This window comes from Drosophila melanogaster, chromosome X, assembly GCF_000001215.4.
Source record: "Drosophila melanogaster chromosome X".
NCBI classification, from domain to species: Eukaryota; Metazoa; Arthropoda; class Insecta; order Diptera; family Drosophilidae; genus Drosophila; species Drosophila melanogaster.
Window position 1 is genome coordinate 22,175,554 of NC_004354.4, and position 68,343 is coordinate 22,243,896.

At 39.0% G+C, this 68,343-nt stretch overlaps 12 protein-coding genes across 12 annotated transcripts; all 12 read left to right on the forward strand.

The window, feature by feature from the left end:
* Positions 1–1,951: 1,951 nt before the first annotated feature.
* CG46510 (uncharacterized protein) lies at positions 1,952–2,827 on the forward strand. Its single transcript, NM_001414121.1, has 2 exons — positions 1,952–2,311; positions 2,385–2,827. The coding sequence occupies exons 1-2, from the start codon at positions 1,996–1,998 to the stop codon at positions 2,708–2,710; spliced, it is 642 nt and encodes a 213-aa protein (NP_001401069.1). The 5' UTR covers positions 1,952–1,995; the 3' UTR covers positions 2,711–2,827.
* Positions 2,828–6,939: 4,112 nt separating this feature from the next.
* Positions 6,940–7,815, forward strand: CG46511 (uncharacterized protein). Its single transcript, NM_001414122.1, has 2 exons — positions 6,940–7,299; positions 7,373–7,815. The coding sequence occupies exons 1-2, from the start codon at positions 6,984–6,986 to the stop codon at positions 7,696–7,698; spliced, it is 642 nt and encodes a 213-aa protein (NP_001401070.1). The 5' UTR covers positions 6,940–6,983; the 3' UTR covers positions 7,699–7,815.
* Positions 7,816–11,816: 4,001 nt separating this feature from the next.
* Positions 11,817–12,692, forward strand: CG46512 (uncharacterized protein). The gene is made up of 2 exons (NM_001414123.1): positions 11,817–12,176; positions 12,250–12,692. Exons 1-2 carry the CDS (start codon positions 11,861–11,863, stop codon positions 12,573–12,575), a joined length of 642 nt encoding a protein of 213 aa, NP_001401071.1. The 5' UTR covers positions 11,817–11,860; the 3' UTR covers positions 12,576–12,692.
* A 4,027-nt stretch (positions 12,693–16,719) lies between these two features.
* CG46513 (uncharacterized protein) lies at positions 16,720–17,595 on the forward strand. The gene is made up of 2 exons (NM_001414124.1): positions 16,720–17,079; positions 17,153–17,595. Exons 1-2 carry the CDS (start codon positions 16,764–16,766, stop codon positions 17,476–17,478), a joined length of 642 nt encoding a protein of 213 aa, NP_001401072.1. The 5' UTR covers positions 16,720–16,763; the 3' UTR covers positions 17,479–17,595.
* Positions 17,596–21,620: 4,025 nt separating this feature from the next.
* CG46514 (uncharacterized protein) lies at positions 21,621–22,496 on the forward strand. Its single transcript, NM_001414125.1, has 2 exons — positions 21,621–21,980; positions 22,054–22,496. Exons 1-2 carry the CDS (start codon positions 21,665–21,667, stop codon positions 22,377–22,379), a joined length of 642 nt encoding a protein of 213 aa, NP_001401073.1. The 5' UTR covers positions 21,621–21,664; the 3' UTR covers positions 22,380–22,496.
* A 4,133-nt stretch (positions 22,497–26,629) lies between these two features.
* On the forward strand, positions 26,630–27,505 carry CG46515 (uncharacterized protein). Its single transcript, NM_001414126.1, has 2 exons — positions 26,630–26,989; positions 27,063–27,505. The coding sequence occupies exons 1-2, from the start codon at positions 26,674–26,676 to the stop codon at positions 27,386–27,388; spliced, it is 642 nt and encodes a 213-aa protein (NP_001401074.1). The 5' UTR covers positions 26,630–26,673; the 3' UTR covers positions 27,389–27,505.
* Positions 27,506–36,774: 9,269 nt separating this feature from the next.
* On the forward strand, positions 36,775–37,650 carry CG46516 (uncharacterized protein). Its single transcript, NM_001414127.1, has 2 exons — positions 36,775–37,134; positions 37,208–37,650. The coding sequence occupies exons 1-2, from the start codon at positions 36,819–36,821 to the stop codon at positions 37,531–37,533; spliced, it is 642 nt and encodes a 213-aa protein (NP_001401075.1). The 5' UTR covers positions 36,775–36,818; the 3' UTR covers positions 37,534–37,650.
* A 4,175-nt stretch (positions 37,651–41,825) lies between these two features.
* CG46517 (uncharacterized protein) lies at positions 41,826–42,701 on the forward strand. The gene is made up of 2 exons (NM_001414128.1): positions 41,826–42,185; positions 42,259–42,701. Exons 1-2 carry the CDS (start codon positions 41,870–41,872, stop codon positions 42,582–42,584), a joined length of 642 nt encoding a protein of 213 aa, NP_001401076.1. The 5' UTR covers positions 41,826–41,869; the 3' UTR covers positions 42,585–42,701.
* Positions 42,702–51,019: 8,318 nt separating this feature from the next.
* On the forward strand, positions 51,020–51,895 carry CG46518 (uncharacterized protein). The gene is made up of 2 exons (NM_001414129.1): positions 51,020–51,379; positions 51,453–51,895. Exons 1-2 carry the CDS (start codon positions 51,064–51,066, stop codon positions 51,776–51,778), a joined length of 642 nt encoding a protein of 213 aa, NP_001401077.1. The 5' UTR covers positions 51,020–51,063; the 3' UTR covers positions 51,779–51,895.
* A 4,121-nt stretch (positions 51,896–56,016) lies between these two features.
* Positions 56,017–56,892, forward strand: CG46519 (uncharacterized protein). The gene is made up of 2 exons (NM_001414130.1): positions 56,017–56,376; positions 56,450–56,892. The coding sequence occupies exons 1-2, from the start codon at positions 56,061–56,063 to the stop codon at positions 56,773–56,775; spliced, it is 642 nt and encodes a 213-aa protein (NP_001401078.1). The 5' UTR covers positions 56,017–56,060; the 3' UTR covers positions 56,776–56,892.
* Positions 56,893–61,011: 4,119 nt separating this feature from the next.
* On the forward strand, positions 61,012–61,887 carry CG46520 (uncharacterized protein). Its single transcript, NM_001414131.1, has 2 exons — positions 61,012–61,371; positions 61,445–61,887. The coding sequence occupies exons 1-2, from the start codon at positions 61,056–61,058 to the stop codon at positions 61,768–61,770; spliced, it is 642 nt and encodes a 213-aa protein (NP_001401079.1). The 5' UTR covers positions 61,012–61,055; the 3' UTR covers positions 61,771–61,887.
* Positions 61,888–66,018: 4,131 nt separating this feature from the next.
* Positions 66,019–66,893, forward strand: CG46521 (uncharacterized protein). The gene is made up of 2 exons (NM_001414132.1): positions 66,019–66,378; positions 66,452–66,893. The coding sequence occupies exons 1-2, from the start codon at positions 66,063–66,065 to the stop codon at positions 66,775–66,777; spliced, it is 642 nt and encodes a 213-aa protein (NP_001401080.1). The 5' UTR covers positions 66,019–66,062; the 3' UTR covers positions 66,778–66,893.
* The last annotated feature ends 1,450 nt before the right edge of the window (positions 66,894–68,343 follow it).

A 68,343-nucleotide genomic window follows, 5' to 3' on the forward strand; every position in this document is an offset into this window, starting at 1 on the left:
GTTTATTTCGAAAATGCTCTTTATTTGATTACAAATTTGTCTGTACAGTTTGACAGTTCGCTTAAAAATGAAAAACTAACAGAGTGAGAAGTGTTTTATTGTCTGTGAATCTGCTGACCCGGCAGATTTGGGGACTGTCTTTGTTTACATTTTGCTGAGCTGTTTCCGCCCACAATGTTGCACTATGCTGCGACGAACTAACAGCTCAGCCGTGGAGGTTTTGAGGGGTGGGGGAGTTGGCGTAGAAATTGCTGATGTGGTAACTCGTGTACTGTAAGATTGGAAGAGTAGTTGATGTTTCACTACAAAAAGACTAGGCAATCGCGAACGTCCGTATGCAACGAAGGCTAGGCAGAGACTACTTGATGGGATGCCGTGGAAACAACTTGTCAAACCCTACCCAACTACCCTATCAACTAGACTGTGGTTCTTGGTGAAGTTGGGCGCCAGTTATAGAGATCTCTTATTCGGTGTCAAGGGGGTCTTCCTTCTTCGGTAGAGGTACGCCTCTTTTAATACTGAATTTAGGTTGATTATGTTGGAGGGCTTGACTTCCCCCCCTTAGTTATATTGCTAGCCTTGTGGCGTAGCAATGTAGTGTAATTAAGAACAAGGTTATTTTTACGGCTATGTGCCAGAGTGGAGCTGTGGTTTCTTGAGCAGCTTTGTAAGAACTAAAAGTACAGACAATATTCTTTGCTTAGTTTACCATACGCGACAATGCATCGCGCCACCAAGACATGAGCGGCAAGCCGACTCAGCATTTCTTGCGGCGCAGCGCAACACTCGAAATGGGAAGTGTCGGATTTCCACCGCTGAACGGTCTCAGCACAGAGCGCTGAACTCTATTATGGCGCGTCAGCATTGTTTATGCGAGACTACTTATTTGCTAAGGGAATATGACCTTGATTGTTTGTTAACTTATACATATATTCTAAGCCAGAGATGACGAACATCTAGCAACATCTAGTTTTAGCAACTTGAATTTTGTGAACATGATGACGAAGCCATATCGAAACACTTTTAAGTACATTTTGATAAAATATATACGAACGAAGCACTGGAGTATGCCAGAATCTAGAAAATTCATTGACAAGCTTTTTAGTTAAAATTCCAAAGTTCTGACAGTATTGGATACGAACTATAAACAAGAGCATAGATTGCAATCTATGTTCTGAGAGCTTTTCATTGCTTTGCATCTTTAATTTCTTTAGGCCGCTATTTCTTATACTTTATTGCATTTTGGTATTTATTATATCCAATTGAATGTGGCAAGGCACGAAGGAAATGGGCAAAAAGGAAGGAAAACGCTAGCAGGACAATGATAAAGGGCAAGCAGGAAACACGCAAAGAATGCTGCTGTCTGGATTTTTGACCCAAAAAGAACGAGGTACAACATACATAAATTTTAACAAATTCCGCCCAAGCGTCCTAAATTTAATTAGGGGTTGCTAACACTTATTTACAGCACCAAAATTAAATAATAACTAATTAACATTCAAGCGCCTCTTTTTATACCATTTTAAAAAATATTCGGGCATGCGTACCGGTACTCGATTACTCGATTCGTAAGAATTTTACAATTGCGAATTGAAATCGAAAAATGGGTGTTCTCGATTTCGAAATTGTAAGAATTTTTCGATTTGTAAACGGGGAAATTTTGTGTGGCCGAAATGAAAAGTAAATAGCTTTTTTATATCATATCTGATCTCATTTACTAAGGCAAAAAATAGTTTACTCCGTGGTCAATTGATGTTATTGTCAAAAAAAATGGTTAGGATTCTTGTAACGCACGATTTCTTTATTAAAATAGAACTGAATAAATCAAATGATCTATTACAAAATGCTTTTAAGCGTTATGCTTCCTAATTAAAAGGCAACATGGCAACATATCGATAGCTCTTCGATAAAAACGTAGACAAACATCACCTGTCAACTGTCATCCCTATAGCGTGCACTACAAAATTTATTTGACCCACGAGAACGTAAACTACAATGAAGGAAATAAAAAGGAATTCAAAGCCAAAACGCAAGCCCACTCGCATGGAAGTGGAGGAGATTGAGACCTCGGATAAACCACAGCCAGAGGATGGTGAGTCTGCGAATGGGGAGGCAAATCCCTCGGATGAAGGCGATGAAATGGAGCTGGCCAGCTTCCAAGCCGCCTGCAGTTCCTCGGATCCCGCGAAGAAAATCAAGAAGGGCATCATCTACATATCCAACATACCCAAGCACATGACCTTGACCCGCCTGCGGGAAATCTTGGGCGAGTACGGCGGCATCGGCAGAGCTTTCCTGCGGTCGCAGTCAAGTGAGTGGACCAAGTGGCATACATATAAGACCCACTGATTACCCAGTATATACCTTAATCTCAATTACTTTAGGTAAGCATCATAATATCCTCTTCGCCGAGGGTTGGGTGGAATTCAAGTCGAAACATGTGGCCAAACAGCTCGTTCTACTGCTGAACAATAAGCAGATATCCACGCGCAATAATTCCCCATTCTATTACTCACTGTGGAGCATGGAGTACCTGCCGCGCTTCAAGTGGGCCCGTCTAGCCGAGCTCATGAACTTCGTGCAGGTCACCAACTCCCAGAACCATCTCGAGTTCCTCAAGAAGAAGGCGAAGGAGGCCAAGGAAGTCAAGAAAGCCATGAAGGTTCTGGCTGACAGACTTCTTGAGTTAGCGCTAGACTCTAACATCTAATATTAACCAGACTGCAAATATACTTAAATTAAGTAGATCAGAATGTGGTTTTTTATGTATTATTAAACGTTTTCTTTTTAATTCCAATAAAGGAAGAGCTAGAGCCTTTGGATTATCACTAGGTTAGATAATGGACTTCGAAGTTGAAGTGGGCTTAGCAGGGTTATCGCGATTGATAACGTACTCAGAACTGAACTACTATATGGGGACATGTTTGGGTTTATATAGGCAGATTGGGATAGCTTAAGAGCGAAGTTTAAGAGAATAAAGTCGTAAAAATCGGATGTTTAGGGGACGTGGACGTTGGCTCGCCACAGAGTCTGGATTTTGGACTTCGGACTTTTGCACTTTGCTCTGCGTAAATGAGCAATGAGCTTAATCGAAGGGCTCTCGACCGTTGATTACATTTCGCACTTAGGCATTATTGTGTGTGTTATTGTTTACAATAGTGTGTGTGATTGAGGAGTTGTGGGTTTAGAATGGATATGCTACTTCCCCATCCTTAAGAAAAAGGCCTGTCCTCAGGCGTTTAGATTAGGGTACAATACAATATTAGGACTTATAATATTTTCATTTTTTAGGGTTTGATTTTTAAATTTTACAATTAACTTTAACTTTAACTTGGGGTACAGTCTTATATTTATTGATAAAGTACAATATTACAATAATAACTACTATGATTAATGTTGTAAATGTTATTATATGAAAGATATTATTCGTCTGATTGTGTTGTTCGATTATTTCTTTTGTCTGAATGTATTAGTGGTTCAAGTTTTGATACATTATTGTTTAGATAGATAGCTTGAGTATAGTCTAAAATGAGTTGGTAATTAATACTTCTTCTTATTGGACAGAACAATTGAATGCTTTTATAATGTTATTGCCTTCTATTATAGTTTCTCTATTGATACAGTTCTGGTTTAGGATAGCCTTGGGAAGGTTCCAAGTTGTGATTACATTAGGCTCTACATATTTTTTTTCAAAATCAGAATGGTATGTGTGCACACGTATGCTCATGCATTTGACAAAATATTCCCTTCACCTTAAAAGTTCTTAGACTTTAAATCTATATTATTTTTGATCAATTGGCACCATGCGAAAAATTCTTGTTTTGCATTGCCTTAACGTTATTATTATTTAAACAAAGCTTAGAAATAGTAATAGACGAATCATTATATCACGAAAAAAAATTCAAAAATGACTTTATATTAAAATATTTGTCATTAGAGTATTCAGCGTGCGACGTGTGAAATTAACTAGGCAATGATTGTTGAGAGGTTGTGTCCGCACTTCGTGCCTTAAGATATGATTTTTGCAATAGACACTTTTCATATTTATGAAATATTTATTTCTCAATGTTGTTCTTTTTGATAAATTTATGTTTTAAATTAAAGTAGTTATAATAATTTTATTATTTAAAATGCACATTAGATTCAGTTGTTTTTTTTTTTTATATTCCAATTTGATAGTTAACAAACAAGTTGTTTCAGTTCTTCGAGAGTGACAGGATCCGCGGGCCGTGTCATTTGAAATGGCGTTTCAAGAGACTCCGCAACCAGACGGCAATGATTCGCATCGGCAAGTGCGAGCGGCTTAAATCTTTGCTCCAAGCTGCTTGCAAACACTTCTGCTTTATCATGTGATGTGCGGCACCAACCGCCAGATGGGCTTCTTATAGCGGATTTCTGAGATGCCTGAAACTTGAACCTTTTCGTGATTCTCCACAAGGAGAATTGTGAAGAGGTATCGGTGCCCATGTTCTCCAATAGGTTGTCTATCTGTTGCAGTTTCCTTTGGGTCAGCACTTTATGGAGCCGATTTGATAACCTTCTGTAGATCTGCTGGATTCGGACATCTCCTGTTCTTGCAAATTCCTTTCTGACTTTCCGTTTGAGGCGAAGGAGGTCAACTATTGCACGAGGTAGGAGTGACTGCACAAAGGCTTGCGTATTGCGTGGAGCACTCGGAGCAGCACGTACTGCTGCTTCTTTCAGTTTTTCCATAAATAAGCTTATGGCGTTGTCAATACCTTCTGTCCCTTGAATTTCCATGTTTAAGTCGATTAGTTCAGACAGGTGATCCTTGAAGGTCTCGACATGAGTACCAGGAGCTAGGAAACGGGAGCGTAGAGGCTTCTTTAGTGGCATGGCTTGCTGATCAGCCAGGAGATGGGTGTGGTCTGATGAGAGATCGTGCAGTTACAAGAGAATATAATGCAGATGGAGCTACCTGCGTGTTGGAGGAGAAAAATGTTGGGTCTCTATTAACAAGGGTTTATTTCGAAAATGCTCTTTATTTGATTACAAATTTGTCTGTACAGTTTGACAGTTCGCTTAAAAATGAAAAACTAACAGAGTGAGAAGTGTTTTATTGTCTGTGAATCTGCTGACCCGGCAGATTTGGGGACTGTCTTTGTTTACATTTTGCTGAGCTGTTTCCGCCCACAATGTTGCACTATGCTGCGACGAACTAACAGCTCAGCCGTGGAGGTTTTGAGGGGTGGGGGAGTTGGCGTAGAAATTGCTGATGTGGTAACTCGTGTACTGTAAGATTGGAAGAGTAGTTGATGTTTCACTACAAAAAGACTAGGCAATCGCGAACGTCCGTATGCAACGAAGGCTAGGCAGAGACTACTTGATGGGATGCCGTGGAAACAACTTGTCAAACCCTACCCAACTACTTTATCAACTAGACTGTGGTTCTTGGTGAAGTTGGGCGCCAGTTATAGAGATCTCCTATTCGGTGTCAAGGGGGTCTTCCTTCTTCGGTAGAGGTACGCCTCTTTTAATACTGAATTTAGGTTGATTATGTTGGAGGGCTTGACTTCCCCCCTTAGTTATATTGCTAGCCTTGTGGCGTAGCAATGTAGTGTAATTAAGAACAAGGTTTTTTTTTACGGCTATGTGCCAGAGTGGAGCTGTGGTTTGTTGAGCAGCTTTGTAAGAACTACAAGTACAGACAATATTCTTTGCTTAGTTTACCATACGCGACAATGCATCGCGCCACCAAGACATGAGCGGCAAGCCGACTCAGCATTTCTTGCGGCGCAGCGCAACACTCGAAATGGGAAGTGTCGGATTTCCACCGCCGAACGGTCTCAGCACAGAGCGCTGAACTCTATTATGGCGCGTCAGCATTGTTTATGCGAGGCTACTTAGTTGCTAAGGGAATATGACCTTGATTGTTTGTTAACTTATACATATATTCTAAGCCAGAGATGACGAACATCTAGCAACATCTAGTTTTAGCAACTTGAATTTTGTGAACATGATGACGAAGCCTTATCGAAACACTTTTAAGTACATTTTGATAAAATATATACGAACGAAGCACTGGAGTATGCCAGAATCTAGAAAATTCATTGACAAGCTTTTTAGTTAAAATTCCAAAGTTCTGACAGTATTGGATACGAACTATAAACAAGAGCATAGATTGCAATCTATGTTCTGAGAGCTTTTCATTGCTTTGCATCTTTAATTTCTTTAGTCCGCTATTTCTTATACTTTATCGCATTTTGGTATTTATTATATCCAATTGAATGTGGCAAGGCACGAAGGAAATGGGCAAAAAGGAAGGAAAACGCTAGCAGGACAATGATAAAGGGCAAGCAGGAAACACGCAAAGAATGCTGCTGTCTGGATTTTTGACCCAAAAAGAACGAGGTACAACATACATAAATTTTAACAAATTCCGCCCAAGCGTCCTAAATTTAATTAGGGGTTGCTAACACTTATTTACAGCACCAAAATTAAATAATAACTAATTAACATTCAAGCGCCTCTTTTTATACCATTTTAAAAAATATTCGGGCATGCTCCGGTACTCCGGTACTCGATTACTCGATTCGTAAGAATTTTACAATTGCGAATTGAAATCGAAAAATGGGTGTTCTCGATTTCGAAATTGTAAGAATTTTTCGATTTGTAAACGGGGAAATTTTGTGTGGCCGAAATGAAAAGTAAATAGCTTTTTTATATCATATCTGATCTCATTTACTAAGGCAAAAAATAGTTTACTCCGTGGTCAATTGATGTTATTGTCAAAAAAAATGGTTAGGATTCTTGTAACGCACGATTTCTTTATTAAAATAGAACTGAATAAATCAAATGATCTATTACAAAGTGCTTTTAAGCGTTATGCTTCCTAATTAAATGGCAACATGGCAACATATCGATAGCTCTTCGATAAAAACGTAGACAGACATCACCTGTCAACTGTCATCCCTATAGCGTGCACTACAAAATTTATTTGACCCACGAGAACGTAAACTACAATGAAGGAAATAAAAAGGAAATCAAAGCCAAAACGCAAGCCCACTCGCATGGAAGTGGAGGAGATTGAGACCTCGGATAAACCACAGCCAGAGGATGGTGAGTCTGCGAATGGGGAGGCAAATCCCTCGGATGAAGGCGATGAAATGGAGCTGGCCAGCTTCCAAGCCGCCTGCAGTTCCTCGGATCCCGCGAAGAAAATCAAGAAAGGCATCATCTACATATCCAACATACCCAAGCACATGACCTTGACCCGCCTGCGGGAAATCTTGGGCGAGTACGGCGGCATCGGCAGAGCTTTCCTGCGGTCGCAGTCAAGTGAGTGGACCAAGTGGCATACATATAAGACCCACTGATTACCCAGTATATACTTTAATCTCAATTACTTTAGGTAAGCATCATAATATCCTCTTCGCCGAGGGTTGGGTGGAATTCAAGTCGAAACATGTGGCCAAACAGCTCGTTCTACTGCTGAACAATAAGCAGATATCCACGCGCAATAATTCCCCATTCTATTACTCACTGTGGAGCATGGAGTACCTGCCGCGCTTCAAGTGGGCCCGTCTAGCCGAGCTCATGAACTTCGTGCAGGTCACCAACTCCCAGAACCATCTCGAGTTCCTCAAGAAGAAGGCGAAGGAGGCCAAGGAAGTCAAGAAAGCCATGAAGGTTCTGGCTGACAGACTTCTTGAGTTAGCGCTAGACTCTAACATCTAATATTAACCAGACTGCAAATATACTTAAATTAAGTAGATCAGAATGTGGTTTTTTATGTATTATTAAACGTTTTCTTTTTAATTCCAATAAAGGAAGAGCTAGAGCCTTTGGATTATCACTATAGGCAGATTGGGATAGCTTAAGAGCGAAGTTTAAGAGAATAAAGTCGTAAAAATCGGATGTTTAGGGGACGTGGACGTTGGCTCGCCACAGAGTCTGGATTTTGGACTTCGGACTTTTGAACTTTGCTCTGCGTAAATGAGCAATGAGCTTAATCGACGGGCTCTCGACCGTTGATTACATTTCGCACTTAGACATTATTGTGTGTGTTATTGTTTACAATAGTGTGTGTGCTTGAGGAGTTGTGGGTTTAGAATGGATATGCTACTTCCCCATCCTTAAGAAAAAGGCCTGTCCTCAGGCGTTTAGATTAGGGTACAATACAATATTAGGACTTATAATATTTTCATTTTTTAGGGTTTGATTTTTAAATTTTACAATTAACTTTAACTTTAACTTGGGGTACAGTCTTATATTTATTGATAAAGTACAATATTACAATAATAACTACTATGATTAATGTTGTAAATGTTATTATATGAAAGATATTATTCGTCTGATTGTGTTGTTCGATTATTTCTTTTGTCTGAATGTATTAGTGGTTCAAGTTTTGATACATTATTGTTTAGATAGATAGCTTGAGTATAGTCTAAAATGAGTTGGTAATTAATACTTCTTCTTATTGGACAGAACAATTGAATGCTTTTATAATGTTATTGCCTTCTATTATAGTTTCTCTATTGATACAGTTCTGGTTTAGGATAGCCTTGGGAAGGTTCCAAGTTGTGATTACATTAGGCTCTACATATTTTTTTTCAAAATCAGAATGGTATGTGTGCACACGTATGCTCATGCATTTGACAAAATATTCCCTTCACCTTAAAAGTTCTTAGACTTTAAATCTATATTATTTTTGATCAATTGGCACCATGCGAAAAATTCTTGTTTTGCATTGCCTTAACGTTATTATTATTTAAACAAAGCTTAGAAATAGTAATAGACGAATCATTATATCACGAAAAAAAATTCAAAAATGACTTTATATTAAAATATTTGTCATTAGAGTATTCAGCGTGCGACGTGTGAAATTAACTAGGCAATGATTGTTGAGAGGTTGTGTCCGCACTTCGTGCCTTAAGATATGATTTTTGCAATAGACACTTTTCATATTTATGAAATATTTATTTCTCAATGTTGTTCTTTTTGATAAATTTATGTTTTAAATTAAAGTAGTTATAATAATTTTATTATTTAAAATGCACATTAGATTCAGTTGTTTTTTTTTTTTATATTCCAATTTGATAGTTAACAAACAAGTTGTTTCAGTTCTTCGAGAGTGACAGGATCCGCGGGCCGTGTCATTTGAAATGGCGTTTCAAGAGACTCCGCAACCAGACGGCAATGATTCGCATCGGCAAGTGCGAGCGGCTTAAATCTTTGCTCCAAGCTGCTTGCAAACACTTCTGCTTTATCATGTGATGTGCGGCACCAACCGCCAGATGGGCTTCTTATAGCGGATTTCTGAGATGCCTGAAACTTGAACCTTTTCGTGATTCTCCACAAGGAGAATTGTGAAGAGGTATCGGTGCCCATGTTCTCCAATAGGTTGTCTATCTGTTGCAGTTTCCTTTGGGTCAGCACTTTATGGAGCCGATTTGATAACCTTCTGTAGATCTGCTGGATTCGGACATCTCCTGTTCTTGCAAATTCCTTTCTGACTTTCCGTTTGAGGCGAAGGAGGTCAACTATTGCACGAGGTAGGAGTGACTGCACAAAGGCTTGCGTATTGCGTGGAGCACTCGGAGCAGCACGTACTGCTGCTTCTTTCAGTTTTTCCATAAATAAGCTTATGGCGTTGTCAATACCTTCTGTCCCTTGAATTTCCATGTTTAAGTCGATTAGTTCAGACAGGTGATCCTTGAAGGTCTCGACATGAGTACCAGGAGCTAGGAAACGGGAGCGTAGAGGCTTCTTTAGTGGCATGGCTTGCTGATCAGCCAGGAGAGGGGTGTGGTCTGATGAGAGATCGTGCAGTTACAAGAGAATATAATGCAGATGGAGCTACCTGCGTGTTGGAGGAGAAAAATGTTGGCTCTCTATTAACAAGGGTTTATTTCGAAAATGCTCTTTATTTGATTACAAATTTGTCTGTACAGTTTGACAGTTCGCTTAAAAATGAAAAACTAACAGAGTGTTTTATTGTCTGTGAATCTGCTGACCCGGCAGATTTGGGGACTGTCTTTGTTTACATTTTGCTGAGCTGTTTCCGCCCACAATGTTGCACTATGCTGCGACGAACTAACAGCTCAGCCGTGGAGGTTTTGAGGGGTGGGGGAGTTGGCGTAGAAATTGCTGATGTGGTAACTCGTGTACTGTAAGATTGGAAGAGTAGTTGATGTTTCACTACAAAAAGACTAGGCAATCGCGAACGTCCGTATGCAACGAAGGCTAGGCAGAGACTACTTGATGGGATGCCGTGGAAACAACTTGTCAAACCCTACCCAACTACCCTATCAACTAGACTGTGGTTCTTGGTGAAGTTGGGCGCCAGTTATAGAGATCTCCTATTCGGTGTCAAGGGGGTCTTCCTTCTTCGGTAGAGGTACGCCTCTTTTAATACTGAATTTAGGTTGATTATGTTGGAGGGCTTGACTTCCCCCCCTAAGTTATATTGCTAGCCTTATGGCGTAGCAATGTAGTGTAATTAAGAACAAGGTTATTTTTACGGCTATGTGCCAGAGTGGAGCTGTGGTTTCTTGAGCAGCTTTGTAAGAACTAAAAGTACAGACAATATTCTTTGCTTAGTTTACCATACGCGACAATGCATCGCGCCACCAAGACATGAGCGGCAAGCCGACTCAGCATTTCTTGCGGCGCAGCGCAACACTCGAAATGGGAAGTGTCGGATTTCCACCGCCGAACGGTCTCAGCACAGAGCGCTGAACTCTATTATGGCGCGTCAGCATTGTTTATGCGAGGCTACTTATTTGCTAAGGGAATATGACCTTGATTGTTTGTTAACTTATACATATATTCTAAGCCAGAGATGACGAACATCTAGCAACATCTAGTTTTAGCAACTTGAATTTTGTGAACATGATGACGAAGCCTTATCGAAACACTTTTAAGTACATTTTGATAAAATATATACGAACGAAGCACTGGAGTATGCCAGAATCTAGAAAATTCATTGACAAGCTTTTTAGTTAAAATTCCAAAGTTCTGACAGTATTGGATACGAACTATAAACAAGAGCATAGATTGCAATCTATGTTCTGAGAGCTTTTCATTGCTTTGCATCTTTAATTTCTTTAGTCCGCTATTTCTTATACTTTATCGCATTTTGGTATTTATTATATCCAATTGAATGTGGCAAGGCACGAAGGAAATGGGCAAAAAGGAAGGAAAACGCTAGCAGGACAATGATAAAGGGCAAGCAGGAAACACGCAAAGAATGCTGCTGTCTGGATTTTTGACCCAAAAAGAACGAGGTACAACATACATAAATTTTAACAAATTCCGCCCAAGCGTCCTAAATTTAATTAGGGGTTGCTAACACTTATTTACAGCACCAAAATTAAATAATAAATAATTAACATTCAAGCGCCTCTTTTTATACCATTTTAAAAAATATTCGGGCATGCTCCGGTACTCCGGTACTCGAATACTCGATTCGTAAGAATTTTACAATTGCGAATTGAAATCGAAAAATGGGTGTTCTCGATTTCGAAATTGTAAGAATTTTTCGATTTGTAAACGGGGAAATTTTGTGTGGCCGAAATGAAAAGTAAATAGCTTTTTTATATCATATCTGATCTCATTTACTAAGGCAAAAAATAGTTTACTCCGTGGTCAATTGATGTTATTGTCAAAAAAAATGGTTAGGATTCTTGTAACGCACGATTTCTTTATTAAAATAGAACTGAATAAATCAAATGATCTATTACAAAGTGCTTTTAAGTGTTATGCTTCCTAATTAAATGGCAACATGGCAACATATCGATAGCTCTTCGATAAAAACGTAGACAGACATCACCTGTCAACTGTCATCCCTATAGCGTGCACTACAAAATTTATTTGACCCACGAGAACGTAAACTACAATGAAGGAAATAAAAAGGAAAGCAAAGCCAAAACGCAAGCTCACTCGCATGGAAGTGGAGGAGATTGAGACCTCGGATAAACCACAGCCAGAGGATGGTGAGTCTGCGAATGGGGAGGCAAATCCCTCGGATGAAGGCGATGAAATGGAGCTGGCCAGCTTCAAAGCCGCCTGCAGTTCCTCGGATCCCGCGAAGAAAATCAAGAAGGGCATCATCTACATATCCAACATACCCAAGCACATGACCTTGACCCGCCTGCGGGAAATCTTGGGCGAGTACGGCGGCATCGGCAGAGCTTTCCTGCGGTCGCAGTCAAGTGAGTGGACCAAGTGGCATACATATAAGACCCACTGATTACCCAGTATATACCTTAATCTCAATTACTTTAGGTAAGCATCATAATATCCTCTTCGCCGAGGGTTGGGTGGAATTCAAGTCGAAACATGTGGCCAAACAGCTCGTTCTACTGCTGAACAATAAGCAGATATCCACGCGCAATAATTCCCCATTCTATTACTCACTGTGGAGCATGGAGTACCTGCCGCGCTTCAAGTGGGCCCGTCTAGCCGAGCTCATGAACTTCGTGCAGGTCACCAACTCCCAGAACCATCTCGAGTTCCTCAAGAAGAAGGCGAAGGAGGCCAAGGAAGTCAAGAAAGCCATGAAGGTTCTGGCTGACAGACTTCTTGAGTTAGCGCTAGACTCTAACATCTAATATTAACCAGACTGCAAATATACTTAAATTAAGTAGATCAGAATGTGGTTTTTTATGTATTATTAAACGTTTTCTTTTTAATTCCAATAAAGGAAGAGCTAGAGCCTTTGGATTATCACTATAGGCAGATTGGGATAGCTTAAGAGCGAAGTTTAAGAGAATAAAGTCGTAAAAATCGGATGTTTAGGGGACGTGGACGTTGGCTCGCCACAGAGTCTGGATTTTGGACTTCGGACTTTTGCACTTTGCTCTGCGTAAATGAGCAATGAGCTTAATCGAAGGGCTCTCGACCGTTGATTACATTTCGCACTTAGACATTATTGTGTGTGTTATTGTTTACAATAGTGTGTGTGCTTGAGGAGTTGTGGGTTTAGAATGGATATGCTACTTCCCCATCCTTAAGAAAAAGGCCTGTCCTCAGGCGTTTAGATTAGGGTACAATACAATATTAGGACTTATAATATTTTCATTTTTTACGGTTTGATTTTTAAATTTTACAATTAACTTTAACTTTAACTTGGGGTACAGTCTTATATTTATTGATAAAGTACAATATTACAATAATAACTACTATGATTAATGTTGTAAATGTTATTATATGAAAGATATTATTCGTCTGATTGTGTTGTTCGATTATTTCTTTTGTCTGAATGTATTCGAGTGGTTCAAGTTTTGATACATTATTGTTTAGATAGATAGCTTGAGTATAGTCTAAAATGAGTTGGTAATTAATACTTCTTCTTATTGGACAGAACAATTGAATGCTTTTATAATGTTATTGCCTTCTATTATAGTTTCTCTATTGATACAGTTCTGGTTTAGGATAGCCTTGGGAAGGTTCCAAGTTGTGATTACATTAGGCTCTACATATTTTTTTTCAAAATCAGAATGGTATGTGTGCACACGTATGCTCATGCATTTGACAAAATATTCCCTTCACCTTAAAAGTTCTTAGACTTTAAATCTATATTATTTTTGATCAAATGGCACCATGCGAAAAATTCTTGTTTTGCATTGCCTTAACGTTATTATTATTTAAACAAAGCTTAGAAATAGTAATAGACGAATCATTATATCACGAAAAAAAATTCAAAAATGACTTTATATTAAAATATTTGTCATTAGAGTATTCAGCGTGCGACGTGTGAAATTAACTAGGCAATGATTGTTGAGAGGTTGTGTCCGCACTTCGTGCCTTAAGATATGATTTTTGCAATAGACACTTTTCATATTTATGAAATATTTATTTCTCAATGTTGTTCTTTTTGATAAATTTATGTTTTAAATTAAAGTAGTTATAATAATTTTATTATTTAAAATGCACATTAGATTCAGTTGTTTTTCAGTTTTTTTTTTATATTCCAATTTGATATTTTTAACAAGCAAGTTAACAAACAAGTTGTTTCAGTTCTTCGAGAGTGACAGGATCCGCGGGCCGTGTCATTTGAAATGGCGTTTCAAGAGACTCCGCAACCAGACGGCAATGATTCGCATCGGCAAGTGCGAGCGGCTTAAATCTTTGCTCCAAGCTGCTTGCAAACACTTCTGCTTTATCATGTGATGTGCGGCACCAACCGCCAGATGGGCTTCTTATAGCGGATTTCTGAGATGCCTGAAACTTGAACCTTTTCGTGATTCTCCACAAGGAGAATTGTGAAGAGGTATCGGTGCCCATGTTCTCCAATAGGTTGTCTATCTGTTGCAGTTTCCTTTGGGTCAGCACTTTATGGAGCCGATTTGATAACCTTCTGTAGATCTGCTGGATTCGGACATCTCCTGTTCTTGCAAATTCCTTTCTGACTTTCCGTTTGAGGCGAAGGAGGTCAACTATTGCACGAGGTAGGAGTGACTGCACAAAGGCTTGCGTATTGCGTGGAGCACTCGGAGCAGCACGTACTGCTGCTTCTTTCAGTTTTTCCATAAATAAGCTTATGGCGTTGTCAATACCTTCTGTCCCTTGAATTTCCATGTTTAAGTCGATTAGTTCAGACAGGTGATCCTTGAAGGTCTCGACATGAGTACCAGGAGCTAGGAAACGGGAGCGTAGAGGCTTCTTTAGTGGCATGGCTTGCTGATCAGCCAGGAGAGGGGTGTGGTCTAATGAGAGATCGTGCAGTTGCAAGAGAATATAATGCAGATGGAGCTACCTGCGTGTTGGAGGAGAAAAATGTTGGCTCTCTATTAACAAGGGTTTATTTCGAAAATGCTCTTTATTTGATTACAAATTTGTCTGTACAGTTTGACAGTTCGCTTAAAAATGAAAAACTAACAGAGTGAGAAGTGTTTTATTGTCTGTGAATCTGCTGACCCGGCAGATTTGGGGACTGTCTTTGTTTACATTTTGCTGAGCTGTTTCCGCCCACAATGTTGCACTATGCTGCGACGAACTAACAGCTCAGCCGTGGAGGTTTTGAGGGGTGGGGGAGTTGGCGTAGAAATTGCTGATGTGGTAACTCGTGTACTGTAAGATTGGAAGAGTAGTTGATGTTTCACTACAAAAAGACTAGGCAATCGCGAACGTCCGTATGCAACGAAGGCTAGGCAGAGACTACTTGATGGGATGCCGTGGAAACAACTTGTCAAACCCTACCCAACTACCCTATCAACTAGACTGTGGTTCTTGGTGAAGTTGGGCGCCAGTTATAGAGATCTCCTATTCGGTGTCAAGGGGGTCTTCCTTCTTCGGTAGAGGTACGCCTCTTTTAATACTGAATTTAGGTTGATTATGTTGGAGGGCTTGACTTCCCCCCCTTAGTTATATTGCTAGCCTTGTGGCGTAGCAATGTAGTGTAATTAAGAACAAGGTTATTTTTACGGCTATGTGCCAGAGTGGAGCTGTGGTTTCTTGAGCAGCTTTGTAAGAACTAAAAGTACAGACAATATTCTTTGCTTAGTTTACCATACGCGACAATGCATCGCGCCACCAAGACATGAGCGGCAAGCCGACTCAGCATTTCTTGCGGCGCAGCGCAACACTCGAAATGGGAAGTGTCGGATTTCCACCGCCGAACGGTCTCAGCACAGAGCGCTGAACTCTATTATGGCGCGTCAGCATTGTTTATGCGAGGCTACTTAGTTGCTAAGGGAATATGACCTTGATTGTTTGTTAACTTATACATATATTCTAAGCCAGAGATGACGAACATCTAGCAAAATCTAGTTTTAGCAACTTGAATTTTGTGAACATGATGACGAAGCCTTATCGAAACACTTTTAAGTACATTTTGATAAAATATATACGAACGAAGCACTGGAGTATGCCAGAATCTAGAAAATTCATTGACAAGCTTTTTAGTTAAAATTCCAAAGTTCTGACAGTATTGGATACGAACTATAAACAAGAGCATAGATTGCAATCTATGTTCTGAGAGCTTTTCATTGCTTTGCATCTTTAATTTCTTTAGTCCGCTATTTCTTATACTTTATCGCATTTTGGTATTTATTATATCCAATTGAATGTGGCAAGGCACGAAGGAAATGGGCAAAAAGGAAGGAAAACGCTAGCAGGACAATGATAAAGGGCAAGCAGGAAACACGCAAAGAATGCTGCTGTCTGGATTTTTGACCCAAAAAGAACGAGGTACAACATACATAAATTTTAACAAATTCCGCCCAAGCGTCCTAAATTTAATTAGGGGTTGCTAACACTTATTTACAGCACCAAAATTAAATAATAAATAATTAACATTCAAGCGCCTCTTTTTATACCATTTTAAAAAATATTCGGGCATGCTCCGGTACTCCGGTACTCGAATACTCGATTCGTAAGAATTTTACAATTGCGAATTGAAATCGAAAAATGGGTGTTCTCGATTTCGAAATTGTAAGAATTTTTCGATTTGTAAACGGGGAAATTTTGTGTGGCCGAAATGAAAAGTAAATAGCTTTTTTATATCATATCTGATCTCATTTACTAAGGCAAAAAATAGTTTACTCCGTGGTCAATTGATGTTATTGTCAAAAAAAATGGTTAGGATTCTTGTAACGCACTTCTTTATTAAAATAGAACTGAATAAATCAAATGATCTATTACAAAGTGCTTTTAAGCGTTATGCTTCCTAATTAAATGGCACCATGGCAACATATCGATAGCTCTTCGATAAAAACGTAGACAGACATCACCTGTCAACTGTCATCCCTATAGCGTGCACTACAAAATTTATTTGACCCACGAGAACGTAAACTACAATGAAGGAAATAAAAAGGAAATCAAAGCCAAAACGCAAGCCCACTCGCATGGAAGTGGAGGAGATTGAGACCTCGGATAAACCACAGCCAGAGGATGGTGAGTCTGCGAATGGGGAGGCAAATCCCTCGGATGAAGGCGATGAAATGGAGCTGGCCAGCTTCAAAGCCGCCTGCAGTTCCTCGGATCCCGCGAAGAAAATCAAGAAGGGCATCATCTACATATCCAACATACCCAAGCACATGACCTTGACCCGCCTGCGGGAAATCTTGGGCGAGTACGGCGGCATCGGCAGAGCTTTCCTGCGGTCGCAGTCAAGTGAGTGGACCAAGTGGCATACATATAAGACCCACTGATTACCCAGTATATACTTTAATCTCAATTACTTTAGGTAAGCATCATAATATCCTCTTCGCCGAGGGTTGGGTGGAATTCAAGTCGAAACATGTGGCCAAACAGCTCGTTCTACTGCTGAACAATAAGCAGATATCCACGCGCAATAATTCCCCATTCTATTACTCACTGTGGAGCATGGAGTACCTGCCGCGCTTCAAGTGGGCCCGTCTAGCCGAGCTCATGAACTTCGTGCAGGTCACCAACTCCCAGAACCATCTCGAGTTCCTCAAGAAGAAGGCGAAGGAGGCCAAGGAAGTCAAGAAAGCCATGAAGGTTCTGGCTGACAGACTTCTTGAGTTAGCGCTAGACTCTAACATCTAATATTAACCAGACTGCAAATATACTTAAATTAAGTAGATCAGAATGTGGTTTTTTATGTATTATTAAACGTTTTCTTTTTAATTCCAATAAAGGAAGAGCTAGAGCCTTTGGATTATCACTATAGGCAGATTGGGATAGCTTAAGAGCGAAGTTTAAGAGAATAAAGTCGTAAAAATCGGATGTTTAGGGGACGTGGACGTTGGCTCGCCACAGAGTCTGGATTTTGGACTTCGGACTTTTGCACTTTGCTCTGCGTAAATGAGCAATGAGCTTAATCGACGGGCTCTCGACCGTTGATTACATTTCGCACTTAGACATTATTGTGTGTGTTATTGTTTACAATAGTGTGTGTGCTTGAGGAGTTGTGGGTTTAGAATGGATATGCTACTTCCCCATCCTTAAGAAAAAGGCCTGTCCTCAGGCGTTTAGATTAGGGTACAATACAATATTAGGACTTATAATATTTTCATTTTTTAGGGTTTGATTTTTAAATTTTACAATTAACTTTAACTTTAACTTGGGGTACAGTCTTATATTTATTGATAAAGTACAATATTACAATAATAACTACTATGATTAATGTTGTAAATGTTATTATATGAAAGATATTATTCGTCTGATTGTGTTGTTCGATTATTTCTTTTGTCTGAATGTATTAGTGGTTCAAGTTTTGATACATTATTGTTTAGATAGATAGCTTGAGTATAGTCTAAAATGAGTTGGTAATTAATACTTCTTCTTATTGGACAGAACAATTGAATGCTTTTATAATGTTATTGCCTTCTATTATAGTTTCTCTATTGATACAGTTCTGGTTTAGGATAGCCTTGGGAAGGTTCCAAGTTGTGATTACATTAGGCTCTACATATTTTTTTTCAAAATCAGAATGGTATGTGTGCACACGTATGCTCATGCATTTGACAAAATATTCCCTTCACCTTAAAAGTTCTTAGACTTTAAATCTATATTATTTTTGATCAATTGGCACCATGCGAAAAATTCTTGTTTTGCATTGCCTTAACGTTATTATTATTTAAACAAAGCTTAGAAATAGTAATAGACGAATCATTATATCACGAAAAAAAAATTCAAAAATGACTTTATATTAAAATATTTGTCATTAGAGTATTCAGCGTGCGACGTGTGAAATTAACTAGGCAATGATTGTTGAGAGGTTGTGTCCGCACTTCGTGCCTTAAGATATGATTTTTGCAATAGACACTTTTCATATTTTTATGAAATATTTATTTCTCAATGTTGTTCTTTTTGATAAATTTATGTTTTAAATTACAGTAGTTATAATAATTTTATTATTTAAAATGCACATTAGATTCAGATGTTTTTCAGTTTTTTTTTTATATTCCAATTTAATATTTTTAACAAGCAAGTTAACAAACAAGTTGTTTCAGTTCTTCGAGAGTGACAGGATCCGCGGGCCGTGTCATTTGAAATGGCGTTTCAAGAGACTCCGCAACCAGACGGCAATGATTCGCATCGGCAAGTGCGAGCGGCTTAAATCTTTGCTCCAAGCTGCTTGCAAACACTTCTGCTTTATCATGTGATGTGCGGCACCAACCGCCAGATGGGCTTCTTATAGCGGATTTCTGAGATGCCTGAAACTTGAACCTTTTCGTGATTCTCCACAAGGAGAATTGTGAAGAGGTATCGGTGCCCATGTTCTCCAATAGGTTGTCTATCTGTTGCAGTTTCCTTTGGGTCAGCACTTTATGGAGCCGATTTGATAACCTTCTGTAGATCTGCTGGATTCGGACATCTCCTGTTCTTGCAAATTCCTTTCTGACTTTCCGTTTGAGGCGAAGGAGGTCAACTATTGCACGAGGTAGGAGTGACTGCACAAAGGCTTGCGTATTGCGTGGAGCACTCGGAGCAGCACGTACTGCTGCTTCTTTCAGTTTTTCCATAAATAAGCTTATGGCGTTGTCAATACCTTCTGTCCCTTGAATTTCCATGTTGAAGTCGATTAGTTCAGACAGGTGATCCTTGAAGGTCTCGACATGAGTACCAGGAGCTAGGAAACGGGAGCGTAGAGGCTTCTTTAGTGGCATGGCTTGCTGATCAGCCAGGAGAGGGGTGTGGTCTAATGAGAGATCGTGCAGTTGCAAGAGAATATAATGCAGATGGAGCTACCTGCGTGTTGGAGGAGAAAAATGTTGGCTCTCTATTAACAAGGGCTTATTTCGAAAATGCTCTTTATTTGATTACAAATTTGTCTGTACAGTTTGACAGTTCGCTTAAAAATGAAAAACTAACAGAGTGAGAAGTGTTTTATTGTCTGTGAATCTGCTGACCCGGCAGATTTGGGGACTGTCTTTGTTTACATTTTGCTGAGCTGTTTCCGCCCACAATGTTGCACTATGCTGCGACGAACTAACAGCTCAGCCGTGGAGGTTTTGAGGGGTGGGGGAGTTGGCGTAGAAATTGCTGATGTGGTAACTCGTGTACTGTAAGATTGGAAGAGTAGTTGATGTTTCACTACAAAAAGACTAGGCAATCGCGAACGTCCGTATGCAACGAAGGCTAGGCAGAGACTACTTGATGGGATGCCGTGGAAACAACTTGTCAAACCCTACCCAACTACTTTATCAACTAGACTGTGGTTCTTGGTGAAGTTGGGCGCCTGTTATAGAGATCTCCTATTCGGTGTCAAGGGGGTCTTCCTTCTTCGGTAGAGGTACGCCTCTTTTAATACTGAATTTAGGTTGATTATGTTGGAGGGCTTGACTTCCCCCCTTAGTTATATTGCTAGCCTTGTGGCGTAGCAATGTAGTGTAATTAAGAACAAGGTTATTTTTACGGCTATGTGCCAGAGTGGAGCTGTGGTTTCTTGAGCAGCTTTGTAAGAACTAAAAGTACAGACAATATTCTTTGCTTAGTTTACCATACGCGACAATGCATCGCGCCACCAAGACATGAGCGGCAAGCCGACTCAGCATTTCTTGCGGCGCAGCGCAACACTCGAAATGGGAAGTGTCGGATTTCCACCGCCGAACGGTCTCAGCACAGAGCGCTGAACTCTATTATGGCGCGTCAGCATTGTTTATGCGAGGCTACTTAGTTGCTAAGGGAATATGACCTTGATTGTTTGTTAACTTATACATATATTCTAAGCCAGAGATGACGAACATCTAGCAACATCTAGTTTTAGCAACTTGAATTTTGTGAACATGATGACGAAGCCTTATCGAAACACTTTTAAGTACATTTTGATAAAATATATACGAACGAAGCACTGGAGTATGCCAGAATCTAGAAAATTCATTGACAAGCTTTTTAGTTAAAATTCCAAAGTTCTGACAGTATTGGATACGAACTATAAACAAGAGCATAGATTGCAATCTATGTTCTGAGAGCTTTTTATTGCTTTGCATCTTTAATTTCTTTAGTCCGCTATTTCTTATACTTTATCGCATTTTGGTATTTATTATATCCAATTGAATGTGGCAAGGCACGAAGGAAATGGGCAAAAAGGAAGGAAAACGCTAGCAGGACAATGATAAAAGGCAAGCATGAAACACGCAAAGAATGCTGCTGTCTGGATTTTTGACCCAAAAAGAACGAGGTACAACATACATAAATTTTAACAAATTCCGCCCAAGCGTCCTAAATTTAATTAGGGGTTGCTAACACTTATTTACAGCACCAAAATTAAATAATAACTAATTAACATTCAAGCGCCTCTTTTTATACCATTTTAAAAAATATTCGGGCATGCTCCGGTACTCCGGTACTCGATTACTCGATTCGTAAGAATTTTACAATTGCGAATTGAAATCGAAAAATGGGTGTTCTCGATTTCGAAATTGTAAGAATTTTTCGATTTGTAAACGGGGAAATTTTGTGTGGCCGAAATGAAAAGTAAATAGCTTTTTTATATCATATCTGATCTCATTTACTAAGGCAAAAAATAGTTTACTCCGTGGTCAATTGATGTTATTGTCAAAAAAAATGGTTAGGATTCTTGTAACGCACGATTTCTTTATTAAAATAGAACTGAATAAATCAAATGATCTATTACAAAGTGCTTTTAAGCGTTATGCTTCCTAATTAAAAGGCAGCAACATATCGATAGCTCTTCGATAAAAACGTAGACAGACATCACCTGTCAACTGTCATCCCTATAGCGTGCACTACAAAATTTATTTGACCCACGAGAACGTAAACTACAATGAAGGAAATAAAAAGGAAATCAAAGCCAAAACGCAAGCCCACTCGCATGGAAGTGGAGGAGATTGAGACCTCGGATAAACCACAGCCAGAGGATGGTGAGTCTGCGAATGGGGAGGCAAATCCCTCGGATGAAGGCGATGAAATGGAGCTGGCCAGCTTCAAAGCCGCCTGCAGTTCCTCGGATCCCGCGAAGAAAATCAAGAAGGGCATCATCTACATATCCAACATACCCAAGCACATGACCTTGACCCACCTGCGGGAAATCTTGGGCGAGTACGGCGGCATCGGCAGAGCTTTCCTGCGGTCGCAGTCAAGTGAGTGGACCAAGTGGCATACATATAAGACCCACTGATTACCCAGTATATACCTTAATCTCAATTACTTTAGGTAAGCATCATAATATCCTCTTCGCCGAGGGTTGGGTGGAATTCAAGTCGAAACATGTGGCCAAACAGCTCGTTCTACTGCTGAACAATAAGCAGATATCCACGCGCAATAATTCCCCATTCTATTACTCACTGTGGAGCATGGAGTACCTGCCGCGCTTCAAGTGGGCCCGTCTAGCCGAGCTCATGAACTTCGTGCAGGTCACCAACTCCCAGAACCATCTCGAGTTCCTCAAGAAGAAGGCGAAGGAGGCCAAGGAAGTCAAGAAAGCCATGAAGGTTCTGGCTGACAGACTTCTTGAGTTAGCGCTAGACTCTAACATCTAATATTAACCAGACTGCAAATATACTTAAATTAAATAGATCAGAATGTGGTTTTTTATGTATTATTAAACGTTTTCTTTTTAATTCCAATAAAGGAAGAGCTAGAGCCTTTGGATTATCACTAGGTTAGATAATGGACTTCGAAGTTAAAGCGGGCTTAGCAGGGTTATCGCGATTGATAACGTACTCAGAACTGAACTACTATATGGGGACATGTTTGGGTTTATATAGGCAGATTGGGATAGCTTAAGAGCGAAGTTTAAGAGAATAAAGTCGTAAAAATCGGATGTTTAGGGGACGTGGACGTTGGCTCGCCACAGAGTCTGGATTTTGGACTTCGGACTTTTGCACTTTGCTCTGCGTAAATGAGCAATGAGCTTAATCGAAGGGCTCTCGACCGTTGATTACATTTCGCACTTAGACATTATTGTGTGTGTTATTGTTTACAATAGTGTGTGTGATTGAGGAGTTGTGGGTTTAGAATGGATATGCTACTTCCCCATCCTTAAGAAAAAGGCCTGTCCTCAGGCGTTTAGATTAGGGTACAATACAATATTAGGACTTATAATATTTTCATTTTTTAGGGTTTGATTTTTAAATTTTACAATTAACTTTAACTTTAACTTGGGGTACAGTCTTATATTTATTGATAAAGTACAATATTACAATAATAACTACTATGATTAATGTTGTAAATGTTATTATATGAAAGATATTATTCGTCCGATTGTGTTGTTCGATTATTTCTTTTGTCTGAATGTATTAGTGGTTCAAGTTTTGATACATTATTGTTTAGATAGATAGCTTGAGTATAGTCTAAAATGAGTTGGTAATTAATACTTCTTCTTATTGGACAGAACAATTGAATGCTTTTATAATGTTATTGCCTTCTATTATAGTTTCTCTATTGATACAGTTCTGGTTTAGGATAGCCTTGGGAAGGTTCCAAGTTGTGATTACATTAGGCTCTACATATTTTTTTTCAAAATCAGAATGGTATGTGTGCACACGTATGCTCATGCATTTGACAAAATATTCCCTTCACCTTAAAAGTTCTTAGACTTTAAATCTATATTATTTTTGATCAATTGGCACCATGCGAAAAATTCTTGTTTTGCATTGCCTTAACGTTATTATTATTTAAACAAAGCTTAGAAATAGTAATAGACGAATCATTATATCACGAAAAAAAAATCAAAAATTACTTTATATTAAAATATTTGTCATTAGAGTATTCAGCGTGCGACGTGTGAAATTAACTAGGCAATGATTGTTGAGAGGTTGTGTCCGCACTTCGTGCCTTAAGATATGATTTTTGCAATAGACACTTTTCATATTTATGAAATATTTATTTCTCAATGTTGTTCTTTTTGATAAATTTATGTTTTAAATTAAAGTAGTTATAATAATTTTATTATTTAAAATGCACATTAGATTCAGTTGTTTTTCAGTTTTTTTTTTTATATTCCAATTTGATATTTTTAACAAGCAAGTTAACAAACAAGTTGTTTCAGTTCTTCGAGAGTGACAGGATCCGCGGGCCGTGTCATTTGAAATGGCGTTTCAAGAGACTCCGCAACCACACGGCAATGATTCGCATCGGCAAGTGCGAGCGGCTTAAATCTTTGCTCCAAGCTGCTTGCAAACACTTCTGCTTTATCATGTGATGTGCGGCACCAACCGCCAGATGGGCTTCTTATAGCGGATTTCTGAGATGCCTGAAACTTCAACCTTTTCGTAATTCTCCACAAGGAGAATTGTGAAGAGGTATCGGTGCCCATGTTCTCCAATAGGTTGTCTATCTGTTGCAGTTTCCTTTGGGTCAGCACTTTATGGAGCCGATTTGTTAACCTTCTGTAGATCTGATGGATTCGGACATCTCCTGTTCTTGCAAATTCCTTTCTGACTTTCCGTTTGAGGCGAAGGAGGTCAACTATTGCACGAGGTAGGAGTGACTGCACAAAGGCTTGCGTATTGCGTGGAGCACTCGGAGCAGCACGTACTGCTGCTTCTTTCAGTTTTTCCATAAATAAGCTTATGGCGTTGTCAATACCTTCTGTCCCTTGAATTTCCATGTTTAAGTCGATTAGTTCAGACAGGTGATCCTTGAAGGTCTCGACATGAGTACCAGGAGCTAGGAAACGGGAGCGTAGTGGCTTCTTTAGTGGCATGGCTTGCTGATCAGCCAGGAGAGGGGTGTGGTCTGATGAGAGATCGTGCAGTTACAAGAGAATATAATGCAGATGGAGCTACCTGCGTGTTGGAGGAGAAAAATGTTGGCTCTCTATTAACAAGGGTTTATTTCGAAAATGCTCTTTATTTGATTACAAATTTGTCTGTACAGTTTGGCAGTTCGCTTAAAAATGAAAAACTAACAGAGTGAGAAGTGTTTTATTGTCTGTGAATCTGCTGACCCGGCAGATTTGGGGACTGTCTTTGTTTACATTTTGCTGAGCTGTTTCCGCCCACAATGTTGCACTATGCTGCGACGAACTAACAGCTCAGCCGTGGAGGTTTTGAGGGGTGGGGGAGTTGGCGTAGAAATTGCTGATGTGGTAACTCGTGTACTGTAAGATTGGAAGAGTAGTTGATGTTTCACTACAAAAAGACTAGGCAATCGCGAACGTCCGTATGCAACGAAGGCTAGGCAGAGACTACTTGATGGGATGCCGTGGAAACAACTTGTCAAACCCTACCCAACTACTTTATCAACTAGACTGTGGTTCTTGGTGAAGTTGGGCGCCAGTTATAGAGATCTCCTATTCGGTGTCAAGGGGGTCTTCCTTCTTCGGTAGAGGTACGCCTCTTTTAATACTGAATTTAGGTTGATTATGTTGGAGGGCTTGACTTCCCCCCCTAAGTTATATTGCTAGCCTTATGGCGTAGCAATGTAGTGTAATTAAGAACAAGGTTATTTTTACGGCTATGTGCCAGAGTGGAGCTGTGGTTTCTTGAGCAGCTTTGTAAGAACTAAAAGTACAGACAATATTCTTTGCTTAGTTTACCATACGCGACAATGCATCGCGCCACCAAGACATGAGCGGCAAGCCGACTCAGCATTTCTTGCGGCGCAGCGCAACACTCGAAATGGGAAGTGTCGGATTTCCACCGCCGAACGGTCTCAGCACAGAGCGCTGAACTCTATTATGGCGCGTCAGCATTGTTTATGCGAGGCTACTTAGTTGCTAAGGGAATATGACCTTGATTGTTTGTTAACTTATACATATATTCTAAGCCAGAGATGACGAACATCTAGCAACATCTAGTTTTAGCAACTTGAATTTTGTGAACATGATGACGAAGCCTTATCGAAACACTTTTAAGTACATTTTGATAAAATATATACGAACGAAGCACTGGAGTATGCCAGAATCTAGAAAATTCATTGACAAGCTTTTTAGTTAAAATTCCAAAGTTCTGACAGTATTGGATACGAACTATAAACAAGAGCATAGATTGCAATCTATGTTCTGAGAGCTTTTCATTGCTTTGCATCTTTAATTTCTTTAGTCCGCTATTTCTTATACTTTATCGCATTTTGGTATTTATTATATCCAATTGAATGTGGCAAGGCACGAAGGAAATGGGCAAAAAGGAAGGAAAACGCTAGCCGGACAATGATAAAGGGCAAGCAGGAAACACGCAAAGAATGCTGCTGTCTGGATTTTTGACCCAAGAAGAACGAGGTACAACATACATAAATTTTAACAAATTCCGCCCAAGCGTCCTAAATTTAATTAGGGGTTGCTAACACTTATTTACAGCACCAAAATTAAATAATAACTAATTAACATTCAAGCGCCTCTTTTTATACCATTTTAAAAAATATTCGGGCATGCTCCGGTACTCCTGTACTCGATTACTCTATTCGTAAGAATTTTACAATTGCGAATTGAAATCGAAAAATGGGTGTTCTCGATTTCGAAATTGTAAGAATTTTTCGATTTGTAAACGGGGAAATTTTGTGTGGCCGAAATGAAAAGTAAATAGCTTTTTTATATCATATCTGATCTCATTTACTAAGGCAAAAAATAGTTTACTCCGTGGTCAATTGATGTTATTGTCAAAAAAAATGGTTAGGATTCTTGTAACGCACGATTTCTTTATTAAAATAGAACTGAATAAATCAAATGATCTATTACAAAGTGCTTTTAAGCGTTATGCTTCCTAATTAAAAGGCAACATGGCAACATATCGATAGCTCTTCGATAAAAACGTAGACAGACATCACCTGTCAACTGTCATCCCTATAGCGTGCACTACAAAATTTATTTGACCCACGAGAACGTAAACTACAATGAAGGAAATAAAAAGGAAATCAAAGCCAAAACGCAAGCCCACTCGCATGGAAGTGGAGGAGATTGAGACCTCGGATAAACCACAGCCAGAGGATGGTGAGTCTGCGAATGGGGAGGCAAATCCCTCGGATGAAGGCGATGAAATGGAGCTGGCCAGCTTCAAAGCCGCCTGCAGTTCCTCGGATCCCGCGAAGAAAATCAAGAAGGGCATCATCTACATATCCAACATACCCAAGCACATGACCTTGACCCACCTGCGGGAAATCTTGGGCGAGTACGGCGGCATCGGCAGAGCTTTCCTGCGGTCGCAGTCAAGTGAGTGGACCAAGTGGCATACATATAAGACCCACTGATTACCCAGTATATACCTTAATCTCAATTACTTTAGGTAAGCATCATAATATCCTCTTCGCCGAGGGTTGGGTGGAATTCAAGTCGAAACATGTGGCCAAACAGCTCGTTCTACTGCTGAACAATAAGCAGATATCCACGCGCAATAATTCCCCATTCTATTACTCACTGTGGAGCATGGAGTACCTGCCGCGCTTCAAGTGGGCCCGTCTAGCCGAGCTCATGAACTTCGTGCAGGTCACCAACTCCCAGAACCATCTCGAGTTCCTCAAGAAGAAGGCGAAGGAGGCCAAGGAAGTCAAGAAAGCCATGAAGGTTCTGGCTGACAGACTTCTTGAGTTAGCGCTAGACTCTAACATCTAATATTAACCAGACTGCAAATATACTTAAATTAAGTAGATCAGAATGTGGTTTTTTATGTATTATTAAACGTTTTCTTTTTAATTCCAATAAAGGAAGAGCTAGAGCCTTTGGATTATCACTAGGTTAGATAATGGACTTCGAAGTTGAAGTGGGCTTAGCAGGGTTATCGCGATTGATAACGTACTCAGAACTGAACTACTATATGGGGACATGTTTGGGTTTATATAGGCAGATTGGGATAGCTTAAGAGCGAAGTTTAAGAGAATAAAGTCGTAAAAATCGGATGTTTAGGGGACGTGGACGTTGGCTCGCCACAGAGTCTGGATTTTGGACTTCGGACTTTTGCACTTTGCTCTGCGTAAATAAGCAATGAGCTTAATCGAAGGGCTCTCGACCGTTGATTACATTTCGCACTTAGGCATTATTGTGTGTGTTATTGTTTACAATAGTGTGTGTGATTGAGGAGTTGTGGGTTTAGAATGGATATGCTACTTCCCCATCCTTAAGAAAAAGGCCTGTCCTCAGGCGTTTAGATTAGGGTACAATACAATATTAGGACTTATAATATTTTCATTTTTTAGGGTTTGATTTTTAAATTTTACAATTAACTTTAACTTTAACTTGGGGTACAGTCTTATATTTATTGATAAAGTACAATATTACAATAATAACTACTATGATTAATGTTGTAAATGTTATTATATGAAAGATATTATTCGTCTGATTGTGTTGTTCGATTATTTCTTTTGTCTGAATGTATTAGTGGTTCAAGTTATTATACATTATTGTTTAGATAGATAGCTTGAGTATAGTCTAAAATGAGTTGGTAATTAATTTTATTTATTTATTTAACAAAATTAAATATAGTATACAATACTAAACCTAATTAAATTTAATGAGTACTAGCTACGGGGGCCTTCGACTCGAGACTTATGGGTTAATTGCTTTATATAATAAACTTAGCTTTTTGGACAAATTTGTAAATTTTTGAGATATTTTTACAGGATGGGATACTTAAACAATTCGAGAGACTATGCGTACCAAATAAGTGAGACCTAATTGAGTGCAATTGACTGCAGGCGTTGAGAATATGGTCAACGGTGAGCTCGTCCCCGCATAGTTGGCATGTTGGTCGCGCCGATCTCATCAGTAAGTGTTGATGTGTGGATTGGGTGTGCCCGATGCGTAGACGGATAAAGGTCGCGCATTCCCGTTTATGTACGTTCGTTGGTGGCTTGAACATGATGCAATTCGGATTGATAGACTGGTACCTGTGCATGAAGAGTGCCCATTCGGAGAGTTTCTTTTCTTTGAGGTATAACTTGATTCGACTTTTTAGGTCCTTGGAGTTAAACGGAGTGAACAGGATTGATGGTGTAAGCCTCATCTCTTGGGCGGCTTTGTCAGCACGTTCATTCCCATGAATACCTTTATGACTGGGAACCCAGAGTAAGGTGATTTTTTTTGGGTGAGAACTTAGAATGTGCCTAACTTCTTGTGTTGTGGGGTCATTATGGTTCCAGTTGCGTATAGCGGAAAGAGAGGAGAGGCTGTCTGTGCAGATAACAGATTTTCCAGCGTTTTTGGAAGCGAATTGGCATGCTTTGAGAATGGCGAAAGCTTCGGCTGTAAATATGGAGTTGTAGGACGGAAGCCTACCTCCTGCAATTATTTTACGGTTAGAGTCAACAACCGCAAAAGTAGTTGCGCCGGTGACTTTAGAACCATCGGTGTAGATCCAGTTTTTCACACCAAGATCTTCTTGTGCGCTCATAAAACGTTTTTGGTATTCTAGGCGACCTGTATCCTTTTTGGCAGCATTGTATATTTGAAGGTTTATGTTAGGCTGTTTGGAACCCCAAAGTGCTGGCGATTTGAAGGGCCTCCTGGGCTTAGGCAGGGGAAGGTCAAGTAGCTTGATGTAGTTGGCGCAACGTCTTAGGGTGGATATGCACTTGAATTTCCGTTTTTGTTTAAATATGGCTCCGAAGTCTTTGGTTAGCAGGCAGTTTGACGTGGTGTACAGCTTCGGGATAAGCATCAATGTAGTTTCTTCTACGCGTGATTGGATACTCGGGAGACCCGATTCTGCCAATGTGCACGCTACTGGAGATGTGGGAAATGCGTGAATGGCGCGACGGACCGCTCCGTGATATGGGACTTGTAGCTTTTTTAAGTGTGATTTAGCACACCAACCGAAGATTGGCAGTCCGTAGTCAATTTTAGATAGCATTAAAGCGCGCGTAATATCTATGAGAGTCTTAATATGTATGTAAGAATATTTAGATGATAGAAATTTAATAATGTTAAATCTAGTTTCCAGTTGTTTTCTTAGAGTCTGACAGTGCTGTTTAAAAAGTAGTTTGGAGTCGAAGGTTATCCCCAGGATTTTTAAAAAATTTACATCTTTTATTGTGCGGCTGTTAAAGACAATGTCGGAAAGGTTGCAACGTTGTTTCCGACAGATATGTAAAGTTTGGCATTTTTCAATGGCAAGAGAGGCCCCAGAGGTTGCTCCCCACGAGTTAATTTCTTGCAATATTTCTAAGAATTTTTCTCTAACTGTGTTAATATTTTTTATTTTAGTAAAGATTATTGCGTCGTCTGCGTATAGTGAGATGTAAATATCTTTATGCCGAGTTACAATGTCATTTATGTCTTCAATAGCTATCATAAATAAAACCACCGAAAGTGGCGAACCCTGCGGGATTCCATTGTGTAAAATGTGGGAGTTCGATGTGACATTGTTTATTCGAACCCTGAAGGACCGATTGGTCATGAAGGCTTTAATAAGGTTATAAAGCCTAGGACCAATGCCCCAGCGCTCGAGTCTGCAAAGTACGGCGTGAATCCCCACGCGATCGAAGGCTCTTTCAAAATCCGTCGCCAAGATAGAGACGTGATTTTTGGTCGAAAGAGCGTTCGACGCGAAGTGTTGGATACGCAATAACGCGTCCATCGTGCTATGATTACTTTTAAAGGCAACTTGATTATGGGAAATTAGGTTGTGGCGTTTAATGAACCAGGTAAGTCTTTGTGCTATTATTTTTTCTAGTGTTTTTCCCAGACAGGATAACAGAGAGATTGGACGGTAGCTGTTAATATCGGAAGGGGGTTTGTTAGGTTTTGATATAGGGATAATGATAGCCGATCTCCATGTATGTGGGTATTTTCCAGTGGTTAATATTTGATTAAAAATGTCTAAAAGTTTTGTTTTTAGGTGGGGAGATAGGTTTTTGAGCATAGGGTATGATACTCTGTCAGCCCCAGGGCTTTTCCCTTTTGCTTTTGCTACTGAATTTTCTATTTCGAGCAATGTGAAATTGGAATCTAAGGATGTAGCCGATGGGGAAAGTGAGTCGATGGCATAGGGCTCTAAAAGATACCGATTTTTTACTCGTATATATTCTGCTGAAAAATTTTGGTCAGAAGAGTATTTAGACCAAGATAAGGCAAACTCTTCGGCGATATCAAATGATCCAGTTAGAGTACCCGAGTTGGATTTGATATATTTGAACGGAGTGGGAGGGATGCCGGCTAGGCGTTTTATATCTGACCAGACCTTTTTTGTGGAGGATACTGGGGAGATTTTGGAAGTAAATTTTTCAAGGGAGTTACGCTTGGCCGAAAGTACAGCTTTTTTGAAAAGCGCGTTTGCTTTTTTGTATCGGATAAGGTTTGTATCATTCGTATTGGCTTTGTAGGACGAGAACAAGCGTTGCTTTTGGTCCCTAAGCTGTTGAAGGTTAGCGTTCCACCATGGCACCTTGGCTTTGTGGATCACCCTTTTCGTTTGGGGAATGCTATAGTTTGCAGCTGAACCTATGACTTTCGTCATTTGTGCGACTTGCTGATTTAGGCAACCGACCGTCCAATATGCTGCTGATTTTTCGCAACTTTCGTTAAAGCGTTTCCAGTTCGCTTGGTCTGTCTTGTATTTAGGCAGGGGTAAAGTGTTATCGGGACGGGTAGGTGTGTTTATGTGGATGGTTATGGGAAAGTGGTCACTTCCATGGAGATTATCTGATATAGACCAGCTGCACATATGGGCTATCTGTGGAGATATCAGTGAGATGAGGTGAACGTATTGTGAGTTGAAAGGTGAGTCGGGGAACCGTCGTTAAGAACAATTAGGCTGTTTTCAAGAATTACGGTTTCAATTTTTTTACCCCTTGTATTTGTGCGAGGTGAACCCCATAAAGGACTCCATGAGTTAAGATCACCCAGGAGTATTGTGGATCCGTTAAGATTTTGAAGAATTTCTGATATGTCAGAAGATGAAAAAATTTGACTTGGTGGGATGTACGCATTAACAATATTAATGACCTGTTCAAAATTAAGCTGCAGTGCGGAGCAGAGTATGCTGGAGTTAATGTTACGGTATGTATGTGGGACATTCCTTTTAATAAGAACACCAATGCCTTGTTTGGCTGAGGTGTTATAAGAAAAATTGTGGAAGTAACCACTATATTCTTTGGGGCAAATAAAATTTGTAGAATTACATGGAAGTTTGGTTTCCTGCAAAAATACAATATCGGGTGCATGGTCTTTTATGAGTAGTGTCAGTTCGTTGTAATTATTAAAAATGCCGTGGATGTTCCATTGTAATATAGTAATTGTCATGATTAAAAATTTTTTTTTTATTTATTGTTTTTTGTTGGACTGTTATTAATTTGTGGTGTGTGTATATGAAGGTAAGGGTGAGAGGATCAGGACTAGGAATCGGGATCGTCCATAGTGTCTGAGTCTGTTGTGTTGATTTTTGTTTGTAGATTTGAGGTTTGTGAAGCAATTGATTCGTTTGAGTTGGATCTTGAGGTCATTAACGTATTGTTGTCGTCGTTGTAGGTTTGTCCTAATAGAGCGTTTGCTTCCGCCCTAAGGGAGCGAGATCGTTCGATGCATGTTTTTTTTAGGTAAGAGAAATCAGTTTTGTCAGAGGTGCTTGGGGAGGAAGTAAGATTCTCTTCGAGATTCAAAGAGTTCGTCCGAGAAGTGGGATACGTTGGTGAGAGCGGAGCTGGTACTTTTGTCGAGCTGGTGGGCAAGTCGGTGTTTGTAATCGTGTTAGGGTTTCGGGATTTTTTGACAAGCATCACGGATGCTGTGCTTTGGTTTGCGACGGTCGAGTAGGTAAGCGTGGGGTTATTTGTTGTGTTTTGTTGTTGTTTTAGTATAGTGCGAGCTTCATGGAAACTGCATTTTTTGCTTGTTTTGATGTGGAGCAGTTGTTTTTGTGTTTGGTATTGTGGGCATTCGGGTGAGGAGGCTGGATGTTGGCCGGTGCAGTTTGCACAGAAAATGCGAGTGCATGGCACGGGAAGGTGGGGAGCGAGATTGCATGATACACAGGCAGGTGGGTTTTTGCAGTGCTTTGATGTGTGGCCTAATAATTGACAAGACTTACATCTCATCGGGTTGGGTATATATTCTGACACCTTAACTGTGTGCCAGGAAACCGTTAGTTTACTGGGAAGAGTGAAACGGTCGAATGTTACGAGAACTTTTCCAAAAGGTTTGGGGGTGCCGTCGATCATTTTGGTAAATTTAAATACGCTGTGTACATTTTGTGATTTTAGTTCCTCAACAATTTCGTTTTCTGGAATGTTAATAAGACAGGGAGCGTAAATGGTGCCTTTGACAAAGTTAAGTGTGTTGTGGAGCTTGCACTCGATATCGCATAAGCCAGGTAAAGAAGTCACTTTGATAAATTTGTCACTAATTTCCCTGGAGTTAACCAGCAAGAGAAGGTTACCATCCCGAAGATTAGAGATGGATGTAATGTCTTTGCTGATATACTTAAGGGCTCTATGGACAGCAAAGCAGTTGTAGTCGGATATGGTTTTCGGAGAGTTTTTTGATGAGACCACTAAATATCTCGGATTTTTGCACTGCGTTTCAGGGAGGTCTGGGAAATCAACTTGTAATTTTTGAAAGGGTCTTTTTTTCTTAGCTTTGGGGGTAGCGCTGAGACTGGCAAAGCGATTATCCCCCAAATTGAGTGGCCCGGGGGCCATGGTTAATAAATTTATGGATATTGAATGTTTTTGATTTGCACGTACGCGTTGATAAGAAGATCAAGAAGATAAGATGATAAATATCAATGTAACGGCGATGGTAATTACGCGATAAGCAAAGCTCACACAATTGGAAAGACACAGACGTCCGCACTCGAAGAGAGATAGTCGGTGACTGGGTAATTAATACTTCTTCTTATTGGACAGAACAATTGAATGCTTTTATAATGTTATTGCCTTCTATTATAGTTTCTCTATTGATACAGTTCTGGTTTAGGATAGCCATGGGAAGGTTCCAAGTTGTGATTACATTAGGCTCTACATATTTTTTTTCAAAATCAGAATGGTATGTGTGCACACGTATGCTCATGCATTTGACAAAATATTCCCTTCACCTTAAAAGTTCTTAGACTTTAAATCTATATTATTTTTGATCAATTGGCACCATGCGAAAAATTCTTGTTTTGCATTGCCTTAACGTTATTATTATTTAGACAAAGCTTAGAAATAGTAATAGACAAATCATTATATCACGAAAAAAAAATCAAAAATTACTTTTTATTAAAATATTTGTCATTAGAGTATTCAGCGTGCGACGTGTGAAATTAACTAGGCAATGATTGTTGAGAGGTTGTGTCCGCACTTCGTGCCTTAAGATATGACTTTTGCAATAGACACTTTTCATATTTCTATTTATTTTATAAATTTTTATTTTCTACTACGTATTATTTTTATGAAATATTTATTTCTCAATGTTGTTCTTTTTGATAAATTTATGTTTTAAATTACAGTAGTTATAATAATTTTATTATTTAAAATGCACATTAGATTCAGTTGTTTTTCAGTTTTTTTTTTATATTCCAATTTGATATTTTTAACAAGCAAGTTAACAAACAAGTTGTTTCAGTTCTTCGAGAGTGACAGGATCCGCGGGCCGTGTCATTTGAAATGGCGTTTCAAGAGACTCCGCAACCACACGGCAATGATTCGCATCGGCAAGTGCGAGCGGCTTAAATCTTTGCTCCAAGCTGCTTGCAAACACTTCTGCTTTATCATGTGATGTGCGGCACCAACCGCCAGATGGGCTTCTTATAGCGGATTTCTGAGATGCCTGAAACTTGAACCTTTTCGTGATTCTCCACAAGGAGAATTGTGAAGAGGTATCGGTTCCCATGTTCTCCAATAGGTTGTCTATCTGTTGCAGTTTCCTTTGGGTCAGCACTTTATGGAGCCGATTTGATAACCTTCTGTAGATCTGCTGGATTCGGACATCTCCTGTTCTTGCAAATTCCTTTCTGACTTTCCGTTTGAGGCGAAGGAGAGATGAGAGATCGTGCAGTTACAAGAGAATATAATGCAGATGGAGCTACCTGCGTGTTGGAGGAGAAAAATGTTGGCTCTCTATTAACAAGGGTTTATTTCGAAAATGCTCTTTATTTGATTACAAATTTGTCTGTACAGTTTGACAGTTCGCTTAAAAATGAAAAACTAACAGAGTGAGAAGTGTTTTATTGTCTGTGAATCTGCTGACCCGGCAGATTTGGGGACTGTCTTTGTTTACATTTTGCTGAGCTGTTTCCGCCCACAATGTTGCACTATGCTGCGACGAACTAACAGCTCAGCCGTGGAGGTTTTGAGGGGTGGGGGAGTTGGCGTAGAAATTGCTGATGTGGTAAGTCGTGTACTGTAAGATTGGAAGAGTAGTTGATGTTTCACTACAAAAAGACTAGGCAATCGCGAACGTCCGTATGCAACGAAGGCTAGGCAGAGACTACTTGATGGGATGCCGTGGAAACAACTTGTCAAACCCTACCCAACTACTTTATCAACTAGACTGTGGTTCTTGGTGAAGTTGGGCGCCTGTTATAGAGATCTCCTATTCGGTGTCAAGGGGGTCTTCCTTCTTCGGTAGAGGTACGCCTCTTTTAATACTGAATTTAGGTTGATTATGTTGGAGGGCTTGACTTCCCCCCTTAGTTATATTGCTAGCCTTGTGGCGTAGCAATGTAGTGTAATTAAGAACAAGGTTATTTTTACGGCTATGTGCCAGAGTGGAGCTGTGGTTTCTTGAGCAGCTTTGTAAGAACTAAAAGTACAGACAATATTCTTTGCTTAGTTTACCATACGCGACAATGCATCGCGCCACCAAGACATGAGCGGCAAGCCGACTCAGCATTTCTTGCGGCGCAGCGCAACACTCGAAATGGGAAGTGTCGGATTTCCACCGCCGAACGGTCTCAGCACAGAGCGCTGAACTCTATTATGGCGCGTCAGCATTGTTTATGCGAGGCTACTTAGTTGCTAAGGGAATATGACCTTGATTGTTTGTTAACTTATACATATATTCTAAGCCAGAGATGACGAACATCTAGCAACATCTAGTTTTAGCAACTTGAATTTTGTGAACATGATGACGAAGCCTTATCGAAACACTTTTAAGTACATTTTGATAAAATATATACGAACGAAGCACTGGAGTATGCCAGAATCTAGAAAATTCATTGACAAGCTTTTTAGTTAAAATTCCAAAGTTCTGACAGTATTGGATACGAACTATAAACAAGAGCATAGATTGCAATCTATGTTCTGAGAGCTTTTCATTGCTTTGCATCTTTAATTTCTTTAGTCCGCTATTTCTTATACTTTATTGCATTTTGGTATTTATTATATCCAATTGAATGTGGCAAGGCACGAAGGAAATGGGCAAAAAGGAAGGAAAACGCTAGCAGGACAATGATAAAGGGCAAGCAGGAAACACGCAAAGAATGCTGCTGTCTGGATTTTTGACCCAAAAAGAACGAGGTACAACATACATAAATTTTAACAAATTCCGCCCAAGCGTCCTAAATTTAATTAGGGGTTGCTAACACTTATTTACAGCACCAAAATTAAATAATAACTAATTAACATTCAAGCGCCTCTTTTTATACCATTTTAAAAAATATTCGGGCATGCTCCGGTACTCCGGTACTCGATTACTCGATTCGTAAGAATTTTACAATTGCGAATTGAAATCGAAAAATGGGTGTTCTCGATTTCGAAATTGTAAGAATTTTTCGATTTGTAAACGGGGAAATTTTGTGTGGCCGAAATGAAAAGTAAATAGCTTTTTTATATCATATCTGATCTCATTTACTAAGGCAAAAAATAGTTTACTCCGTGGTCAATTGATGTTATTGTCAAAAAAAATGGTTAGGATTCTTGTAACGCACGATTTCTTTATTAAAATAGAACTGAATAAATCAAATGATCTATTACAAAGTGCTTTTAAGCGTTATGCTTCCTAATTAAAAGGCAACATGGCAACATATCGATAGCTCTTCGATAAAAACGTAGACAGACATCACCTGTCAACTGTCATCCCTATAGCGTGCACTACAAAATTTATTTGACCCACGAGAACGTAAACTACAATGAAGGAAATAAAAAGGAAATCAAAGCCAAAACGCAAGCCCACTCGCATGGAAGTGGAGGAGATTGAGACCTCGGATAAACCACAGCCAGAGGATGGTGAGTCTGCGAATGGGGAGGCAAATCCCTCGGATGAAGGCGATGAAATGGAGCTGGCCAGCTTCAAAGCCGCCTGCAGTTCCTCGGATCCCGCGAAGAAAATCAAGAAGGGCATCATCTACATATCCAACATACCCAAGCACATGACCTTGACCCACCTGCGGGAAATCTTGGGCGAGTACGGCGGCATCGGCAGAGCTTTCCTGCGGTCGCAGTCAAGTGAGTGGACCAAGTGGCATACATATAAGACCCACTGATTACCCAGTATATACCTTAATCTCAATTACTTTAGGTAAGCATCATAATATCCTCTTCGCCGAGGGTTGGGTGGAATTCAAGTCGAAACATGTGGCCAAACAGCTCGTTCTACTGCTGAACAATAAGCAGATATCCACGCGCAATAATTCCCCATTCTATTACTCACTGTGGAGCATGGAGTACCTGCCGCGCTTCAAGTGGGCCCGTCTAGCCGAGCTCATGAACTTCGTGCAGGTCACCAACTCCCAGAACCATCTCGAGTTCCTCAAGAAGAAGGCGAAGGAGGCCAAGGAAGTCAAGAAAGCCATGAAGGTTCTGGCTGACAGACTTCTTGAGTTAGCGCTAGACTCTAACATCTAATATTAACCAGACTGCAAATATACTTAAATTAAGTAGATCAGAATGTGGTTTTTTATGTATTATTAAACGTTTTCTTTTTAATTCCAATAAAGGAAGAGCTAGAGCCTTTGGATTATCACTAGGTTAGATAATGGACTTCGAAGTTGAAGCGGGCTTAGCAGGGTTATCGCGATTGATAACGTACTCAGAACTGAACTACTATATGGGGACATGTTTGGGTTTATATAGGCAGATTGGGATAGCTTAAGAGCGAAGTTTAAGAGAATAAAGTCGTAAAAATCGGATGTTTAGGGGACGTGGACGTTGGCTCGCCACAGAGTCTGGATTTTGGACTTCGGACTTTTGCACTTTGCTGTGCGTAAATGAGCAATGAGCTTAATCGAAGGGCTCTCGACCGTTGATTACATTTCGCACTTAGACATTATTGTGTGTGTTATTGTTTACAATAGTGTGTGTGCTTGAGGAGTTGTGGGTTTAGAATGGATATGCTACTTCCCCATCCTTAAGAAAAAGGCCTGTCCTAAGGCGTTTAGATTAGGGTACAACACAATATTAGGACTTATAATATTTTAATTTTTTAGGGTTTGATTTTTAAATTTTACAATTAACTTTAACTTTAACTTGGGGTACAGTCTTATATTTATTGATAAAGTACAATATTACAATAATAACTACTATGATTAATGTTGTAAATGTTATTATATGAAAGATATTATTCGTCTGATTGTGTTGTTCGATTATTTCTTTTGTCTGAATGTATTAGTGGTTCAAGTTTTGATACATTATTGTTTAGATAGATAGCTTGAGTATAGTCTAAAATGAGTTGGTAATTAATACTTCTTCTTATTGGACAGAACAATTGAATGCTTTTATAATGTTATTGCCTTCTATTATAGTTTCTCTATTGATACAGTTCTGGTTTAGGATAGCCTTGGGAAGGTTCCAAGTTGTGATTACATTAGGCTCTACATATTTTTTTTCAAAATCAGAATGGTATGTGTGCACACGTATGCTCATGCAATTGACAAAATATTCCCTTCACCTTAAAAGTTCTTAGACTTTAAATCTGTATTATTTTTGATCAATTGGCACCATGCGAAAAATTCTTGTTTTGCATTGCCTTAACGTTATTATTATTTAGACAAAGCTTAGAAATAGTAATAGACGAATCATTATATCACGAAAAAAAATTCAAAAATGACTTTATATTAAAATATTTGTCATTAGAGTATTCAGCGTGCGACGTGTGAAATTAACTAGGCAATGATTGTTGAGAGGTTGTGTCCGCACTTCGTGCCTTAAGATATGGCTTTTGCAATAGACACTTTTCATATTTCTATTTATTTTATAAATTTTTATTTTCTACTACGTATTATTTTTATGAAATATTTATTTCTCAATGTTGTTCTTTTTGATAAATTTATGTTTTAAATTACAGTAGTTATAATAATTTTATTATTTAAAATGCACATTAGATTCAGTTGTTTTTCAGTTTTTTTTTTATATTCCAATTTGATATTTTTAACAAGCAAGTTAACAAACAAGTTGTTTCAGTTCTTCGAGAGTGACAGGATCCGCGGGCCGTGTCATTTGAAATGGCGTTTCAAGAGACTCCGCAACCAGACGGCAATGATTCGCATCGGCAAGTGCGAGCGGCTTAAATCTTTGCTCCAAGCTGCTTGCAAACACTTCTGCTTTATCATGTGATGTGCGGCACCAACCGCCAGATGGGCTTCTTATAGCGGATTTCTGAGATGCCTGAAACTTCAACCTTTTCGTAATTCTCCACAAGGAGAATTGTGAAGAGGTATCGGTGCCCATGTTCTCCAATAGGTTGTCTATCTGTTGCAGTTTCCTTTGGGTCAGCACTTTATGGAGCCGATTTGATAACCTTCTGTACATCTGCTGGATTCGGACATCTCCTGTTCTTGCAAATTCCTTTCTGACTTTCCGTTTGAGGCGAAGGAGGTCAACTATTGCACGAGGTAGGAGTGACTGCACAAAGGCTTGCGTATTGCGTGGAGCACTCGGAGCAGCACGTACTGCTGCTTCTTTCAGTTTTTCCATAAATAAGCTTATGGCGTTGTCAATACCTTCTGTCCCTTGAATTTCCATGTTTAAGTCGATTAGTTCAGACAGGTGATCCTTGAAGGTCTCGACATGAGTACCAGGAGCTAGGAAACGGGAGCGTAGTGGCTTCTTTAGTGGCATGGCTTGCTGATCAGCCAGGAGAGGGGTGTGGTCTGATGAGAGATCGTGCAGTTACAAGAGAATATAATGCAGATGGAGCTACCTGCGTGTTGGAGGAGAAAAATGTTGGCTCTCTATTAACAAGGGCTTATTTCGAAAATGCTCTTTATTTGATTACAAATTTGTCTGTACAGTTTGGCAGTTCGCTTAAAAATGAAAAACTAACAGAGTGAGAAGTGTTTTATTGTCTGTGAATCTGCTGACCCGGCAGATTTGGGGACTGTCTTTGTTTACATTTTGCTGAGCTGTTTCCGCCCACAATGTTGCACTATGCTGCGACGAACTAACAGCTCAGCCGTGGAGGTTTTGAGGGGTGGGGGAGTTGGCGTAGAAATTGCTGATGTGGTAAGTCGTGTACTGTAAGATTGGAAGAGTAGTTGATGTTTCACTACAAAAAGACTAGGCAATCGCGAACGTCCGTATGCAACGAAGGCTAGGCAGAGACTACTTGATGGGATGCCGTGGAAACAACTTGTCAAACCCTACCCAACTACTTTATCAACTAGACTGTGGTTCTTGGTGAAGTTGGGCGCCTGTTATAGAGATCTCCTATTCGGTGTCAAGGGGGTCTTCCTTCTTCGGTAGAGGTACGCCTCTTTTAATACTGAATTTAGGTTGATTATGTTGGAGGGCTTGACTTCCCCCCTTAGTTATATTGCTAGCCTTGTGGCGTAGCAATGTAGTGTAATTAAGAACAAGGTTATTTTTACGGCTATGTGCCAGAGTGGAGCTGTGGTTTCTTGAGCAGCTTTGTAAGAACTAAAAGTACAGACAATATTCTTTGCTTAGTTTACCATACGCGACAATGCATCGCGCCACCAAGACATGAGCGGCAAGCCGACTCAGCATTTCTTGAGGCGCAGCGCAACACTCGAAATGGGAAGTGTCGGATTTCCACCGCCGAACGGTCTCAGCACAGAGCGCTGAACTCTATTATGGCGCGTCAGCATTGTTTATGCGAGGCTACTTAGTTGCTAAGGGAATATGACCTTGATTGTTTGTTAACTTATACATATATTCTAAGCCAGAGATGACGAACATCTAGCAACATCTAGTTTTAGCAACTTGAATTTTGTGAACATGATGACGAAGCCTTATCGAAACACTTTTAAGTACATTTTGATAAAATATATACGAACGAAGCACTGGAGTATGCCAGAATCTAGAAAATTCATTGACAAGCTTTTTAGTTAAAATTCCAAAGTTCTGACAGTATTGGATACGAACTATAAACAAGAGCATAGATTGCAATCTATGTTCTGAGAGCTTTTCATTGCTTTGCATCTTTAATTTCTTTAGTCCGCTATTTCTTATACTTTATCGCATTTTGGTATTTATTATATCCAATTGAATGTGGCAAGGCACGAAGGAAATGGGCAAAAAGGAAGGAAAACGCTAGCAGGACAATGATAAAGGGCAAGCAGGAAACACGCAAAGAATGCTGCTGTCTGGATTTTTGACCCAAGAAGAACGAGGTACAACATACATAAATTTTAACAAATTCCGCCCAAGCGTCCTAAATTTAATTAGGGGTTGCTAACACTTATTTACAGCACCAAAATTAAATAATAACTAATTAACATTCAAGCGCCTCTTTTTATACTATTTTAAAAAATATTCGGGCATGCTCCGGTACTCCGGTACTCGATTACTCGATTCGTAAGAATTTTACAATTGCGAATTAAAATCGAAAAATGGGTGTTCTCGATTTCGAAATTGTAAGAATTTTTCGATTTGTAAACGGGGAAATTTTGTGTGGCCGAAATGAAAAGTAAATAGCTTTTTTATATCATATCTGATCTCATTTACTAAGGCAAAAAATAGTTTACTCCGTGGTCAATTGATGTTATTGTCAAAAAAAATGGTTAGGATTCTTGTAACGCACGATTTCTTTATTAAAATAGAACTGAATAAATCAAATGATCTATTACAAAGTGCTTTTAAGCGTTATGCTTCCTAATTAAAAGGCAACATGGCAACATATCGATAGCTCTTCGATAAAAACGTAGACAGACATCACCTGTCAACTGTCATCCCTATAGCGTGCACTACAAAATTTTTTTGACCCACGAGAACGTAAACTACAATGAAGGAAATAAAAAGGAAATCAAAGCCAAAACGCAAGCCCACTCGCATGGAAGTGGAGGAGATTGAGACCTCGGATAAACCACAGCCAGAGGATGGTGAGTCTGCGAATGGGGAGGCAAATCCCTCGGATGAAGGCGATGAAATGGAGCTGGCCAGCTTCAAAGCCGCCTGCAGTTCCTCGGATCCCGCGAAGAAAATCAAGAAGGGCATCATCTACATATCCAACATACCCAAGCACATGACCTTGACCCGCCTGCGGGAAATCTTGGGCGAGTACGGCGGCATCGGCAGAGCTTTCCTGCGGTCGCAGTCAAGTGAGTGGACCAAGTGGCATACATATAAGACCCACTGATTACCCAGTATATACCTTAATCTAAATTACTTTAGGTAAGCATCATAATATCCTCTTCGCCGAGGGTTGGGTGGAATTCAAGTCGAAACATGTGGCCAAACAGCTCGTTCTACTGCTGAACAATAAGCAGATATCCACGCGCAATAATTCCCCATTCTATTACTCACTGTGGAGCATGGAGTACCTGCCGCGCTTCAAGTGGGCCCGTCTAGCCGAGCTCATGAACTTCGTGCAGGTCACCAACTCCCAGAACCATCTCGAGTTCCTCAAGAAGAAGGCGAAGGAGGCCAAGGAAGTCAAGAAAGCCATGAAGGTTCTGGCTGACAGACTTCTTGAGTTAGCGCTAGACTCTAACATCTAATATTAACCAGACTGCAAATATACTTAAATTAAGTAGATCAGAATGTGGTTTTTTATGTATTATTAAACGTTTTCTTTTTAATTCCAATAAAGGAAGAGCTAGAGCCTTTGGATTATCACTATAGGCAGATTGGGATAGCTTAAGAGCGAAGTTTAAGAGAATAAAGTCGTAAAAATCGGATGTTTAGGGGACGTGGACGTTGGCTCGCCACAGAGTCTGGATTTTGGACTTCGGACTTTTGCACTTTGCTGTGCGTAAATGAGCAATGAGCTTAATCGAAGGGCTCTCGACCGTTGATTACATTTCGCACTTAGACATTATTGTGTGTGTTATTGTTTACAATAGTGTGTGTGCTTGAGGAGTTGTGGGTTTAGAATGGATATGCTACTTCCCCATCCTTAAGAAAAAGGCCTGTCCTAAGGCGTTTAGATTAGGGTACAACACAATATTAGGACTTATAATATTTTAATTTTTTAGGGTTTGATTTTTAAATTTTACAATTAACTTTAACTTTAACTTGGGGTACAGTCTTATATTTATTGATAAAGTACAATATTACAATAATAACTACTATGATTAATGTTGTAAATGTTATTATATGAAAGATATTATTCGTCTGATTGTGTTGTTCGATTATTTCTTTTGTCTGAATGTATTAGTGGTTCAAGTTTTGATACATTATTGTTTAGATAGATAGCTTGAGTATAGTCTAAAATGAGTTGGTAATTAATACTTCTTCTTATTTTTTTTTAATTTAATTTATTTGTGCTTTATCCCTTATATATATATGTACATTTCATTAAAGCTAATGGTATAATTAGGTATTTACAGTGTTTAGCTAAGGCTTTCATCTGAAATATTTATTAATTATGTCTAGTTGACCTGTTTTTAGTTTTTTTTTGTATAACAATATTTATTATTTATTAAGGAAAACAAGGGAGAAGAAAAACCTTAATTGACTTACAACTAACTTAAAAACTAAGACTTGAAACAAAAGATTGTTAATATTGTATTTTTTGTTGAACTTTTTGTACACCTGCTTTTATATGTAGGTACTTAGTGTTTGTGTAATAAGGTAAGTTCATTATTAATTTTAACAGCTTGTTTTGGCATATTTGAAGTTTTTTGATATGAGTTTGAGCACATCTACCCCAAACAGGTGACCCATACATTAATATTGGATTAAAAATTGTTTTAAAAATTATGATCTTATTGGATATTGATAATTTAGATTTACGATTTATTAGAGGGTACAGTGTGCAAATAATTTTATTAACTTTCATAATTGTGTTGTTGATGTGGTATTTAAATGTTAGTTTTTTATCAAAAATTATACCCAAATATCAAATGTTGTCAACCCATTGTATTGGAGAGTCTAGTATTCGCAACTGTCTATCAGGAAGATAACGAGGTTTCCTTCTTTTTGTAAAAAATATAGCATTCGTTTTATTAGGGTTAATTTTAATTTTCCATTTTTTGTAATATATGTCTAATTCATTTAAGTAACTCTGCATGGATTGATTTATCTCGCTGTACGAGAAACCAGCACTGTAGACAGCGGCGTCGTCAGCAAACAGTGAAAGTACACAGTTTGTAGCTTGTGGAATATCGTGTGTAAAAATATTAAACAATGTAGGTCCTAAGACAGAACCCTGTGGCACACCTGCATTTAAAATTCGTCTAGCAGATTGACTACTGTTCAAATTAACGCTAAAGTATCGATGTGTCAAAAAATTTTGAACTATTTTAATGAGGTATATGGGAGTTCCAATCATCTTTAGTTTGTGCAACAGTCCGTCATGCCATACAGTATCAAATGCAGCCTCAATATCAAGTGTAACCAGCCCTACAGATTGTTTGGATTGGATACTTTCTTTAATATAATTTCTTAGTTTTAAGGTCGGCAGTATGGTATTTAGACCATTTCTAAAACCATACTGTACCGTTGGTAGTGTGTTGTGTATGTCCAAAAATTTCACCAATCTCAATTTAATTAATTTTTCCAGAATCTTGGACAATCCGCTTAATAGGCTTATTGGTCGGTAGCTTTCAGGGTTATCAGGAGGTTTTCCTGGTTTGAGAATTGGAACTATTTTTGCTATCTTCCAATCCCGTGGGAAATAGCCTGCCTGAAGACAGTGATTGGCAATGTTAACAATATGATTAATGGCGCTTGTAGGAAGGTTTTTCAAGGATATATTAGGTATTCCATCAATTCCAGGAGATTTTCTAGTATGGAGAGCTTTTACAATTGAAAAAACCTCTGGATAAGTGACTCTACAAATTTCTGCGATGTTGTTTGGGGTTTCAGCTATAGATTGTAAAGATATTTTGACTTGGTCAATTGTATTTTGGTTTGAATATGAATGTGTCAGATTATGCTTCAGTTGAAAGACATCAGCAAGAATATTCGCTTTTTCTTTTCCAGAAGCGTATATTTCATCAGCTTTACTTAGACACGGAACAATTTGTTTTCTTTTTTTAATTGCTTTGGTTATATTCCAAAAGGGTTTGCTGCATTTATCCAGCTTTTGAAGTTTATTGTTCCATTTTGCATTATTATAAATGAAAAGCTCTTTTCGTATGATGTAATTTAAATGATCACATCTTGATTTTAATAATGGATGACGTGACCTAAACCATTGTCTTTGGATAATATTTCTTGTTTTAAATAATTCAGTTATATGTACAGGGAGTGTAAGCTTGGAGTGATGTATAGGTTTATGAGGGACTGCTTTAAGAAAGGCATAATTGATTACTCTAGTGAAAGAGCCGATTAAATTATCAATATCCAGAGTCGATATCTGTGAGCAGTTGACAACCACCTCTTCAACCATCAGCCTTTCATTTATAATTCTCTTAAAAAGCGCCCAATTTGCCCTTCCCAAAATCGGATATGTTTTTACATTGCGCATAAAATTTGTAGAGTATTTAATAACCACTGGTAGGTGATCAGAGGAAAGCTCTTGCATTACTGCTGGATTAGCCAGCTGGTTAGGGATATTAGTGAGGCATAGGTCCAATGTTGATGCTTTTGCTTTATGGTTATGCGGAATATATGTGGGTTGCGTAGGGTACAAAATACTGAATTTTCCCAGATCTGAAAGTTCATTGAGAATTTTGCCCCAACCATTGGCTCGGGTACACTTCCATGCTCTGTGGCGCGAGTTGAAGTCCCCGCAAATTAGAAAATTTCCATTTATTTGTGAGATCTTAAGGAGATCAGATCTATACAAACTTTTTAAATGATTATGGTCCCAAGATAAATCACATGAACTAGGAATACATTTTGAAGTATTTCCAGCAAAGTAAATAGAGTAAATTTTTAGACTGGAATTAGAGTCAGTGTTGATTTGTATACCTACATTTTCAATAACATGACTTTTAATGCAGGGTATTTGTTCATGTATCAATGTGTTACTAACTGCAATGGCAACGCCGCCTCCCCTACTTTCCTTCCTGTCATTTCTGTATATAGTGTATTCGGGTATATTAAAACGGTCACTATGAGTCAGCCACGTTTCATTTATAAGTGCTATGTGAATGTGATTATTTTCTAAGAACTTGATCAGTTCTATACGTTTGTTTCTAACGGCACGAGCATTCCATGCCATAATATTCAAATTATCAATAAAATTATTTGTTTGTGTAAACATACTTAATCGCTAACTGAGAAATTACTTGAAATTGCTCTCCCTTATTGGAGCATTCATTAAATCTTGTTATTAATTCAGACAAAAGAGAATTTATCTCTTCACATGAAAAGAGATTAGTTTCATTTGTGATATTTGCTTTGGGATTAGGCAAAGTATGAATATTGGTGAGTGCATTACTATAGCTACCAAAGTTGAGTTGTTGCACTCTCTTAGTTTGAGTAGGCAATGAGATCTGGGGTTGATTTCCAAAGAGAGCAGATGGAGCGATGTGTTGCTTAGAATTCCTCATTCCATGAGCTTCCAAGTTATTTCTTCCAATGCGTTGTGATGAGCGTTTGGAAAGTAAATTGAGATAAGAAATTCGGCATGGGCATGTCAGTTCTGTCGATGGATGGTCGCCTTTACAGTTAGCGCATTTTTTGTTGTTTACGTCCATACATACGGCAGTCTGGTGTGATCCAGCACAATGGGCACATGATGTTTTAACTGAACAATTATTTGATCCATGTCCAAATAGTTGGCAATTGTAGCATTGAGTAATTTTATTCTGCAATTTCACTTTATACTCCCAGCGTACTTTAGTGTGGTTGACATACATAAAGTTTTTGCGCAGTTCCTTTACTGTGATACTTTTGTTTACGAAATAAACAATGTACAGTAATAATTCATGATCAGACTTAGTTTTCTTTTCCACAATTTTGACTTCGGTGCATTGTAATCCTAGGTTTTGTAGCATGGATTTGACAGTTTCAATTGGTAGTTTATCCAGCCCGGATAAAATGGCTTTGTATGGCTTGTTTGATCTAGTATCGTACGTGTAGAACTCACAGTTATGTTCCTTGAGTTGGTTACAAGCTGCATTGAAACAGTCCATATTTGGTAAAAATATTTTAATTCCAATTGAGATGGTTTTAATAAAGTAATCATCAGTTTTAATTTTAGCCATTAGCTCGTGTACAAATTTTGTATTTTGTTTAATTAATGTTATAGGAGGTGGTTTGATTATTATTTCATCAAGTGTGTCCGTTTCAATAGGTTTATCATCATTATCATCGTCTAAAGTTTGTAGTGGACGAAAATAATTTGTAAATTGCTTGGAGCCCCGTTCGTTCTGGCGCTCCACTAGTGGTTTATTCCTTTTAGTACGCATTTTTTCAACGGCAGATGCTTCAGCATCGCCAATTGCATCACTTGAACGTTTGATTGTAGTTTTTTGCGAATATCACAATTAAAGAAGAAAACAGAAAATATTTAATGTACACCAAAATGTTCTCAGAGAGAATAGAAGATTTTACATCCGCGTTCGACAAGAGCTAGTCGAAGACATACTTCTTCTTATTGGACAGAACAATTGAATGCTTTTATAATGTTATTGCCTTCTATTATAGTTTCTCTATTGATACAGTTCTGGTTTAGGATAGCCTTGGGAAGGTTCCAAGTTGTGATTACATTAGGCTCTACATATTTTTTTTCAAAATCAGAATGGTATGTGTGCACACGTATGCTCATGCAATTGACAAAATATTCCCTTCACCTTAAAAGTTCTTAGACTTTAAATCTGTATTATTTTTGATCAATTGGCACCATGCGAAAAATTCTTGTTTTGCATTGCCTTAACGTTATTATTATTTAGACAAAGCTTAGAAATAGTAATAGACGAATCATTATATCACGAAAAAAAATTCAAAAATGACTTTATATTAAAATATTTGTCATTAGAGTATTCAGCGTGCGACGTGTGAAATTAACTAGGCAATGATTGTTGAGAGGTTGTGTCCGCACTTCGTGCCTTAAGATATGACTTTTGCAATAGACACTTTTCATATTTCTATTTATTTTATAAATTTTTATTTTCTACTACGTATTATTTTTATGAAATATTTATTTCTCAATGTTGTTCTTTTTGATAAATTTATGTTTTAAATTACAGTAGTTATAATAATTTTATTATTTAAAATGCACATTAGATTCAGTTGTTTTTCAGTTTTTTTTTTATATTCCAATTTGATATTTTTAACAAGCAAGTTAACAAACAAGTTGTTTCAGTTCTTCGAGAGTGACAGGATCCGCGGGCCGTGTCATTTGAAATGGCGTTTCAAGAGACTCCGCAACCACACGGCAATGATTCGCATCGGCAAGTGCGAGCGGCTTAAATCTTTGCTCCAAGCTGCTTGCAAACACTTCTGCTTTATCATGTGATGTGCGGCACCAACCGCCAGATGGGCTTCTTATAGCGGATTTCTGAGATGCCTGAAACTTCAACCTTTTCGTAATTCTCCACAAGGAGAATTGTGAAGAGGTATCGGTGCCCATGTTCTCCAATAGGTTGTCTATCTGTTGCAGTTTCCTTTGGGTCAGCACTTTATGGAGCCGATTTGATAACCTTCTGTAGATCTGCTGGATTCGGACATCTCCTGTTCTTGCAAATTCCGTTCTGACTTTCCGTTTGAGGCGAAGGAGGTCAACTATTGCACGAGGTAGGAGTGACTGCACAAAGGCTTGCGTATTGCGTGGAGCACTCGGAGCAGCACGTACTGCTGCTTCTTTCAGTTTTTCCATAAATAAGCTTATGGCGTTGTCAATACCTTCTGTCCCTTGAATTTCCATGTTTAAGTCGATTAGTTCAGACAGGTGATCCTTGAAGGTCTCGACATGAGTACCAGGAGCTAGGAAACGGGAGCGTAGTGGCTTCTTTAGTGGCATGGCTTGCTGATCAGCCAGGAGAGGGGTGTGGTCTGATGAGAGATCGTGCAGTTACAAGAGAATATAATGCAGATGGAGCTACCTGCGTGTTGGAGGAGAAAAATGTTGGCTCTCTATTAACAAGGGCTTATTTCGAAAATGCTCTTTATTTGATTACAAATTTGTCTGTACAGTTTGGCAGTTCGCTTAAAAATGAAAAACTAACAGAGTGAGAAGTGTTTTATTGTCTGTGAATCTGCTGACCCGGCAGATTTGGGGACTGTCTTTGTTTACATTTTGCTGAGCTGTTTCCGCCCACAATGTTGCACTATGCTGCGACGAACTAACAGCTCAGCCGTGGAGGTTTTGAGGGGTGGGGGAGTTGGCGTAGAAATTGCTGATGTGGTAAGTCGTGTACTGTAAGATTGGAAGAGTAGTTGATGTTTCACTACAAAAAGACTAGGCAATCGCGAACGTCCGTATGCAACGAAGGCTAGGCAGAGACTACTTGATGGGATGCCGTGGAAACAACTTGTCAAACCCTACCCAACTACTTTATCAACTAGACTGTGGTTCTTGGTGAAGTTGGGCGCCTGTTATAGAGATCTCCTATTCGGTGTCAAGGGGGTCTTCCTTCTTCGGTAGAGGTACGCCTCTTTTAATACTGAATTTAGGTTGATTATGTTGGAGGGCTTGACTTCCCCCCTTAGTTATATTGCTAGCCTTGTGGCGTAGCAATGTAGTGTAATTAAGAACAAGGTTATTTTTACGGCTATGTGCCAGAGTGGAGCTGTGGTTTCTTGAGCAGCTTTGTAAGAACTAAAAGTACAGACAATATTCTTTGCTTAGTTTACCATACGCGACAATGCATCGCGCCACCAAGACATGAGCGGCAAGCCGACTCAGCATTTCTTGAGGCGCAGCGCAACACTCGAAATGGGAAGTGTCGGATTTCCACCGCCGAACGGTCTCAGCACAGAGCGCTGAACTCTATTATGGCGCGTCAGCATTGTTTATGCGAGGCTACTTAGTTGCTAAGGGAATATGACCTTGATTGTTTGTTAACTTATACATATATTCTAAGCCAGAGATGACGAACATCTAGCAACATCTAGTTTTAGCAACTTGAATTTTGTGAACATGATGACGAAGCCTTATCGAAACACTTTTAAGTACATTTTGATAAAATATATACGAACGAAGCACTGGAGTATGCCAGAATCTAGAAAATTCATTGACAAGCTTTTTAGTTAAAATTCCAAAGTTCTGACAGTATTGGATACGAACTATAAACAAGAGCATAGATTGCAATCTATGTTCTGAGAGCTTTTCATTGCTTTGCATCTTTAATTTCTTTAGTCCGCTATTTCTTATACTTTATCGCATTTTGGTATTTATTATATCCAATTGAATGTGGCAAGGCACGAAGGAAATGGGCAAAAAGGAAGGAAAACGCTAGCAGGACAATGATAAAGGGCAAGCAGGAAACACGCAAAGAATGCTGCTGTCTGGATTTTTGACCCAAGAAGAACGAGGTACAACATACATAAATTTTAACAAATTCCGCCCAAGCGTCCTAAATTTAATTAGGGGTTGCTAACACTTATTTACAGCACCAAAATTAAATAATAACTAATTAACATTCAAGCGCCTCTTTTTATACCATTTTAAAAAATATTCGGGCATGCTCCGGTACTCCGGTATTCGATTACTCGATTCGTAAGAATTTTACAATTGCGAATTGAAATCGAAAAATGGGTGTTCTCGATTTCGAAATTGTAAGAATTTTTCGATTTGTAAACGGGGAAATTTTGTGTGGCCGAAATGAAAAGTAAATAGCTTTTTTATATCATATCTGATCTCATTTACTAAGGCAAAAAATAGTTTACTCCGTGGTCAATTGATGTTATTGTCAAAAAAAATGGTTAGGATTCTTGTAACGCACGATTTCTTTATTAAAATAGAACTGAATAAATCAAATGATCTATTACAAAGTGCTTTTAAGCGTTATGCTTCCTAATTAAAAGGCAGCAACATATCGATAGCTCTTCGATAAAAACGTAGACAGACATCACCTGTCAACTGTCATCCCTATAGCGTGCACTACAAAATTTATTTGACCCACGAGAACGTAAACTACAATGAAGGAAATAAAAAGGAAATCAAAGCCAAAACGCAAGCCCACTCGCATGGAAGTGGAGGAGATTGAGACCTCGGATAAACCACAGCCAGAGGATGGTGAGTCTGCGAATGGGGAGGCAAATCCCTCGGATGAAGGCGATGAAATGGAGCTGGCCAGCTTCAAAGCCGCCTGCAGTTCCTCGGATCCCGCGAAGAAAATCAAGAAGGGCATCATCTACATATCCAACATACCCAAGCACATGACCTTGACCCACCTGCGGGAAATCTTGGGCGAGTACGGCGGCATCGGCAGAGCTTTCCTGCGGTCGCAGTCAAGTGAGTGGACCAAGTGGCATACATATAAGACCCACTGATTACCCAGTATATACTTTAATCTCAATTACTTTAGGTAAGCATCATAATATCCTCTTCGCCGAGGGTTGGGTGGAATTCAAGTCGAAACATGTGGCCAAACAGCTCGTTCTACTGCTGAACAATAAGCAGATATCCACGCGCAATAATTCCCCATTCTATTACTCACTGTGGAGCATGGAGTACCTGCCGCGCTTCAAGTGGGCCCGTCTAGCCGAGCTCATGAACTTCGTGCAGGTCACCAACTCCCAGAACCATCTCGAGTTCCTCAAGAAGAAGGCGAAGGAGGCCAAGGAAGTCAAGAAAGCCATGAAGGTTCTGGCTGACAGACTTCTTGAGTTAGCGCTAGACTCTAACATCTAATATTAACCAGACTGCAAATATACTTAAATTAAGTAGATCAGAATGTGGTTTTTTATGTATTATTAAACGTTTTCTTTTTAATTCCAATAAAGGAAGAGCTAGAGCCTTTGGATTATCACTAGGTTAGATAATGGACTTCGAAGTTGAAGTGGGCTTAGCAGGGTTATCGCGATTGATAACGTACTCAGAACTGAACTACTATATGGGGACATGTTTGGGTTTATATAGGCAGATTGGGATAGCTTAAGAGCGAAGTTTAAGAGAATAAAGTCGTAAAAATCGGATGTTTAGGGGACGTGGACGTTGGCTCGCCACAGAGTCTGGATTTTGGACTTCGGACTTTTGCACTTTGCTCTGCGTAAATGAGCAATGAGCTTAATCGAAGGGCTCTCGACCGTTGATTACATTTCGCACTTAGACATTATTGTGTGTGTTATTGTTTACAATAGTGTGTGTGTGCTTGAGGAGTTGTGGGTTTAGAATGGATATGCTACTTCCCCATCCTTAAGAAAAAGGCCTGTCCTTAGGCGTTTAGATTAGGGTACAATACAATATTAGGACTTATAATATTTTCATTTTTTAGGGTTTGATTTTTAAATTTTACAATTAACTTTAACTTTAACTTGGGGTACAGTCTTATATTTATTGATAAAGTACAATATTACAATAATAACTACTATGATTAATGTTGTAAATGTTATTATATGAAAGATATTATTCGTCTGATTGTGTTGTTCGATTATTTCTTTTGTCTGAATGTATTAGTGGTTCAAGTTTTGATACATTATTGTTTAGATAGATAGCTTGAGTATAGTCTAAAATGAGTTGGTAATTAATACTTCTTCTTATTGGACAGAACAATTGAATGCTTTTATAATGTTATTGCCTTCTATTATAGTTTCTCTATTGATACAGTTCTGGTTTAGGATAGCCTTGGGAAGGTTCCAAGTTGTGATTACATTAGGCTCTACATATTTTTTTTCAAAATCAGAATGGTATGTGTGCACACGTATGCTCATGCATTTGACAAAATATTCCCTTCACCTTAAAAGTTCTTAGACTTTAAATCTATATTATTTTTGATCAATTGGCACCATGCGAAAAATTCTTGTTTTGCATTGCCTTAACGTTATTATTATTTAAACAAAGCTTAGAAATAGTAATAGACGAATCATTATATCACGAAAAAAAATTCAAAAATGACTTTATATTAAAATATTTGTCATTAGAGTATTCAGCGTGCGACGTGTGAAATTAACTAGGCAATGATTGTTGAGAGGTTGTGTCCGCACTTCGTGCCTTAAGATATGATTTTTGCAATAGACACTTTTCATATTTTTATGAAATATTTATTTCTCAATGTTGTTCTTTTTGATAAATTTATGTTTTAAATTACAGTAGTTATAATAATTTTATTATTTAAAATGCACATTAGATTCAGTTGTTTTTCAGTTTTTTTTTTTATATTCCAATTTGATATTTTTAACAAGCAAGTTAACAAACAAGTTGTTTCAGTTCTTCGAGAGTGACAGGATCCGCGGGCCGTGTCATTTGAAATGGCGTTTCAAGAGACTCCGCAACCACACGGCAATGATTCGCATCGGCAAGTGCGAGCGGCTTAAATCTTTGCTCCAAGCTGCTTGCAAACACTTCTGCTTTATCATGTGATGTGCGGCACCAACCGCCAGATGGGCTTCTTATAGCGGATTTCTGAGATGCCTGAAACTTGAACCTTTTCGTGATTCTCCACAAGGAGAATTGTGAAGAGGTATCGGTGCCCATGTTCTCCAATAGGTTGTCTATCTGTTGCAGTTTCCTTTGGGTCAGCACTTTATGGAGCCGATTTGATAACCTTCTGTAGATCTGCTGGATTCGGACATCTCCTGTTCTTGCAAATTCCTTTCTGACTTTCCGTTTGAGGCGAAGGAGGTCAACTATTGCACGAGGTAGGAGTGACTGCACAAAGGCTTGCGTATTGCGTGGAGCACTCGGAGCAGCACGTACTGCTGCTTCTTTCAGTTTTTCCATAAATAAGCTTATGGCGTTGTCAATACCTTCTGTCCCTTGAATTTCCATGTTTAAGTCGATTAGTTCAGACAGGTGATCCTTGAAGGTCTCGACATGAGTACCAGGAGCTAGGAAACGGCTTCTTTAGTGGCATGGCTTGCTGATCAGCCAGGAGAGGGGTGTGGTCTGATGAGAGATCGTGCAGTTACAAAAGAATATAATGCAGATGGAGCTACCTGCGTGTTGGAGGAGAAAAATGTTGGCTCTCTATTAACAAGGGTTTATTTCGAAAATGCTCTTTATTTGATTACAAATTTGTCTGTACAGTTTGACAGTTCGCTTAAAAATGAAAAACTAACAGAGTGAGAAGTGTTTTATTGTCTGTGAATCTGCTGACCCGGCAGATTTGGGGACTGTCTTTGTTTACATTTTGCTGAGCTGTTTCCGCCCACAATGTTGCACTATGCTGCGACGAACTAACAGCTCAGCCGTGGAGGTTTTGAGGGGTGGGGGAGTTGGCGTAGAAATTGCTGATGTTGTAACTCGTGTACTGTAAGATTGGAAGAGTAGTTGATGTTTCACTACAAAAAGACTAGGCAATCGCGAACGTCCGTATGCAACGAAGGCTAGGCAGAGACTACTTGATGGGATGCCGTGGAAACAACTTGTCAAACCCTACCCAACTACTTTATCAACTAGACTGTGGTTCTTGGTGAAGTTGGGCGCCTGTTATAGAGATCTCCTATTCGGTGTCAAGGGGGTCTTCCTTCTTCGGTAGAGGTACGCCTCTTTTAATACTGAATTTAGGTTGATTATGTTGGAGGGCTTGACTTCCCCCCCTTAGTTATATTGCTAGCCTTGTGGCGTAGCAATGTAGTGTAATTAAGAACAAGGTTATTTTTACGGCTATGTGCCAGACTGGAGCTGTGGTTTCTTGAGCAGCTTTGTAAGAACTAAAAGTACAGACAATATTCTTTGCTTAGTTTACCATACGCGACAATGCATCGCGCCACCAAGACATGAGCGGCAAGCCGACTCAGCATTTCTTGCGGCGCAGCGCAACACTCGAAATGGGAAGTGTCGGATTTCCACCGCCGAACGGTCTCAGCACAGAGCGCTGAACTCTATTATGGCGCGTCAGCATTGTTTATGCGAGGCTACTTAGTTGCTAAGGGAATATGACCTTGATTGTTTGTTAACTTATACATATATTCTAAGCCAGAGATGACGAACATCTAGCAACATCTAGTTTTAGCAACTTGAATTTTGTGAACATGATGACGAAGCCTTATCGAAACACTTTTAAGTACATTTTGATAAAATATATACGAACGAAGCACTGGAGTATGCCAGAATCTAGAAAATTCATTGACAAGCTTTTTAGTTAAAATTCCAAAGTTCTGACAGTATTGGATACGAACTATAAACAAGAGCATAGATTGCAATCTATGTTCTGAGAGCTTTTCATTGCTTTGCATCTTTAATTTCTTTAGTCCGCTATTTCTTATACTTTATCGCATTTTGGTATTTATTATATCCAATTGAATGTGGCAAGGCACGAAGGAAATGGGCAAAAAGGAAGGAAAACGCTAGCAGGACAATGATAAAGGGCAAGCAGGAAACACGCAAAGAATGCTGCTGTCTGGATTTTTGACCCAAGAAGAACGAGGTACAACATACATAAATTTTAACAAATTCCGCCCAAGCGTCCTAAATTTAATTAGGGGTTGCTAACACTTATTTACAGCACCAAAATTAAATAATAACTAATTAACATTCAAGCGCCTCTTTTTATACTATTTTAAAAAATATTCGGGCATGCTCCGGTACTCCGGTACTCGATTACTCGATTCGTAAGAATTTTACAATTGCGAATTAAAATCGAAAAATGGGTGTTCTCGATTTCGAAATTGTAAGAATTTTTCGATTTGTAAACGGGGAAATTTTGTGTGGCCGAAATGAAAAGTAAATAGCTTTTTTATATCATATCTGATCTCATTTACTAAGGCAAAAAATAGTTTACTCCGTGGTCAATTGATGTTATTGTCAAAAAAAATGGTTAGGATTCTTGTAACGCACGATTTCTTTATTAAAATAGAACTGAATAAATCAAATGATCTATTACAAAGTGCTTTTAAGCGTTATGCTTCCTAATTAAAAGGCAGCAACATATCGATAGCTCTTCGATAAAAACGTAGACAGACATCACCTGTCAACTGTCATCCCTATAGCGTGCACTACAAAATTTATTTGACCCACGAGAACGTAAACTACAATGAAGGAAATAAAAAGGAAATCAAAGCCAAAACGCAAGCCCACTCGCATGGAAGTGGAGGAGATTGAGACCTCGGATAAACCACAGCCAGAGGATGGTGAGTCTGCGAATGGGGAGGCAAATCCCTCGGATGAAGGCGATGAAATGGAGCTGGCCAGCTTCAAAGCCGCCTGCAGTTCCTCGGATCCCGCGAAGAAAATCAAGAAAGGCATCATCTACATATCCAACATACCCAAGCACATGACCTTGACCCGCCTGCGGGAAATCTTGGGCGAGTACGGCGGCATCGGCAGAGCTTTCCTGCGGTCGCAGTCAAGTGAGTGGACCAAGTGGCATACATATAAGACCCACTGATTACCCAGAATATACTTTAATCTCAATTACTTTAGGTAAGCATCATAATATCCTCTTCGCCGAGGGTTGGGTGGAATTCAAGTCGAAACATGTGGCCAAACAGCTCGTTCTACTGCTGAACAATAAGCAGATATCCACGCGCAATAATTCCCCATTCTATTACTCACTGTGGAGCATGGAGTACCTGCCGCGCTTCAAGTGGGCCCGTCTAGCCGAGCTCATGAACTTCGTGCAGGTCACCAACTCCCAGAACCATCTCGAGTTCCTCAAGAAGAAGGCGAAGGAGGCCAAGGAAGTCAAGAAAGCCATGAAGGTTCTGGCTGACAGACTTCTTGAGTTAGCGCTAGACTCTAACATCTAATATTAACCAGACTGCAAATATACTTAAATTAAGTAGATCAGAATGTGGTTTTTTATGTATTATTAAACGTTTTCTTTTTAATTCCAATAAAGGAAGAGCTAGAGCCTTTGGATTATCACTAGGTTAGATAATGGACTTCGAAGTTGAAGTGGGCTTAGCAGGGTTATCGCGATTGATAACGTACTCAGAACTGAACTACTATATGGGGACATGTTTGGGTTTATATAGGCAGATTGGGATAGCTTAAGAGCGAAGTTTAAGAGAATAAAGTCGTAAAAATCGGATGTTTAGGGGACGTGGACGTTGGCTCGCCACAGAGTCTGGATTTTGGACTTCGGACTTTTGCACTTTGCTCTGCGTAAATGAGCAATGAGCTTAATCGAAGGGCTCTCGACCGTTGATTACATTTCGCACTTAGACATTATTGTGTGTGTTATTGTTTACAATAGTGTGTGTGATTGAGGAGTTGTGGGTTTAGAATGGATATGCTACTTCCCCATCCTTAAGAAAAAGGCCTGTCCTCAGGCGTTTAGATTAGGGTACAATACAATATTAGGACTTATAATATTTTCATTTTTTAGGGTTTGATTTTTAAATTTTACAATTAACTTTAACTTTAACTTGGGGTACAGTCTTATATTTATTGATAAAGTACAATATTACAATAATAACTACTATGATTAATGTTGTAAATGTTATTATATGAAAGATATTATTCGTCCGATTGTGTTGTTCGATTATTTCTTTTGTCTGAATGTATTAGTGGTTCAAGTTTTGATACATTATTGTTTAGATAGATAGCTTGAGTATAGTCTAAAATGAGTTGGTAATTAATACTTCTTCTTATTAGACAGAACAATTGAATGCTTTTATAATGTTATTGCCTTCTATTATAGTTTCTCTATTGATACAGTTCTGGTTTAGGATAGCCATGGGAAGGTTCCAAGTTGTGATTACATTAGGCTCTACATATTTTTTTTCAAAATCAGAATGGTATGTGTGCACACGTATGCTCATGCATTTGACAAAATATTCCCTTCACCTTAAATGTTCTTAGACTTTAAATCTATATTATTTTTGATCAATTGGCACCATGCGAAAAATTCTTGTTTTGCATTGCTTTAACGTTATTATTATTTAAACAAAGCTTAGAAATAGTAATAGACGAATCATTATATCACGAAAAAAAATTCAAAAATGACTTTATATTAAAATATTTGTCATTAGAGTATTCAGCGTGCGACGTGTGAAATTAACTAGGCAATGATTGTTGAGAGGTTGTGTCCGCACTTCGTGCCTTAAGATATGATTTTTGCAATAGACACTTTTCATATTTTTATGAAATATTTATTTCTCAATGTTGTTCTTTTTGATAAATTTATGTTTTAAATTACAGTAGTTATAATAATTTTATTATTTAAAATGCACATTAGATTCAGTTGTTTTTCAGTTTTTTTTTTTATATTCCAATTTGATATTTTTAACAAGCAAGTTAACAAACAAGTTGTTTCAGTTCTTCGAGAGTGACAGGATCCGCGGGCCGTGTCATTTGAAATGGCGTTTCAAGAGACTCCGCAACCACACGGCAATGATTCGCATCGGCAAGTGCGAGCGGCTTAAATCTTTGCTCCAAGCTGCTTGCAAACACTTCTGCTTTATCATGTGATGTGCGGCACCAACCGCCAGATGGGCTTCTTATAGCGGATTTCTGAGATGCCTGAAACTTGAACCTTTTCGTGATTCTCCACAAGGAGAATTGTGAAGAGGTATCGGTGCCCATGTTCTCCAATAGGTTGTCTATCTGTTGCAGTTTCCTTTGGGTCAGCACTTTATGGAGCCGATTTGATAACCTTCTGTAGATCTGCTGGATTCGGACATCTCCTGTTCTTGCAAATTCCTTTCTGACTTTCCGTTTGAGGCGAAGGAGGTCAACTATTGCACGAGGTAGGAGTGACTGCACAAAGGCTTGCGTATTGCGTGGAGCACTCGGAGCAGCACGTACTGCTGCTTCTTTCAGTTTTTCCATAAATAAGCTTATGGCGTTGTCAATACCTTCTGTCCCTTGAATTTCCATGTTTAAGTCGATTAGTTCAGACAGGTGATCCTTGAAGGTCTCGACATGAGTACCAGGAGCTAGGAAACGGCTTCTTTAGTGGCATGGCTTGCTGATCAGCCAGGAGAGGGGTGTGGTCTGATGAGAGATCGTGCAGTTACAAAAGAATATAATGCAGATGGAGCTACCTGCGTGTTGGAGGAGAAAAATGTTGGCTCTCTATTAACAAGGGTTTATTTCGAAAATGCTCTTTATTTGATTACAAATTTGTCTGTACAGTTTGACAGTTCGCTTAAAAATGAAAAACTAACAGAGTGAGAAGTGTTTTATTGTCTGTGAATCTGCTGACCCGGCATATTTGGGGACTGTCTTTGTTTACATTTTGCTGAGCTGTTTCCGCCCACAATGTTGCACTATGCTGCGACGAACTAACAGCTCAGCCGTGGAGGTTTTGAGGGGTGGGGGAGTTGGCGTAGAAATTGCTGATGTTGTAACTCGTGTACTGTAAGATTGGAAGAGTAGTTGATGTTTCACTACAAAAAGACTAGGCAATCGCGAACGTCCGTATGCAACGAAGGCTAGGCAGAGACTACTTGATGGGATGCCGTGGAAACAACTTGTCAAACCCTACCCAACTACTTTATCAACTAGACTGTGGTTCTTGGTGAAGTTGGGCGCCTGTTATAGAGATCTCCTATTCGGTGTCAAGGGGGTCTTCCTTCTTCGGTAGAGGTACGCCTCTTTTAATACTGAATTTAGGTTGATTATGTTGGAGGGCTTGACTTCCCCCCCTTAGTTATATTGCTAGCCTTGTGGCGTAGCAATGTAGTGTAATTAAGAACAAGGTTATTTTTACGGCTATGTGCCAGACTGGAGCTGTGGTTTCTTGAGCAGCTTTGTAAGAACTAAAAGTACAGACAATATTCTTTGCTTAGTTTACCATACGCGACAATGCATCGCGCCACCAAGACATGAGCGGCAAGCCGACTCAGCATTTCTTGCGGCGCAGCGCAACACTCGAAATGGGAAGTGTCGGATTTCCACCGCCGAACGGTCTCAGCACAGAGCGCTGAACTCTATTATGGCGCGTCAGCATTGTTTATGCGAGGCTACTTAGTTGCTAAGGGAATATGACCTTGATTGTTTGTTAACTTATACATATATTCTAAGCCAGAGATGACGAACATCTAGCAACATCTAGTTTTAGCAACTTGAATTTTGTGAACATGATGACGAAGCCTTATCGAAACACTTTTAAGTACATTTTGATAAAATATATACGAACGAAGCACTGGAGTATGCCAGAATCTAGAAAATTCATTGACAAGCTTTTTAGTTAAAATTCCAAAGTTCTGACAGTATTGGATACGAACTATAAACAAGAGCATAGATTGCAATCTATGTTCTGAGAGCTTTTCATTGCTTTGCATCTTTAATTTCTTTAGTCCGCTATTTCTTATACTTTATCGCATTTTGGTATTTATTATATCCAATTGAATGTGGCAAGGCACGAAGGAAATGGGCAAAAAGGAAGGAAAACGCTAGCAGGACAATGATAAAGGGCAAGCAGGAAACACGCAAAGAATGCTGCTGTCTGGATTTTTGACCCAAGAAGAACGAGGTACAACATACATAAATTTTAACAAATTCCGCCCAAGCGTCCTAAATTTAATTAGGGGTTGCTAACACTTATTTACAGCACCAAAATTAAATAATAACTAATTAACATTCAAGCGCCTCTTTTTATACTATTTTAAAAAATATTCGGGCATGCTCCGGTACTCCGGTACTCGATTACTCGATTCGTAAGAATTTTACAATTGCGAATTAAAATCGAAAAATGGGTGTTCTCGATTTCGAAATTGTAAGAATTTTTCGATTTGTAAACGGGGAAATTTTGTGTGGCCGAAATGAAAAGTAAATAGCTTTTTTATATCATATCTGATCTCATTTACTAAGGCAAAAAATAGTTTACTCCGTGGTCAATTGATGTTATTGTCAAAAAAAATGGTTAGGATTCTTGTAACGCACGATTTCTTTATTAAAATAGAACTGAATAAATCAAATGATCTATTACAAAGTGCTTTTAAGCGTTATGCTTCCTAATTAAAAGGCAGCAACATATCGATAGCTCTTCGATAAAAACGTAGACAGACATCACCTGTCAACTGTCATCCCTATAGCGTGCACTACAAAATTTATTTGACCCACGAGAACGTAAACTACAATGAAGGAAATAAAAAGGAAATCAAAGCCAAAACGCAAGCCCACTCGCATGGAAGTGGAGGAGATTGAGACCTCGGATAAACCACAGCCAGAGGATGGTGAGTCTGCGAATGGGGAGGCAAATCCCTCGGATGAAGGCGATGAAATGGAGCTGGCCAGCTTCAAAGCCGCCTGCAGTTCCTCGGATCCCGCGAAGAAAATCAAGAAGGGCATCATTTACATATCCAACATACCCAAGCACATGACCTTGACCCACCTGCGGGAAATCTTGGGCGAGTACGGCGGCATCGGCAGAGCTTTCCTGCGGTCGCAGTCAAGTGAGTAGACCAAGTGGCATACATATAAGACCCACTGATTACCCAGTATATACCTTAATCTCAATTACTTTAGGTAAGCATCATAATATCCTCTTCGCCGAGGGTTGGGTGGAATTCAAGTCGAAACATGTGGCCAAACAGCTCGTTCTACTGCTGAACAATAAGCAGATATCCACGCGCAATAATTCCCCATTCTATTACTCACTGTGGAGCATGGAGTACCTGCCGCGCTTCAAGTGGGCCCGTCTAGCCGAGCTCATGAACTTCGTGCAGGTCACCAACTCCCAGAACCATCTCGAGTTCCTCAAGAAGAAGGCGAAGGAGGCCAAGGAAGTCAAGAAAGCCATGAAGGTTCTGGCTGACAGACTTCTTGAGTTAGCGCTAGACTCTAACATCTAATATTAACCAGACTGCAAATATACTTAAATTAAGTAGATCAGAATGTGGTTTTTTATGTATTATTAAACGTTTTCTTTTTAATTCCAATAAAGGAAGAGCTAGAGCCTTTGGATTATCACTAGGTTAGATAATGGACTTCGAAGTTGAAGTGGGCTTAGCAGGGTTATCGCGATTGATAACGTACTCAGAACTGAACTACTATATGGGGACATGTTTGGGTTTATATAGGCAGATTGGGATAGCTTAAGAGCGAAGTTTAAGAGAATAAAGTCGTAAAAATCGGATGTTTAGGGGACGTGGACGTTGGCTCGCCACAGAGTCTGGATTTTGGACTTCGGACTTTTGCACTTTGCTCTGCGTAAATGAGCAATGAGCTTAATCGAAGGGCTCTCGACCGTTGATTACATTTCGCACTTAGACATTATTGTGTGTGTTATTGTTTACAATAGTGTGTGTGATTGAGGAGTTGTGGGTTTAGAATGGATATGCTACTTCCCCATCCTTAAGAAAAAGGCCTGTCCTCAGGCGTTTAGATTAGGGTACAATACAATATTAGGACTTATAATATTTTCATTTTTTAGGGTTTGATTTTTAAATTTTACAATTAACTTTAACTTTAACTTGGGGTACAGTCTTATATTTATTGATAAAGTACAATATTACAATAATAACTACTATGATTAATGTTGTAAATGTTATTATATGAAAGATATTATTCGTCCGATTGTGTTGTTCGATTATTTCTTTTGTCTGAATGTATTAGTGGTTCAAGTTTTGATACATTATTGTTTAGATAGATAGCTTGAGTATAGTCTAAAATGAGTTGGTAATTAATACTTCTTCTTATTAGACAGAACAATTGAATGCTTTTATAATGTTATTGCCTTCTATTATAGTTTCTCTATTGATACAGTTCTGGTTTAGGATAGCCATGGGAAGGTTCCAAGTTGTGATTACATTAGGCTCTACATATTTTTTTTCAAAATCAGAATGGTATGTGTGCACACGTATGCTCATGCATTTGACAAAATATTCCCTTCACCTTAAATGTTCTTAGACTTTAAATCTATATTATTTTTGATCAATTGGCACCATGCGAAAAATTCTTGTTTTGCATTGCCTTAACGTTATTATTATTTAAACAAAGCTTAGAAATAGTAATAGACGAATCATTATATCACGAAAAAAAAATCAAAAATTACTTTATATTAAAATATTTGTCATTAGAGTATTCAGCGTGCGACGTGTGAAATTAACTAGGCAATGATTGTTGAGAGGTTGTGTCCGCACTTCGTGCCTTAAGATATGACTTTTGCAATAGACACTTTTCATATTTTTATGAAATATTTATTTCTCAATGTTGTTCTTTTTGATAAATTTATGTTTTAAATTACAGTAGTTATAATAATTTTATTATTTAAAATGCACATTAGATTCAGTTGTTTTTCAGTTTTTGTTTTTTATATTCCAATTTGATATTTTTAACAAGCAAGTTAACAAACAAGTTGTTTCAGTTCTTCGAGAGTGACAGGATCCGCGGGCCGTGTCATTTGAAATGGCGTTTCAAGAGACTCCGCAACCACACGGCAATGATTCGCATCGGCAAGTGCGAGCGGCTTAAATCTTTGCTCCAAGCTGCTTGCAAACACTTCTGCTTTATCATGTGATGTGCGGCACCAACCGCCAGATGGGCTTCTTATAGCGGATTTCTGAGATGCCTGAAACTTGAACCTTTTCGTGATTCTCCACAAGGAGAATTGTGAAGAGGTATCGGTGCCCATGTTCTCCAATAGGTTGTCTATCTGTTGCAGTTTCCTTTGGGTCAGCACTTTATGGAGCCGATTTGATAACCTTCTGTAGATCTGCTGGATTCGGACATCTCCTGTTCTTGCAAATTCCTTTCTGACTTTCCGTTTGAGGCGAAGGAGGTCAACTATTGCACGAGGTAGGAGTGACTGCACAAAGGCTTGCGTATTGCGTGGAGCACTCGGAGCAGCACGTACTGCTGCTTCTTTCAGTTTTTCCATAAATAAGCTTATGGCGTTGTCAATACCTTCTGTCCCTTGAATTTCCATGTTTAAGTCGATTAGTTCAGACAGGTGATCCTTGAAGGTCTCGACATGAGTACCAGGAGCTAGGAAACGGGAGCGTAGAGGCTTCTTTAGTGGCATGGCTTGCTGATCAGCCAGGAGAGGGGTGTGGTCTGATGAGAGATCGTGCAGTTACAAGAGAATATAATGCAGATGGAGCTACCTGCGTGTTGGAGGAGAAAAATGTTGGCTCTCTATTAACAAGGGTTTATTTCGAAAATGCTCTTTATTTGATTACAAATTTGTCTGTACAGTTTGACAGTTCGCTTAAAAATGAAAAACTAACAGAGTGAGAAGTGTTTTATTTTCTGTGAATCTGCTGACCCGGCAGATTTGGGGACTGTCTTTGTTTACATTTTGCTGAGCTGTTTCCGCCCACAATGTTGCACTATGCTGCGACGAACTAACAGCTCAGCCGTGGAGGTTTTGAGGGGTGGGGGAGTTGGCGTAGAAATTGCTGATGTGGTAACTCGTGTACTGTAAGATTGGAAGAGTAGTTGATGTTTCACTACAAAAAGACTAGGCAATCGCGAACGTCCGTATGCAACGAAGGCTAGGCAGAGACTACTTGATGGGATGCCGTGGAAACAACTTGTCAAACCCTACCCAACTACTTTATCAACTAGACTGTGGTTCTTGGTGAAGTTGGGCGCCTGTTATAGAGATCTCCTATTCGGTGTCAAGGGGGTCTTCCTTCTTCGGTAGAGGTACGCCTCTTTTAATACTGAATTTAGGTTGATTATGTTGGAGGGCTTGACTTCCCCCCCTTAGTTATATTGCTAGCCTTATGGCGTAGCAATGTAGTGTAATTAAGAACAAGGTTATTTTTACGGCTATGTGCCAGAGTGGAGCTGTGGTTTCTTGAGCAGCTTTGTAAGAACTAAAAGTACAGACAATATTCTTTGCTTAGTTTACCATACGCGACAATGCATCGCGCCACCAAGACATGAGCGGCAAGCCGACTCAGCATTTCTTGCGGCGCAGCGCAACACTCGAAATGGGAAGTGTCGGATTTCCACCGCCGAACGGTCTCAGCACAGAGCGCTGAACTCTATTATGGCGCGTCAGCATTGTTTATGCGAGGCTACTTAGTTGCTAAGGGAATATGACCTTGATTGTTTGTTAACTTATACATATATTCTAAGCCAGAGATGACGAACATCTAGCAAAATCTAGTTTTAGCAACTTGAATTTTGTGTACATGATGACGAAGCCTTATCGAAACACTTTTAAGTACATTTTGATAAAATATATACGAACGAAGCACTGGAGTATGCCAGAATCTAGAAAATTCATTGACAAGCTTTTTAGTTAAAATTCCAAAGTTCTGACAGTATTGGATACGAACTATAAACAAGAGCATAGATTGCAATCTATGTTCTGAGAGCTTTTCATTGCTTTGCATCTTTAATTTCTTTAGTCCGCTATTTCTTATACTTTATCGCATTTTGGTATTTATTATATCCAATTGAATGTGGCAAGGCACGAAGGAAATGGGCAAAAAGGAAGGAAAACGCTAGCAGGACAATGATAAAGGGCAAGCAGGAAACACGCAAAGAATGCTGCTGTCTGGATTTTTGACCCAAGAAGAACGAGGTACAACATACATAAATTTTAACAAATTCCGCCCAAGCGTCCTAAATTTAATTAGGGGTTGCTAACACTTATTTACAGCACCAAAATTAAATAATAACTAATTAACATTCAAGCGCCTCTTTTTATACCATTTTAAAAAATATTCGGGCATGCTCCGGTACTCCGGTACTCGATTACTCGATTCGTAAGAATTTTACAATTGCGAATTGAAATCGAAAAATGGGTGTTCTCGATTTCGAAATTGTAAGAATTTTTCGATTTGTAAACGGGGAAATTTTGTGTGGCCGAAATGAAAAGTAAATAGCTTTTTTATATCATATCTGATCTCATTTACTAAGGCAAAAAATAGTTTACTCCGTGGTCAATTGATGTTATTGTCAAAAAAAATGGTTAGGATTCTTGTAACGCACGATTTCTTTATTAAAATAGAACTGAATAAATCAAATGATCTATTACAAAGTGCTTTTAAGCGTTATGCTTCCTAATTAAAAGGCAGCAACATATCGATAGCTCTTCGATAAAAACGTAGACAGACATCACCTGTCAACTGTCATCCCTATAGCGTGCACTACAAAATTTATTTGACCCACGAGAACGTAAACTACAATGAAGGAAATAAAAAGGAAATCAAAGCCAAAACGCAAGCCCACTCGCATGGAAGTGGAGGAGATTGAGACCTCGGATAAACCACAGCCAGAGGATGGTGAGTCTGCGAATGGGGAGGCAAATCCCTCGGATGAAGGCGATGAAATGGAGCTGGCCAGCTTCAAAGCCGCCTGCAGTTCCTCGGATCCCGCGAAGAAAATCAAGAAGGGCATCATTTACATATCCAACATACCCAAGCACATGACCTTGACCCACCTGCGGGAAATCTTGGGCGAGTACGGCGGCATCGGCAGAGCTTTCCTGCGGTCGCAGTCAAGTGAGTAGACCAAGTGGCATACATATAAGACCCACTGATTACCCAGTATATACCTTAATCTCAATTACTTTAGGTAAGCATCATAATATCCTCTTCGCCGAGGGTTGGGTGGAATTCAAGTCGAAACATGTGGCCAAACAGCTCGTTCTACTGCTGAACAATAAGCAGATATCCACGCGCAATAATTCCCCATTCTATTACTCACTGTGGAGCATGGAGTACCTGCCGCGCTTCAAGTGGGCCCGTCTAGCCGAGCTCATGAACTTCGTGCAGGTCACCAACTCCCAGAACCATCTCGAGTTCCTCAAGAAGAAGGCGAAGGAGGCCAAGGAAGTCAAGAAAGCCAAGAAGGCTCTGGCTGACATACTTCTTGAGTTAGCGCTAGACTCTAACATCTAATATTAACCAGACTGCAAATATACTTAAATTAAGTAGATCAGAATGTGGTTTTTTATGTATTATTAAACGTTTTCTTTTTAATTCCAATAAAGGAAGAGCTAGAGCCTTTGGATTATTACTAGGTAAGATAATGGACTTCGAAGTTGAAGCGGGCTTAGCAGGGTTATCGCGATTGATAACGTACTCAGAACGGAACTACTATATGGGGACATGTTTGGGTTTATATAGGCAGATTGGGATAGCTTAAGAGCGAAGTTTAAGAGAATAAAGTCGTAAAAATCGGATGTTTAGGGGACGTGGACGTTGGCTCGCCACAGAGTCTGGATTTTGGACTTCGGACTTTTGCACTTTGCTCTGCGTAAATGAGCAATGAGCTTAATCGAAGGGCTCTCGACCGTTGATTACATTTCGCACTTAGGCATTATTGTGTGTGTTATTGTTTACAATAGTGTGTGTGATTGAGGAGTTGTGGGTTTAGAATGGATATGCTACTTCCCCATCCTTAAGAAAAAGGCCTGTCCTCAGGCGTTTAGATTAGGGTACAATACAATATTAGGACTTATAATATTTTCATTTTTTAGGGTTTGATTTTTAAATTTTACAATTAACTTTAACTTTAACTTGGGGTACAGTCTTATATTTATTGATAAAGTACAATATTACAATAATAACTACTATGATTAATGTTGTAAATGTTATTATATGAAAGATATTATTCGTCTGATTGTGTTGTTCGATTATTTCTTTTGTCTGAATGTATTCGAGTGGTTCAAGTTTTGATACATTATTGTTTAGATAGATAGCTTGAGTATAGTCTAAAATGAGTTGGTAATTAATACTTCTTCTTATTGGACAGAACAATTGAATGCTTTTATAATGTTATTGCCTTCTATTATAGTTTCTCTATTGATACAGTTCTGGTTTAGGATAGCCTTGGGAAGGTTCTAAGTTGTGATTACATTAGGCTCTACATATTTTTTTTCAAAATCAGAATGGTATGTGTGCACACGTATGCTCATGCATTTGACAAAATATTCCCTTCACCTTAAATGTTCTTAGACTTTAAATCTATATTATTTTTGATCAATTGGCACCATGCGAAAAATTCTTGTTTTGCATTGCCTTAACGTTATTATTATTTAAACAAAGCTTAGAAATAGTAATAGACGAATCATTATATCACGAAAAAAAATTCAAAAATGACTTTATATTAAAATATTTGTCATTAGAGTATTCAGCGTGCGACGTGTGAAATTAACTAGGCAATGATTGTTGAGAGGTTGTGTCCGCACTTCGTGCCTTAAGATATGACTTTTGCAATAGACACTTTTCATATTTCTATTTATTTTATAAATTTTTATTTTCTACTACGTATTATTTTTATGAAATATTTATTTCTCAATGTTGTTCTTTTTGATAAATTTATGTTTTAAATTACAGTAGTTATAATAATTTTATTATTTAAAATGCACATTAGATTCAGTTGTTTTTCAGTTTTTTTTTTTATATTCCAATTTGATATTTTTAACAAGCAAGTTAACAAACAAGTTGTTTCAGTTCTTCGAG

Excerpts from the sequence above, each read along its gene's own strand:
- CG46519 (NM_001414130.1), top strand. The coding sequence starts at position 56,061 with ATGAAGGAAATAAAAAGGAAATCAAAGCCAAAACGCAAGCCCACTCGC. Across the intron at positions 56,377-56,449 it reads TTTCCTGCGGTCGCAGTCAA|GTAAGCATCATAATATCCTC; the intron begins GTGAGTGGACCA and ends CAATTACTTTAG.
- CG46514 (NM_001414125.1), top strand. The coding sequence starts at position 21,665 with ATGAAGGAAATAAAAAGGAAATCAAAGCCAAAACGCAAGCCCACTCGC. Across the intron at positions 21,981-22,053 it reads TTTCCTGCGGTCGCAGTCAA|GTAAGCATCATAATATCCTC; the intron begins GTGAGTGGACCA and ends CAATTACTTTAG.
- CG46512 (NM_001414123.1), top strand. The coding sequence starts at position 11,861 with ATGAAGGAAATAAAAAGGAAAGCAAAGCCAAAACGCAAGCTCACTCGC. Across the intron at positions 12,177-12,249 it reads TTTCCTGCGGTCGCAGTCAA|GTAAGCATCATAATATCCTC; the intron begins GTGAGTGGACCA and ends CAATTACTTTAG.
- CG46521 (NM_001414132.1), top strand. The coding sequence starts at position 66,063 with ATGAAGGAAATAAAAAGGAAATCAAAGCCAAAACGCAAGCCCACTCGC. Across the intron at positions 66,379-66,451 it reads TTTCCTGCGGTCGCAGTCAA|GTAAGCATCATAATATCCTC; the intron begins GTGAGTAGACCA and ends CAATTACTTTAG.
- CG46518 (NM_001414129.1), top strand. The coding sequence starts at position 51,064 with ATGAAGGAAATAAAAAGGAAATCAAAGCCAAAACGCAAGCCCACTCGC. Across the intron at positions 51,380-51,452 it reads TTTCCTGCGGTCGCAGTCAA|GTAAGCATCATAATATCCTC; the intron begins GTGAGTGGACCA and ends CAATTACTTTAG.
- CG46513 (NM_001414124.1), top strand. The coding sequence starts at position 16,764 with ATGAAGGAAATAAAAAGGAAATCAAAGCCAAAACGCAAGCCCACTCGC. Across the intron at positions 17,080-17,152 it reads TTTCCTGCGGTCGCAGTCAA|GTAAGCATCATAATATCCTC; the intron begins GTGAGTGGACCA and ends CAATTACTTTAG.
- CG46511 (NM_001414122.1), top strand. The coding sequence starts at position 6,984 with ATGAAGGAAATAAAAAGGAAATCAAAGCCAAAACGCAAGCCCACTCGC. Across the intron at positions 7,300-7,372 it reads TTTCCTGCGGTCGCAGTCAA|GTAAGCATCATAATATCCTC; the intron begins GTGAGTGGACCA and ends CAATTACTTTAG.
- CG46515 (NM_001414126.1), top strand. The coding sequence starts at position 26,674 with ATGAAGGAAATAAAAAGGAAATCAAAGCCAAAACGCAAGCCCACTCGC. Across the intron at positions 26,990-27,062 it reads TTTCCTGCGGTCGCAGTCAA|GTAAGCATCATAATATCCTC; the intron begins GTGAGTGGACCA and ends CAATTACTTTAG.
- CG46517 (NM_001414128.1), top strand. The coding sequence starts at position 41,870 with ATGAAGGAAATAAAAAGGAAATCAAAGCCAAAACGCAAGCCCACTCGC. Across the intron at positions 42,186-42,258 it reads TTTCCTGCGGTCGCAGTCAA|GTAAGCATCATAATATCCTC; the intron begins GTGAGTGGACCA and ends AAATTACTTTAG.
- CG46510 (NM_001414121.1), top strand. The coding sequence starts at position 1,996 with ATGAAGGAAATAAAAAGGAATTCAAAGCCAAAACGCAAGCCCACTCGC. Across the intron at positions 2,312-2,384 it reads TTTCCTGCGGTCGCAGTCAA|GTAAGCATCATAATATCCTC; the intron begins GTGAGTGGACCA and ends CAATTACTTTAG.
- CG46520 (NM_001414131.1), top strand. The coding sequence starts at position 61,056 with ATGAAGGAAATAAAAAGGAAATCAAAGCCAAAACGCAAGCCCACTCGC. Across the intron at positions 61,372-61,444 it reads TTTCCTGCGGTCGCAGTCAA|GTAAGCATCATAATATCCTC; the intron begins GTGAGTAGACCA and ends CAATTACTTTAG.
- CG46516 (NM_001414127.1), top strand. The coding sequence starts at position 36,819 with ATGAAGGAAATAAAAAGGAAATCAAAGCCAAAACGCAAGCCCACTCGC. Across the intron at positions 37,135-37,207 it reads TTTCCTGCGGTCGCAGTCAA|GTAAGCATCATAATATCCTC; the intron begins GTGAGTGGACCA and ends CAATTACTTTAG.